Source organism: Pistacia vera, unplaced genomic scaffold (genome assembly GCF_008641045.1).
Source record: "Pistacia vera cultivar Batoury unplaced genomic scaffold, PisVer_v2 Contig626, whole genome shotgun sequence".
Classification (NCBI taxonomy): domain Eukaryota; kingdom Viridiplantae; phylum Streptophyta; class Magnoliopsida; order Sapindales; family Anacardiaceae; genus Pistacia; species Pistacia vera.
This window is the reverse complement of record NW_022196475.1, coordinates 227,435-298,762: the sequence shown is the minus strand read 5'-3', so window position 1 is coordinate 298,762 and position 71,328 is coordinate 227,435. Positions and strand designations below refer to the sequence as shown.

Genomic DNA, 71,328 nt, shown 5'->3' with positions numbered 1-71,328 from the left:
GATAGTGTATCTGGCTTGAAATACAGATTTTTAAATGTTGTATGCTGTGTCATGAGTATTTTTGAAACTCAGAGTAGGTGTGTCGGGTGAAATGGTAAGTTTCAAAGTGATAAACTTAAGATTATAGGTTCAAATTTGAGTATAAATGAAATGTTTGGACACCTATTGGACTGGACTTTTGATGGTGCATATTTTGTCCTTTTTCTAATTAAATTAGGTTTATTGTATTATTTGTCATTATGTGAACTTGAAAGCATTCTAGAAAGTTCAATAGGCAACAATTAAATCTTTGATTGTTTACTTCAGTTGATATGTGCATAATGTGTGTATGTGCAGACATGTGCTCTAATTTGATGATCTTGTAGGTGATATCAGATAGAGGACTTGAGCTGCATCAACAACTTTAATGTTTTGTTTTCTTGTAAGTGATGTAGTTTCTTCTTTGGTGCCTGGAAGTTTGGTATGTGGTTGTCTGTTTTGTAGTTGTTGAATGAAATACTTATGCATTTAATTGGTAACATTATTCTTGAGTGCATGCTGCTTATGTGTCAGCATCTTTCTTCAAGTTACCTATCATAACTTATAGCATTATATGTATGAACTTGTTGAAGGGTTGAATTTGCATTCCGACTCAAATCATTTAATTATAATTTGGGGTGTCTCCGTAGAGCACAACCTCAACCGGTGATTGTACATATGAAGATTAATTCGTGCTTTGCTAAAATGAGTTGATTGAGAAAGTTCTGCTGGTACTTAAAGATGCTGAGTGCCTAGGGGTGTTCAAAAAAATTCAAAAACCGAACCGAACCGAGAAACCAGTTCGGTTACGTGGTCAAAGAATTCAAAAAACTGGATTTGGTTTGGTTTCCGGTTTGGGTGAAAATGCAAACGGTAACCAAAACGGTTTACTAAATATAATATATTATTATATTAAATTAAAAAAAATATAATCTTATGGGATATATATTAAAAAAATAAAAATTAAAATATTGTTATCAAATTTTAATGTATTGTTAGTTGTGGTCATGGATATGTATGAATGTTTAATTTTTATTTGGATATGTGTTGTTGATGTTTACAATAATTCAGGAAAAAAAAAAAAAAAGTTTAATCCAATTTAAGGGGAAAACGGTTAACCAGTTTTTTCAAAGCGGTTAACGGTTTTCGGTTGACCCAAAAACCGGTTTTCCCCTAAACCGGTTCGGTTCAAGAAAGCAGTTAACCGGTTCGGTTAACCACTTTTGAACACCCCTAGAGTGCCTCATTGATCTTTAAAGAGACATGGGAAAAAATGACTTCAGTATAGACCATCAAATTTTCGTTTCTTTGTTTACTGTCTTTATCTATTTCAACATTGGGAGACCAGACTTCCATTGTGTTTGCAATCATGTTGATTAATTGATTACTAAGAGGGAAAAGTATTCTTTCTTGACTTTTAGATGCATACATCATGCAGTATATAATTTCTTTTTGCCCTGATTTATATATATATATTAACTGAAAAAGTTCTCAATTCATAGTCTAGTTGAACTCAATATTTTGGTCCTAATGTAGTTTAATTGCATGGCTGTAAGTCTTGTAGTTGAGCTAATATTATGGGGTTACCAAATTGATTCCCTCTAATTTTATTATTATTAAATCACATTTTTTTCTTTTGCTCCTAATCAGTTGTTGCATTTGCCTTTTCGTTTTATTCCAGGTGACATGGGTATCTTTGTTACTGGGTGCAGGTCACACAATAGGGTTTCCCTGAAGCCTCAGTCACGAAACCTTTTACATGACTGGTATTGGATAATTAACATATTACACATATATTCTAAAGCATATAAATGTTTCTCTGAATCATATATCCTACTGGTTTTTGAGACAACGACTGCCATTTAATTTAATCATTTTCAAAGAACCTTTTTTTTTTTTTTTTTTTTTTTTTTTAACTGAATATTAATTGGTGTAATGAAAATGGAAAGTTAGTGTCCATGTCAAATACTTTCTTTCTGTCTGTTTTGGTCACTTTTAACGTCTTATTTAAATTCCTGATATTTTACCTTGTATAATTTCTTTAGGTGGTTTGGAATACAGCTGAATCCTCAGTTTAGGGCATTGATCTCAAGTATGTAATCCCTCTTCAACTTTCAGGAAACTTTTGTTGATCTGTCTATAAGAATTTTATTTCATAGCCTTAATTTGAGAACTCATGTGATTATAGTTTCTTTTGGAAGGCTGGACTATATTCTCAAATTAAACTGGATGGTGACTCTGTAGTGCAGTGCAGAGATTGATAGTTTGCCTTTGCTTAAATGTATAGATGAGAATTATCGTATTTCCTAAACTGATTAGGATGGTTTAAAGTATTGATATTCCTATGACGATGGTTACTGTAACATTCTAAATCTCTTTTATTGATTGAGATGTAAAATATATTTGGACATGCTGTTCAATTCTAAGATAATGGTTATCCTCTGTAGATTCTTCTTTGTTAGAGCTGGAATGATGGGATGGCTCTTATCAATTTATCAGTTCTGGCAAAAAGTTTACAGAATGGCACCTTATCTCAATCAATGATCCTCTACCAGCTATTCTGTGGGGAATTTTGTGTGATGCTAAGTAATACACATTTCTTTTTCAATATTTACATGCATTAGTAGTTGTTAAGTATCCGTTCTTTCTATATTTGTTCCAGTTGTACTCCTGGACTACTTTGTTCATGGAGAGTACATGACCTCCACGTAAGTGAATTACTAGTATCCCTTTGGTGTGATCATCAAAGTATTTTCAAGCGTAGTTTCAAAGTGAACATAGTTGGTTACTATATTCATCATAGAAAACTCTTCTTCTGTCTTCTGATTATGGTATGCCGTTCTGTGCTGACAATATATTGAAGCAGTAATGACAATTATTTATTTGATTTCTGTTGCTGTATATTCTTGAAATTGGCAGGCTTTACTGACATTAATTATTGCTCTTACAATCAATATTTACTGGTTTGCTATGCCCAGCCATATGATCATAAGGGAGTATAAATGGGTAAATAAAGAAGAAAAAAGAAAAGAAATTAAAAAAATATATAGTGTAAATCAAGTAATGCAATATCTTTTTCCTTTATTTGGATAAATCCATCTTATAGATCCAACAAGCGAAGTTTCACTATTCTAGTCCGTTAGTTCTATTGAATATTTTGAAGTTGTAGGCTGGTCATTTTTATATGATTTAAGTTACATATCTGATCTGTTTGTAAATGGTTGCTTTTACAGGTGGGACATAATTGCTGAGAGATTAGGCTTCATGTTGGTATTTGGGGATCTAGTCTGGATTCCTTTCACTTTTAGTATCCAGGCATGTTACTATAACTAAAGCATGAAATCATCATCTTCATTTATCTTTTCTATTTTTTTGAAAAATTAATTATTAATATTTTCTTGTATGTTCTTCTGATCTAGTCTAGATTTCTTTCACTTTAGCATCCAGGCATTGAACTGTTAAATAGAGAATGAAAGCATCGTCTTCCTCTCTCTCTCTCTCTCTCTCTCTCTCTCTCTTTTATATCTATATTTCAATTTTAGTTCTTAAGCTTCTCGTATGTATATGCACTGTATATTCTTTGTATGCTGATCAATCTTTTGATTATAAACAAAGGGCATTGCAAATTTACAAATATAAAATGGACTCCTTTGTTTCACAAAACAAAGATCACTTCTCAAATTAGGCATAAATTTTCTTGATTCTCTTTGTCATTACTATTTTAAAGTCCTGATATGTCTACTGAAAGTCTTTTGCGTCATATATCTTGCAGTGGTAAAAATATCAATGCATAAGTATATATTGTTATTTGAAAATTTCTAGGAAGGATCTGGATTTTTTATCTATGTAGATTACTCTATTGATTCCCCTCTGCACACACACACCCAAGAACAAATAATTGGAAATCATTTCAAGTCAGGAATGGCATCTAGAGAAGGTTCCGACATCTTCTGGATCTATATTCCCTTGAAAACCATAATGATCTTAGAAACACTTAGGTAAACCAAATATAATTATTGGCTCTACTACTAATCAAAATTTTCCCATGGTAGTTGTATTCAAGTGCAATGCTTGGATGAAATCATGGAGAGATTGTATTTGAAATAGCTGTTCAATTGGTTATGCCTCAAGATGTAGATTATTTTGTTGGCCGCTCATATGCATGGTTGATCACTACCAGTTGTATCTAGACAAGCCATATTGCGAACCATGAAAGAGTTATTTGAAGACTATGTATACACTCTTCAAACTCTTCCTTACCACAATTTGGGATTCCCAAAGCAAAAAGTAGATATTGATCAGTGAGAGCCAATCCCCAACTCTGGACTTGAAGATTGAATTGGAACAGCTTTATTGAGATTATTGCCATATTTTGTCAACAACTAGCTGCCCTCAGTTGCAAAAAGAGATTGGACTAGGCAAAACTAGACGGGAGGCATGGTGTAAGGATTAGAACTTGATTTTCAAGCAGTCAGAGAACACTAGATTGGGATCTTGAAGTGTTGTCGGGCACCATTTGATGGTTTCCTATTCCATTGGAATATAACTGTGTGTATTTCTATCCTAATCAGTGTTTCCATTGCAAATGAGTATGGTTGGTAGTTGCCACTCTTGTTAGATCCTCTAAATCAGAAATTGAGCAATATTGTGTCTTATAGTATCTTGTTTGTTATGTCTATCATGTTACTGTAAATCATGTGGCTCCATAATTCATCTGGGCGGAACTGTAGTTCATATCATTAATTTAGGACTCCCTTAGAATAACAGAAATGGAGTGATCAATTCCATACCTTCCAAAGTATTTGGAGTAATACAGGTCCAACTTGTATGTCAGCATCAATTTTTGGGCCAATCCAATCACTCACTTCTCTTTCTGTTGAGTTCAGGAGTAATTCTGCTTGAAAAATGTGATTGAAGAGGTCTCAATCGAATTTATCTGTAAGAGCTCAATTCACATTCATGGTAACCTTAGACATTGATTTAAGCCTGGTCAGACTTTTTTTGAGCTCTTGTGCAATTATTAATAATGGTCAATCCAGAATCTCAAAGAAACATGATGGTTTTGTACAAATATAATTGTGCCATATATAGACTCTGGTTTATTTCATATTTATCAATGGTTTATGAATTGATGTCTTTTTCTTTGTTACAGTGTTGGGGCTTTGCATAACAGGGGGAGCTTACAACTGTGTGGTTTGTAGCAAATTGTTTAGTGTTTTTGATTGGGTAAATATCCATGACGTATAGTTCATACTTTGTTGCTTCAACCTGACTAACTTTTTTCTAAGATTGTGCTTTAATATTAAAACTGTGCAGATATTGGTTTCAGAGGAGCTAACAAGCAAAAACACATCTTCAAAAAGAATCCCAATGCACACATTTGGGGTAAGCCTCCAAAGGTTATTGGGGGCAAGTTGCTTGCTTCTGGTATTGGTGAGTTTCCAATACATTCCTTGTAATTTCACTTTTATATCAATGGTATCAAAGCCAAAGTAATTTTTTAATTGAGCTAAACAGCAATCAGAAAGGATCAAAGAAATGGAAGAATGAAGAGTTAATGCAGTTAGAGTACTTCATTTAATGTCAGTTGTTGTTAAATAATTCTCAATGAAAGTTTCATAATCCGAGTGGAAAGCTAACCCATTGGGCTCTTTAAGACGTGGTTAGAGCATCTTTCTAAAGGACTGGATGTGAACCAAGAATTATCGAATTTTAAAAGGTCAAAGTCTGTTCTCTCATGTGAACCTGCAATTTTATCCTGTTCTGCATTCTTATTCTATTGTTTACAGTTATCATTGCATGGAGTTGGCAGCTCAATGCTGTGGCATTTCTGCTAGGAACTCGTGCTTGCAAGTTGGATCTGGTGTCAGTACTAATGATTCTTGAACAATGTAGAGTTCCTCCTTGTTAGGGATTGGTATCGGTAGAAGGGACAACAGACATTTTTTTTCCCCTTATCTATATTAGGAAATTGTTGGTTGTCTTGAAGACTCTAGTCATATGTGTTTTCGGTAGCATTTCTCTTGTATTGGGCTTGAAGTAGTCCGTCATCTTTAATGCTTAGTTCCTCTTTCCGATCAAATTAGATGCAAAGCTGTGTCTTAACCTTACAGGCTTTTACCCCCAAGTGAGTTGGATTCCTTTCTTGGAAATGGATCATAATGCTTGGCATGCGTTTTCTATCAAATACAGAAAAAATTGTAAATGTGCACTTCAACTTAAGAGGTCTAATGCCTGCTTGCAACATAAGAAATGGATGAAATGCAGACCCATGGGCCATGCTCGAAATCTCCTAATCTATGAAAATATAAGTATTAACATTGAATGTAGGTTCATTATTTTGTGATACCTGAGGACACCTTCTTGGATCTCTGTTTAGAAAGACTACGGAGTCCACTTGAAGATAACCTTTAGGGATATAGACATCCGTAGGTTTGACTTTAGGATACGTTGTAGAGGGTAGCCTTTCATATCTCTTGAATGGTGGTACAGTCCAAGTTCTTGATGCCGCATTATTATACTGTGATAATTTTGAAGGGAATGGCGAGGCACTGTAATTACCTTGGGGACTATTTGCTGGCGTTGTCCTTCAGTTTACCTTGTGGGATAAGGTAAATTTCAAATTTTTTAACTTTATACAATGACAGTCTCATAGATTTAACTAGTATGCAATTTCGCTCTGAAATTCACTCCTTTTGCAGTTCAGCGGTTCCTTATTTTTACCCTATTTTCTTCTTATTCTGCTAATATGGAGGAGAGAGAAGAATGAAGTTCGCTGTGCAGAGAAGTTAGAGAATATGGGCAGAAACTGTAGACTTGTTCCATGGAGAATATTACCTATGCTTATTAGCAAAAGGGTTGGGAATGTCTGCTGGGAGGCTTTCAGTTCTGCGGGGAGGGAATTTTGCCCCTTGGGTTTCCCATCACCAATTCTCTATAATCCACATGATTTTCAGAACTTTACAAAGACACCCAAAATCTAATTGCCGTTTATGATCTTCATAATCAATAGTTTGAGCAAAATTTATACTAGCTCAAAATAAGATGGGATGTGATTCCCGTTTAGTTATAAAAGTATAAGACTGAATGGAGTATATGTTGGAAACTAGACAAAATAGTACAGTGACAGTAATTGATGGTTTCTATATAGATTTCTCTTTCCTGGTAGTATCTTTCTCTTCTCATTGTCTTCATCTCGTACCTTTTTATACGGTCATTGTTTATGGGCATTAACTTGCTCCATACCTTAGGGTGTATTTGATTTAGAAAATGTTATATACTAAGAATGTTATTTAATAGAAAATTAGATTACTTAAAGATATTGGGAATGTTTAAGGAAAGTGTTTGATGGTTGTAATAATTTGTAATATGTTAATTAATATGTTTGGTTGTGGCATTGTTTTAAAAACCGGATTGGAGGGCACCCGCTCTGATGATCGGGTCACGGTTCATCTCCAACTGGTGAACCGTCGGTTGGACTAGTGATGTCATCACAATCATGATGATGGCAACACATTTTTAAAAAACTTTTTTTTTTTTTAAGATTCTATTTTTAATGAGACAATAGTAACTTAATACTGTCCAATCCAATATGATTCAAAGTTCAAATTCAACAACAATCCTAACATAATTTAGTATTGACAACAATTCAAAGTTCAAATCCAACATGATGTTGTATTTATATATTAAATGTCAAAATACATACTAATTAATAACGAAACATTTGATGTAAGTGTTTTTTTCTTGATTCGTCTCCATGTTGATTGAGCTTCACACACTAGCATCAAAATTCATCACCATCATCATCATCATAACCATCACCACCATCTACGCATGTTGACAGTTAAGTATCCAAAGGCAAAATTGTAATCCAAAAAGGTAAAGGTCAAACAACAAAACTCATAGACACACCAGTGACAGTTTCAAAAGTACTTTATGACTTGACTGGTATCACCCTATAAGCAAGCTATTCATTTTAGCTGCTCAGATGGTACAGTTGGGAGTGAATGCTTTACTTTCTAATCATAAATTAATTTCAAATATTCAATTAACAACTAAATGCAACCCCAACATATGAAATCAGTCTCATATTTAACAATATATATATTATAATAATAATAATAATAAAAAACAATTAAGCCCCATAACGGCACCTAACTAAGCGAAGTTGAGCGTTGACTAATCAGAAAGCTAAAAAATCATCTTAAACACTAATACCACAAATTAACAATCAACTTTCCAAAAGAGAAAAAACAAAAACAATTAGACTATACATAATATACGCATAGCAAAACCAATGGTCATTTCTAGTTCTACAATCAAACAATGAAAACACAAACAACCCTAGCAGTCTTGCATGCTTTACTAGAAGGATGAAATAAAAAACAGCAGGCAATATACATATATAGTAACATCCCTACACATATAACGCAAAATGCCACTTGAATGTGTTAAAATAATATTCCAGATATCAGTTGACAAATAATACTACACTCATTTGATACCACATTATGTATTAATCATCAGAGGCATATATGATGCATAAAAATCAAAAGGATGAAGTACACGGTCCATAGACTGCTCGTTTGTTCACAGATCCTATATAGGACCTCCTGAATATTTGTAGGATGACATTGCTACAAAAATGAAATTGAAATTATTGATTATTGAAGCTAGATCGAAGAATGGCGTGTTTATTACCTGGATCGAAGAATGGAGCTGTCATCAACGAATGGAGCTGTCGCCGTCGATTTCCAGCGACGAACGAAGCTGTCGTCGTCGATTTCTTGCGAGGGAGGAAGACATCGTCGTCGATTTCAGAGAGTTCAGATGCGATTTGGGTGGGATTTCAGAGAGAAGTCTTCGTAGAGAACAGACAACAGAGACGAAGCTGAATTTTTTTTGCAGAGAATAGAGAAGAAGCTGAGAAATTTGCGTAAGAAATTGAGAAAGAGATGAACTGAACGCGATGAGAAAAAGGCTGCATGTATTAGGTTTAGGGATTTTTAATTGGACCGGTTTATCAGTCGGTCCAGTTGGACCAGCAGTTGGCTGAAAATATCCGGTTTTTTAACGGTTTAACGCGGTTCATTGCATTATAACGGTTTTAGGGTTGACTCGAACCGGACATGTGACCGGTTCCCGATCCGGTCCGGCTTTTAAAACAATGGTTGTGAGGAAAAAATTGGTGAGTATATTATATAATTTATTAAATTGCCTTCTTTTTTAAATATTAATATAATATTATTTTTATTACTATTTTTTTAATTGTTTCTTTTAACTTCCCTACATTTCAGATTTAGTTAAAACATCACAACAACCAAAAAAGTTTAAAACTTAGCAAACATACCTTCATCCACCCGAAGCCACTGTTGTCAACCAGACACCACTGCCGGTAGTCGCTGTCAGTGGTTGTAACGGCGCATGATCGGCTAGATTTGATTGGTCGTGTGTCGATCTGGCCATTAATTTTGGTCATTAATAGCCATAATCTGGCTGTCTAGCGGTAGATCTAGCCGAGAAAGCCATAATAAATTTGGTCGTTTTTTACCAGATCTACAGCCATATCAGCGCACGACCGGTCATTTTAAGCCAGTCATGTGCCTTTCTGACCGTGGCCGACAGCTAGTGACTGGCGGTGGTGGCCAGATCTAGCCACCACTCTTGGGTAATTTTTTTAAAGTGCAAGGGTATTTATGTCTTAAAATTTTTGTATATGAGAATAAAATAGTCTACGAATATATTTGTAAATTGTTTTCAAATTAAGGGCATTATTGTCAAAAAAATTTAATAGTTAAGTATAAAATTGTAACAAAAATAAGATTACCAAGTAATTTTAAAATACCTAAGAGAATGAAGGTAATCATATTACCTCCTATATTACCAACAGTAATTACTATTGATTTTGGAAGATTATTAGAATCTTATATTACTTGACAATCAAACGTGGTAATTAAGTAATATAAATTACCTTAGTAATGAGAGATTACTCCCAACCAAATATACACTTAGGACAATAAAGCATTTTCACTATAGTGGTTTCTTCATTATCTCCACTTCCTTCGGAAGGAAGTGGGTTTTATCGAATGAGTAATGTTAGAGGTATAAAGAAATCTTACAAAGATTTTTATACAAATTGATATGGTAGGAAATGAATGAAAGTATAAATATGATAAATTTGATTTTTTGTATTCACTTTTCTATCAATTTCTTGTCATATCACTTTATACAGAAATCTTTGTAAGCTCTTTTTACCTCTGATTAAGTGCTGGCTTTTTCTTTGTTCCCTTTTAATGACTTGTGTCATCTTATTTTTTTTGTCCGGGCCATTCATTGATTTTGGGCATATCTCTTTCCTCATTTCAATGGGCTTGATTTGGTTGTCTGATGAATGACCTATATGGGATCAGTAGGCCCTTATTTTGTATCTAACATAATCCCATTTAAATGGTGTTATTTCAACACCACCTAATCTCTTTGTAAACCCTATATGAAATAATAACTAATTTATAAAAATAATTTTTTTATATTTTTTATTTTATTCTAAAATTACCCTTTTCTTTTCCTTTCTAAATTTCCGTTGTTTTAAAAAGACCATATGTATTTGAAAGTTTTGCTTGTTTTCACTGGTGAAGAACTGAAAAAACTTGAACACCACAAAATCGCTTAAGTTTGCTAAAGAGAATAACACTTTCTCAAATGGATTTCATGCAAGCAAAATTGTGGTATGGTTCCTGAATTGGATTTGATGACTTCCAAACATTAGAACTCTTTTCTCCTCAAATATAGAAAACAAACCTAAAATCTTAAATTTCTTAAGCAACCAATAAGACAACCATTATATTAAATACATTGCAGAGAAAAAAATTTAGGGTTGAAAGTTGGTAAAAAGTTAGATTATATACTTTTTGTTCTTGTTCTTAAGTCTAAGAATTAAGATTTGACTCACAAAAATATTATTGTTATTCATCATTGTTAAAACTATAATCTGAAATCTAGATGAGAATAAACAACCAACTACAACCGAAAATGAACAATCGATTTAAAATATACTTCAATGAAAATAAGAGATACAACGATATATAGTGGTTTGGCACTCAAGGCCTACATCCATTCTTCAGGCCAAAGAAGGATTTCATTCAATCACCAAGGTTCATTGATTACAGAGTATAGGTTAACCTCAATATAAAACAATCAAGAAAAATCACCCCTGAAACCCTAGCCTCCCTTGTTTTTACCTCTACCCTTGGTAAACCCAAGAGTAAGAATTTATACAATTAGGATAACCCTTTTAATTAGCCTCTACCTGGATTTATATTCCCTTCCAGTCGTGAGATAATAATTACACTCAATCTTGCCATTCATTTTTATCACCATGAACCAAGAGATGAAGAAATGGAGAGTGTTCTTTGAGTTGAGCAAATGGCAGGAAGCAAAACAGAATAGAAGTGGTCCTTCCATTCAAAACGGTGTCACTTCTCAAATTTGGGTTTCTTTGACTTTTCAACATTGCTGATGTGGCAAAGCATGTGCCACATCACCACAATTCTCCACCTTGGCACTTGCTTTGACTACCCCCTTTTGCCTTGGAAATTTTATCTTCCTCACTAAACTTTCAGAAGACTCATACAAAGCCTGTGTTTGTCAATAACAACTGGCTTTGTGAGCATATCTGTTGGATTATTAGAACCAATTATCTTTGCAATCTTGATTTCTCATTTTTCAATCAATTCCCTGATGAACTGAAGACGCATATCAATATGCTTAGTCCATTCGTGAAAAACTTGGTTTTTGCACAAGTAAATAGCACTCTGACTATCACTATGTATCACCACCATCCTTTGAAATATCCCCAGTTCACTCACTAAGCCTTTCAACCATATTGCTTCTTTTGTAGCTTTAGTAATAGCCACATGTGTTAGAGCTTTGATTTCCAATTTTCCCAAACTGAGAAAGCAAAACCAGTGTGGACTTTCTTTTGTCAGCATCTCTAGCATAATCAGCATCCACATAACCATCAACACAATTCTGGATCGTTTGGCTTTTCTTGTATTCAATACCCACGGAGCTTGATCCCTTTACATACCTCAAAATCCATTTCAAAGCAAAACAGTGGACTCTTCCAGGATTACTCATGAATCTACTTATCAAACTTACTGCATTGGCTAAGTTTGGCCTTGAACATATCATAAGGTACATAAGGCTTCCCAAAGCATTTGCATATGGTACTGAAGACATTTCAAGTTTCTCTTCTTCTGTTTGTGGACTTTGATCATGTGACAGCTTGAAATGTTATCCCAAAGGTGTTTGAACAGGTTTGCACTCCTTCATATTGAACTTTTGTAAAACCTTCTCAGCATATTCTTGCTGAGACAACTTCAAATTGCCATTAGCTCGATCTCTGACAATTGACATGCCTAGAATCTTTCGTGCTTGGCCTAGCTCCTTCATTTCAAACTTGGTATTCATCACATTCTTCAATCGAGTTAGCTCACATTGGTCATGGCAGACAATGAGCATATCATCAACATACAAAAGCAGAAAAATATGAGTCATATATAAAATCTTTTTATAATAAAAACAACTATCAAATTTGCTTCTAAAAAAGTCAATTGCAAGTATATAAGAATCAAACTTTCTATACCACTGACGAGGTGATTGTTTCAAGCCATACAAAGATTTCTTAAGTAAACAAACTTTACCTTTTAAACCTTTTTCCTCATACCCTTCAGGTTGCTGCATTAGAATTCTTTCTTCCAAATCACCATAGAGAAAAGTTGTTTTTACATCCAGCTGTTCCAACTCTAGATTGAATTGAACCACTAATGATAACAACACTTTGATTGTAGAATGTTTGACTATGGGAGAGAAAATCTCATTGTAGTCAATACCCTCAACTTAAGTAAACCCCTTTGCTACTAAACGAGCCTTGAATCTTGGAGGTTCTAATGAGGTCATTCCTTGTTTTCTTTTGAAGATCCACTTGCAATGAACAACTCTACCATTCTTGGGTTATCAACCAGTGTCCAAGTCTTGTTTTTCATGAAAGAATTGTATTCTTCATTCCTAGTCCTTTTCCATTGTAACTTGTCAACAACACTAGTCATAACTTCTTGAACAGTCTTAGGTTCATCACTAAGTTCTTCTTCAACTTGCAAAGCATATGCAACCAAATCTGCATATTGAAGTCTCTTTGGAGGTCTTATTACCCTTTTAACATGATCCCTAGCCAAATGATAATCTTCCAACTCTAAATCATGTTCCATTGGTTCATTTTCAAGATTGTTAATTGGTTCATCTTTTGTCTGATCATTCTGAATTTCAATATCATTAGCTCCACCTTGATTTGAATTCTATCCAAATTGAAAATTTGGAAGTTCCAGCTATAGATTCTCAATCTCAAATGACACTCTTTTGGAATTATCAACTTCTTTCCCAAGTCCTGGTCGGACATCTTCTTTCAATACCACATCCCTACTTATAATGCATTTTCTAGCTTCCAAGTTCCAGAGTTTGTAGCCTTTAACACCTTTTGGATATCACAAGAAAACACATTTTACTGCCCTTGGTTTTAGCTTATCATCCTTGACATGGACATAAGCTAAACAACCAAAAACTCTTATATTGCCAAAGTTGATTGAGTGGCCAGTCTATTTCTCCATAGGCATTTTGAAATCTATTACTGAGGATGGAGTCCTATTAATGAGATAGACTGTAGTGTGTACTGCTTCTACCCAGAACTTCACAGGTAATTTTGCACTTGACAACATACTTCTCACTTTTTTCTAAAATGGTCATATTCATCCTTTCACATAGGCCATTTTGCTAGGGAGTGTTCCTCATTGTTTTGTGCCTCACAATACCATGTAACTTGCAGAAACTGTTGAACTCCTCATTCACAAACTCCAAGCCATTATCAGTTCTTAACTTCTTCAATTTCGTTTCAGTTTGAGTCTCCACCATAGTCTTCCACTCTTTAAACTTAGGAAATGCTTCATCTTTGGTCTTCAAAAAATAAACCCAAACATGTCTTGAGAAGTCATCCATAAAACTGATGAAGTATTTGCATCCTTTTAAAGAGTAATGTCTAGAAGGTCCCTAAACGTTAGAGTGAACATAATCAAGTGGAGCTCTTGAGTAATGTTGTCCAGCACTAAACCTCACCCTTCTTATCTTACCATATACACAATGATCACAAAATGGAAATTTGTCAATCTTGTCTCCACAAAGTAGATTTTGCTTGCTAAGTTTTGTCAATCTCCTTTCACTTACATGAGCTAGTCTTTGGTGCCAACCATGCTTCTGTCTTGAACTTCTGGAGAGCTTATAGCAACTGACCCATTTGCAACTCCCCCATTCAACACATATAAGCTATTTTTCTTCTCAGCCTTCATAACCACTAGAGAACCATTCATCACCTTCAGACTACCATTAGTAGCTTTGTAACTAAAGCCATTTACATCAAAAGTTCCAAGTGAGATTAAATTTCTTTTTAGATTAGGGATATATCTAACATTGGTAAGCACCTTAGTCAGACCATCATGAAGTGTTATTCTAACATCTCCTATTCCTTTTACCTGACACATAGAATTGTTTCCCATCAATAGCTTCCCACCATCTACCTACTGAAAAGTGTTAAACCAATTCCTATTTTGTGTCATATGAAAAGTACAACCCGTATCTAAAAGCCACTCCTCACTTGATTTTCCCTCAAAGACTATTAAAACCTTAAAACTGTCATAACCATTAGCAACAACATCTGCACTACCCCCTCCATTTTCCTTCTCTGATTTCTTTTTGTTTCTTCTATCAGGGTAAAATGCTTCTTTTGTCATAAAATGCCCCTCTTTATGACATAAGAAGCATTTTAGAGCACCAAGTTTAGACTTAGATCTGTGTCTACCTTGATTGTGTCCCTTTTTTTTCCAATGTTTCTTTTTAGATGTTCCCCTAACATTTAAACCTTCTCCATCTCCACTAGACTTATCCTTTGATCTATTTTCAGAATCATTTGCAAAAATTGCCCTTGTTACTTCCTCTAATTTCAAAGTTTGTCTCCTATACTTCAAAGTATCCACAAAGTTAGAGTATGATTTAGGCAAAGAATTTAACAATATAATAGCTTGATCTTCATCACCAATCTCAACAGATATACTCTCTAAGTCTTGTACTAATTTCAACAAATCACCCATATTATTTGTTAAAGATTTCTACTCATCCATTTTAAAACCAAATAATTTCTATTTTAAATAAAGCATGTTAGGAACTACTTTAGACTTTGTCTAACTTACTCCAAATCTCAACGGTTGTCTTCTCCTTCTTGATTTCCCGAAGAACTTTATCACCCAGTCCAAGAATCAAGGAACTCTTTGCTTTATCCAACATATCCTTCTTCTTAGTTACTGTCATAGGCGCTGGAAGCTCTTATTCATCTTTCAACGCCAAAGCCAAGCCTTGTTTTACTAGTACATCCTTCATCTTTATTTCCAAAGCCCAAAATCATTGGTACCTGTAAATTTCTGCAACTCAAATTTAGTAGACATGATTTTAGATTAAAAAAATGCCCTCAACCAGGCTTTGATACCAATTGTTAAAGCTGTAATCTAAAATCTAGATGAGAATAAACAACCAACTATAATAGAAAAGGAACAATGGATTTAAAATAGACTTCAATGAAAATAAGAGACACAACAATATATAGTGGTTCAGCACTCAAGGCCTACATCCCTCTCCAAGCCAAAGAAGGATTTCATTCAATCACCAAGGTTAATTGATTACAGAGTATAGGTTAACCTCAATATAAAACAATCAAGAAAAATCACCCCTGAAGCCCTAGCCTCCCTTGTTTTTACCTCTACCCTTGGTAAACCCAAGAGTAAGTGTTTATACAATAGAGATAACCCCTTTAATTAGCCTCCACTTGGATTTATATTCTCTTCCAGCCGTGAGATGATAATCACACTCAATTTTGCCATTCATTTTTATCACCATAAACCAAGAGATGAAGAAATGGAGAGTGTTCTTTGAGTTGAGCAAATGACATGAAGCAAAACAGAATAGAAGAGGTCCTCCCATTCAAAACGGTGTCACTTCTCATATTTGGGTTTCTTTGACTTTTCAACATTGCTGATGTGGCAAAGCATGTGCCACATCACCACAATCATTGATGTAAGGCCTTTTTTGCTATAATTTTATTTTAAGATATATAGTAGAATCTCTTTACAGTCATAATGGTGAGATTAAACTAATTTTATTACTATAATGAGTTATAACTTAATAGAGGTGTAGTTATAAAAATTACTGTTTTGACTTAGTTATCCTTAGTGCAAGTGGTATAGAGGTAAAATATGCATTACATTAATAATTAATTAATGGAGCATGTCAAATCCATGTATAGACATTGATAAAAGAGATAGATATAGTTTCGTACCAAGAAGCTCTAAACATGCTTGAGAACCTAGAAATATTTTAGCTTCAACAAGATGTCTATGCTAACGAGTTATTACGTACTCACAAGTTCAAAGATGTTGTAACAACTCTAAAGCATAAATCATTATCACAAACAACTTTAGATAAATATTTTATTTCATCTTAAACTTTTAATATAATATAGTATATATTTTTTGCAATATACAAATAATTATTACTATATGGAGGCTAGTTCCTTAAGATGAGACCTAGAAAAATTATAATTTATTATAATGTAGAGTTTATTCTTACTTATAGCTAGTTCAAGTTAGGATCATAATTTTTTATGACTACATGAAAGTTATTTCTATATAAAGTATCATTATAGAGAGGTTCTACTATATTTTTAATTTCAAAAATATCATAAATGGTGCTTACAAAAGATTGAATGAGGCTTAAATAACACTAATCTTCCTATTTCTTTGCTCTACTTTCTTAGTTAGTGGATTACTTGGAGTAATGAGATTGATTATAATCACATCACATAAGTGGTCTCAATTATTTAGGCATATATGCCTCTTTGTCTATTGGGCTTTCATGAATTTAAATCTGGACTTAGTTCATTTTCTTATTTCTGGGCTTTGATTGCTAGGCTTGCTCATTATTTTAGCCTTCGACAATTGTTAATTTATATCCATTAATGTTTTGTTTACAATTGAATTATACAACCAAACAAAAATTGTATAATATTTATGTAAATGACTATTCTATCATTTGTTTTTTGTCTGATTGTATGACTCAATTGTAAGCATAGCATTGCTCATTTGTATCCAACACAATATAATGCCTAAAATACCTTTTACTTATTCTATATTGAGTGTTTGTTTTTCTAATTCTCAAGCTCTATCAAGTTGATTGCTCAAGCATGAGTTTGGATTGATTTGACTATAAGTTTTATGTTCTTCAAATCATACCTTGATGAAATTTTATAATGTTGAGATTTCATATCACTACAACAAAAAGGGCTTTTAGCTACAAATTTTGTTGTTGCTAAAAACCTAGAAATTGTTGCGATATATGTTTAGTGACGGAAGAAAATTGTTGCCATGATCGTTGCGCTAGACATGTCACATTTGATTTTAGGTGACAATTTGTTAAAATTCGTCGTTAAATCTAGCGACAAACCAAAAAATTGTCACCTATACCATTTCGTCGCTAAAACTATTTACTGGTGAAATATTAGTTGTCGTCACCTAAAATTAATAGCGACGTACTATCTATTGTGTCGCCTACATTATATCGCGACGAAATGTGTGTTTGTGTTACCTAATGTATACCGCGACGAAATGTGAATTTTGCTCGCCTACAAAATACCATGATGAAATGTGCATTTTTGTTGCGTAAAGTTAATAGCGACGTCATAATTGTGTGCGTCGCATAAAATATACGATGACGAAATGTGATGTTTTGTTGCCTAATATATAGCATAATAAAATATGAGTTGTTATCGCCTAAAGTTAATAACGACATAATCTTTGTATGTCATTTAAAGTATAGTATGACGATACTTTATATTTCGTCACTTAAAACTATTAACGATGAAACGTGAAAATCATCAACAAAACTTTTCAACGATGAATGTATTTTATAGCTAAAAGTCTACAACGTCAAAATATAATTGTCATCGCCCATTTTATAATATATGATTAAATAATATTTAATTTGTATTAGAAATTTTAAAAATGTAATTAATTAAAATCAGACAAATATATCAAACCTAATATATTATAGAACTACATATGTTTGTTTTCAAATCAAAAGTTAAAAATATATAAAGTTGATTAAATTGTTAATGTTCAACAAAAACTGAAATAAAAATTCAAATTGTTGCCGATGGTGGAGGATCTGGTGGAAATTGGCCCGAAAATGCCTATGAGCCAGTAGAACAAGAACCCATATTAACTGAGATGAACTACTACATCTTCTCCATCATTTGCCTATATTGGCAAAGTTCTTCCCTTATGCCTCTTAGTTCTTGCTCCTCCTCATGCAGGTGGTTTTGGACCATAACCCAATCCACGATAATTTTTGTTCCTTTACCTGTTGAGTGATCTCTAATTGAATAGGTGGCTGAGAACCTTCTTCAGGCTCCTGATTGAGAATGTTCTCCATTTGTTCCTACAAAAGTAATATATAGGTACATGCACACAAATATATAAATAAAAATAATATAATTTATAAATTAAAAAATTAAAAGGTATTAGGTTATAATATAAATATAATATACAAATATAATAAACTTTTATATAAAAAAATGAAATACACTACATAATACTTACATAATGAACCTTGGCTTCATCATTTATCCAAGTTTTTCTTTTACTGCTAAAATGAGTGTCATGGAATAAATTCACCTCCCTTGGAGCTGGCCTTTAGGAAGATCCTAATATTCAAATAAACAAACAAATTAACAGTATCTATGTGAATTTGAACAAGTCTGTATTCTGGCTGCTAAAGACAATTTTTATGAAGCTAGCGTCCATTTCATTCAAGGCTAGTTTGTAGTTTGGACTGTTTGTTATTTTCTTGCCAACAACTGTGTATACCTGTGCAGGAATGTAATATTGAAGAGGTTCCAGATGAGGAGGAAGTTGGACCCTCCCACAATAAGTTCAAAAGATAAAAGGCTAATGGACCAGATACATAATGCATAGCAACTACTCTGAGATGCGATCACCTGAGAAGAGCTCCTTTTTGTGAGAGGCAAGAATATGTTTTTCTAAAAGCTAAAGCAATAGGCACGAGTAATATGTTTCAGCCAAGGCCAATGATGTTAATCATTTAAAGCTTTTTCAAGTACTGATTAGCAATAATGCCAAGTCCTAATGTCTTCCAAGCAAAGGGAGAAGTTGTATCACTTGATGGTAGAACTAGCAAGACCAATTTAGAATCATGTTAGAGATAAAGCATATGAACTCTCATAAGGACACACATCATGATCACTTCAAGAGAAATTAGGATCTAGCCAAAGAAAATCCTTAACAACCTTCATATGACATGCTAGATCATCACGATCACTTAAACAAAAATGTGTACAGGACACACATATACAAAGACCAACAAGAGATAGACAACCAACTACTTGTCCATATTATAAGGAATTTGTGGTTAGATGGAAAAATAAATTACAATTTGCTGTTAGATGGTAACACGTAATGACGTCAAAGCCAAAATATAGATTTGCAATTTATCAAGGGAACTTCAAAATTCAAATCTTACCTCTCCTCAAAATAAGGCAGTAGTTGAACTAAGTAGGAACATAACCTCAGCACGCAACATCCACTGAAATAGCAAAGAAAGTTTGCACTAAGTCAGCTCCATTTATGACACAAGTAATGAAATCATTCCCTGGCTCTGCCAGTTCCCAAGTCATACAAGCAGCTGCACATGACATCCAGTTAGCTCTACAAATGTGCAGCAGACTAAACAAACATATATTAAAACAAGAATAACATAATGTTACCATGGACAAGCTTTAATATAAAGAGGCATCAACACTCATGGATTCACACGTAAACATTCCTAGTATATAATGTAACAGGAACACAATTCCACAGTCTGAGAACAAAAAGAACAGACCTGGAGCAAATGTAACACAAGTTGTGGTTGATAATTCCCTCCAATCCCGCAATACATACGTTAAAAGAGCTACAGTTCCTCCACCCAATGAGTGTCAAACAATCTATAAATATCCACAAAAGTTAATTCCAATATTATTCACTGGCAATAAAATCACATCAAATGTGAAATTAAGCGGTTCTGAAGCATGATTATACTTTGTACAAATTATACCAACATCAATAGAATTATAGAGGTATTTGGATTCTGCACACATTGAGAGATGCTAAGAAATCAACAACCAATTTTCACGCCAATCAATGAAAGATTGCAGTGAACACAACAAGAATACATGAAAAGACAGTGCAAACTTGACTATTTTTGGAGCAAATACATTTCTTGTATAGGACAAACCTTTATTATATGCACCGTGAGCTGAATTCTCCATTCTACCTTTATCATTTCTTTTTTCTTTTACTCTCTACCTTCTTCATTAATTTAACTTATTTACAGTAAATAGGCTTCTTCAGTAAAAATTTACAACGGAATCCACAATAACCAATGATTTGTAGAATACTTCTCCTAATAACAATTTGATATGACTAGTGACCATCAATATTCCACATTCATAAAGACAGCTATAAGAGACATTTGCCCAAAATATGTAAAACATTTTGAGGGTGCTATCTCAACTTTTAACTAATCCTGCAATCTGACAGATACCAACACCATTTTCACATCATGGAATAATTAAAACAGATAAACTTGGATCTATAAAACAACTGGCTCTATAGATACATACAGAGACAAATGCTGTAAATAAAACATATTAGTGAAACATGCTAAACAATAGGCTTTCTAAGTAGTACTATAAGAATGACGCTACTAAAGCTACAATACCTTCCACATTTCAGAAGAAGCTCTCTCAAATCTAACTGTCCTCATTTTCAAGCATAACAAGAGTCCTGGACTTGAAACACATCACAGAAGTAAGATTTTATATTCTATTACCAAAACCATATTTTTCTCAAACACTTACTATCAAAGGCTATAATCAAAGAATGGTACTAATAAGAAAAGGGATAGCCATTAGTGGCTAGAGAAATTAAATTAAAAAAATTACCTTGCTTATTGTAAGGGCAATGATGCAGGCTGTTGATGAACCCTTGGCTTTCAAGCTTGAGTGGGCCTTCTCCAACACCCTTGCAACATCAATTTCACCCTTGGGGACGCATTGCTTCTGAAGACCCATCGATACTCAAAGGCTGAGGCCCAAAATGAACCAAAGATTGATAACTATCATGATTATCATCTAGGGTTTCAGTATCTTCCATTGATGAAGAAGACCGATCAAGGGTTTTTGAAGTAGAAGGGGCTATACCTGAAATTGGTGAAGAACCATCTCGATTTGAAGATAAAGAAACCAAAGAATGGCCATTTAGGGTTTCTTTATGCGGCGACCGATGAAGATTTTGAGAAGGACCAGAGTCAGGTTCTACGATTTCGATCAAAAGGGTATTCATTGAGTAAGAGAAAATTGATATTGAGAATGGATTCAAAGAGAACGATAAGAAAGAATCGGAAATTCCTTTTGGGGCTTGTATTTACTGAAGTTAGGAACAGAACCTTGGTGACGATCTGGATGCCATTTCAGTGCACAAGCTCGATATCTACAATCAAGAAGAAGGAGATCAGACAAAAGAGGAAAACATCTTCTCATTGACAACAGTGATAGTTGGAAAGAAAATAATAATACAAAGGATTACAACGAAAAAAAATACCAAAAAGCAAACAGAATAATCTAGCGGACCAGCGTTGATTTAGAATGAATCAATGTTGTGGGGAGCTTTTGCACTTCAGTGGAAGAGAGGGAAAATTTTGTGGGTGTTTCTGGGTGCAAATAGGTACTGTGGTCTTTGGGGGGAAGAAATTGGTTTTTATTTTATTGTATATTTTAAGGACAATAATACATGGAATGACGGGATATAATAGTTGATTAATTATAAATTAATATTAATAGAGGATCATGATTACGTCATATCATTCGATATATAAATTTAGTATACAATTTTTTGTGACGATAGCATTACTCTTATTTTAATATTTTATAACCTTAAACCTTTGTCTTAATGAAAAATGGGTGGAAAATTTTGCCTTAAACTTTTGACTTAGCAGAAATTTTTAATTTTTGTTTTTTCAATTTAATCCTTGACAGTTAAAAAACTGTCAAAGATTGAGACTATAATTATCAAGAAATTTTTTTTTATAATTTATTTTTAACCAAATTTTCCAAAATAGTCAAAGGTTATTTCAAATTCTTGACAATTCATAAACTGTCAAGAATTAAAATTCTTGATAGTTTTTAGAACGTTCAAGAAAATTTATCAACTCATTTTGTCAAGAAATGAGGTTTTTCTAGTGGTGGTATCACATTTTTATGATGTGAATACCCAAATCCATTGTTTAAATAACTAGACCGTATTGATTGGTAGGACTGATCAGACCATAATCGGGTACCTTTAACGGTCCGGTTCTCTTTGAAAATCGGAATACACATTGACTTAGTTTGAAAAGTTATACAAAAGGTACAACATAGGCATTTGTACAACATTCCCAATAAAATTAAGGAAGATTAATCGACAACTCATGATGCATATCAAGTCAATAATTCAAATGAATTTAGTTTTCATATTGATGCGGAAGTTAATAAACAAGAAGAACTTCGTAGGGTGGATGTGGAACCAGAGGTTATTCAATTTATGGAGCCAAGTAGTAGAGTTAGTGATAATGATATATCATGTTGCTCAAATTTATATGCTATTATAGGAAATGTCAAAGGTTAGGCATGTACAAATTTATTGGAGATTATATAATTCAAAGAATTTGACAAGTATTTATTTCTTTGACAGGTTTTTTTGATTAATTTCTTATTATTAAGGATTGCTGCTAATATAATTTTAATTAAAAACAGTAACCATATTACTAATTTTGGTAGAATAATGTACTAATATATATATATATATATATATATATATAGTGGCAAGATTCGTTAGATGCGTAATTGTTAAAAAAAATGCATTTTGTTTGCTATGTCTTTAATATTTAATATAACAATAATAAAAAAATAATAAAAAAATTCTATCAGATTAAGTTTTCTATATGTTTTTTTAGAGGTGTGCTAGCAATAGTCGTGCCTGAGACAAGTGCTACACACCTTTTTATTTTACTGAAATAAAAAGATAGATTTATTACATTTGGCAACCGGTACGAGAACGTGCAGCAACTGTCACAGACACGATTATTGTTAGCATTCCTCTCTCTTTTATACAAATCTGTTTATTATTACCTAGTTTGAAACAATATGAAACTTCATAAGAAATTTGGAATTTAACCGAGAAGTGTAAACACTAAAAATAGAATTAAAAAAAAATGGTGGTTTACATAAATTACCCTAAATGGATGAAAATGTTATTATTTTTTAAATCAACCAACTTAAGAGTAAAACAGAAATAATACAATTTTTAGTATAATAAAATTTTGAACCAGAAAAAGAGGGAATAAAATTTACCGTTAAAATGCACAATTATGATTCAATGATTGTGTCGTGAAATGTTTAACTTTTGAACATTAAATGCACCTGCCCACTTCTTTTTTTCACTTCTATAAAATTAATTTATTTCCATCATAGCTCAGATTAAACCTAAGAGAGCCGCGTGTAGATATATTTTATCTTGCTGGTTTAGGCTTCGTTTAATTAATTTTTTAGAATTAACATTTTATTTTTAATAAGATTTTTGGAAAATATGATAAGATTTTGAGAACGTTTTTGGCACATTTTATAAAATATTTTCTGAAAATATTTAGATTATTTTTAACGCCCTAAGTTTATTAATTTAACTAAACAATCCTCACAATAAAAGTTCATAAATTGATAAAAACACCTCCACACACCCAACTATTGTTGGAAGCCGGCCACCACCGTCGGACGGTTGCCAGAAGCTGCTAGGATGACACATGACCAACTAGATTTGGCTGATTGTACATCGATCTGGCTCTTTTCGGCCAAATCCACTGTGGATCTAGTTGGAAACAGCTAGATCTACGGCTACAGATCTGGCCATTGTTTGGTTGTCAATGATAGTCAAGATATGGTCATCGTTAACGGACAGATTGGTACATAACCGGCCAGATCTAGCTGATCGTGCGTCATTATGATGTCGACGGCCTGTGGTGGCAGCTTGCAGGTGATAGTGGCTTGGGTGGGTGGGAGTGTTTTTGTTAATTTTAAAACTTTTATTGAGAAAGGTAATTGTTAATGTTTTGAGTTGAATAAAATAAGATTGACTTTTGAAGAATATTAAAACAAATACATTTTTCATTTTTTAGGATAGGATAGTAGAATATAGTGTAAAAATAGTGTGTCAAACGCAGGGCTAAACTTAGTTAAAAAAAAAAAAAAAAAAGCAAAGAAGGTCATACAAAGTGACGTGACTAAAGGTGGAAAAATAACCCGCCTAGCCCAACCTGTGGCAGGCGTTGGCTAGAAGGGTTGGCTCAGCCCGGCTCGCCAACCCTAACCCAACAGGTTTTTGTGCGGGTTGGGCCGGCCTGGCCCAAATTTTTTTTCTGTTGTGTAATTTTTTTAGCTAACTTTTCAAATATCAATAATTCAATTAAATTAAATTTTTTTGTTAACATTTTAAATATTAATTCAATTTTAATACAATTAAATTGTAATATGAGAAAAATTAGATTTATTCATTTATCAAAAAATAAAATAAGAAATAAGAAATTATAACAATTATTGTCTCGTGAAAAACCTTACCAAGAAAAACCCAATTAGGACAAAAACTTGTTAAGGAAAAAAGAGTGCAATAATTGATAGTTAATTTACAAATTATAAAACAACTAATTTGAGGGTTGACTAGAATCTCCCTCATTTGTATCATCTAAATTACAAAATTGAAATGATTCTATTAAAGTATCATCGACAACCTCGTATTGATCCTGATGGCACGACCGTTCCCAATTTCGAAGACTTGTGAGGGTTTCAATCAATTTTGGTGAAAGTTTAGTCCTCCTGTCATTTAAAATTCTTCCACTTGCACTAAATGTTTGTTCGAATGAGACGGTTGAGACAGAAACAGAGAAAACATCTAGGACAAGTCTTGACAATACCGAAAAAATACATTTTCTGATTTTTCAATATTTTAAGACATCAAAATTGGCTCTTAGTTGTGGATCTGCTGGTAGCACGTCGGGGAATCCCAAATATTGGTGAAGCTCATTACTCTGTAGCTGCATGGAAGACAATATATTTATTGTTGATGCTTTTGAAGAGAATGTTATGCTTCGGGTTTGGGTCCTTTTTGACCTATTAAGAGCCCTCCAAGAGTCAAAGTCTTCATTTGTTTCTTCTGATGCTACTTCCTCAGGTATTTCGTCTCTTTGCTAGTTCCCATACCTATTTTCATATTGCAAATATACATATGCAAGACACTGTTTTATCTCTCTTAGTTGATTGACATATGCTTCATCTCGTAAATTTTTACTTAACGTGTCTAAACCATTTTCTAAACGTGCTAATTTAATTCTAGGATCAAATATGACAGATAAACAAAAAAAAAAAAAAGGAACGAGTTTCCAATATTTTTTAAATTTTAATTCCATTGCCTCTATTGGTCCCACTAAAATTTCATTGTTTCTGTTTTTTCTAAATAAATCTGAAATTTTTATAATTGTATGTATTACCAATGGACTAGTAGGATAATACACACCAGAAAGTTTTAAAGTGGATTGATAAAAAAATTTAAGAAAATAATGAAATTTTTTAGTTATATGTCAATCACTGTCTATCAAATAATGAGAACCTCTATTATTTGCTACAAAATAACTAATTAAACTTGCTTAAGGTAAACATGAATCAAGCATTAAATAAGTACTATTCCATCTAACATACATGTTTAATGCAAAAGTTCTAGGAGACATATTTGATTTTATACAAGCATCTTGAAATTCAACATTTCTTCTATTACTGCTAGTAATCCAAGCTAAAGAATTCCCAATTCTATCAATATTATTTCTAATTTTTTTCATACCACTTTTCACAATTAAATTAATAATGTGACATACACAACGTTAGTGAAAAAACTTCAAATTGTCATAAAAAAGAAAATTACTTTTAAAAAAATCTATAGCTTTATTGTTAGCACTTGCATTATATAAAGTTAAACTTATCACTTTGTGAACAATATCATAATCTTCTAAAATTTCAACAATTTTATTATAAATTTGTTAACCACTATGATTCACATCCATTAATCTAAATCCTAATAAAGATTTATTTAATTTAGATTCGTTATCAAAATAATGACTAGTCACACAAATGTAATATATCTTGTTTAGCTCTACCAGTCCAAATATCGGTAGTTAAAGCCACAGTAACATGACAACTGTGCATTTTATTTCTTAACTCTAATTTCATTTTCCCAAACAATTTTATTAAATTATTTATAGTTGCAATTTTAGAATAACTTTTAAATCTTGGAAAAAATGAATTTTTAATAAATCTTTCAAAATATTTATCTTCAGCCATATTAATAGGTTGATCAGTTGGAGCAATATATAAAGCTAATTTTTGCCTATATACATTAGAATTATAACGCTAAGTAGTATCCATATTAGTTATTTGAGTTTGATTGGTTTCTCTATTTCCATGTTGATTCATATGTTGACTAGCATGCCTTTTTAAAGTACTAATACCATTAACTGCATCAGCTTTATAAATATTTCCACAATACTTGCATCTTGCTTTCTTTACTTGAACTCCATTTTCTGTCTCGTAAAACTTATCGAAATGCACCCAAATGTCTGATGTGTGTCTGTCGTCGGTTCCGACCGTAGTTGATGAACTCGCTTCTACTTGAGACAGAATTGGACGAGGATGACGATTACGAGGACGACTTCTAGAACCACCGGGAGCTGTAGCAGCATGGGGAGGAAGGGGGGAAATATTATGAGGTGTATCAGATTCTAAGAATGGGAAAGTGAGATTATTTGAATCTACTACATTTACGTTAGTAAATTCAAGGGGACTGGGATAATTTTCTTCATCATCAAAATTGATGGGATGGAAATATCTATCCATTCTAGTTAAAAAAAAGGATATAGAAGAAATAAAGAATTAAAGAAGGAAAATTGGAAATATGAATTGAAAATTGCAAAAACTAATAAAAATTAAAATGAGAGCAAATTGACAACAAAGAGATTGAGAGATTTCAATAGAGAAAATGAGAGAATAAGAGAATTTTGGATGTGAGGAAATATGAGAGTTTAGGTCCTATTTATAGAAAAAAAAAAGGGGGAAATAAAATGACCAAAAAGACCCCTTCAACTACTATAAAACGACTATATTTCAATAGTAAAATAGGTTTCTGCCAAAAAAAAAAAAAATTAATTTAATTTAATTTTTTTTGTCCAACCTGTGGGTTGCCCCGCGGGTTGAAAACCCCCAACCTGGCGGGTTGGATGGGTTTTTTTTTTTTTTTTTTTTTTTAATATAATCTATTGGGTCACCGGGTTGGCCTATGAAGGCCTAGCTAGCTCGACGGGGTATACCCGAGTTGGGTTAGGGTTGACCCGCCTAACCCGACCCATTTGTTCCACCTCTAGACGTGACAAACATCACTTGTCACATTATCATTTAATAATTAATTTATTTATATTAATTAAAAGAGTAATGCTACACCCACAACCTCTTCTCACAAACTTTCTCTCACAACCCCAACATGGCAGCTCGTAATTGGTCAACCGCTATTTATCAGGTGGGACCCATTGCGAGCTAACCAATTGCGAGCTGCTACGTCGGGGTTATGAGAGGAAGTTTGTGAGAAGAGGTTGTGGGTGTAGCATTTTCCGAATTAAAATATTTTATTTAACCCAAATTTTTTTTAAAAAAAAAAATCTTCATTAATTCAGTTATGTTTCATTTCAAAAAATTTGTCAATCTTTCTCTCTCTTTCTCCCTTTCTTTCTTTCTTTCTCTCTCCTTCGTCTTCTCTTTCTCCCTTCGAACTCTCCCCTTGGTTGTCACCACCGTCACCCATGGTTACAAGTGCTGCCGTGAAGCCTTCTTGTTGCCCAGATCTAGCCGGTACTTGAGGCTCTTGCGTTGGCCAAAGGTGCAGCGCAAGAGTTGTTGGGGTTATGCCTAATAGTACGGTGTTTTTCTGAAATAATGTAAACAATTGTTAAATAAATAAAAAATGTTTCATTTGTATTGCCACCATACATCTCCCTTATAATGAATAAGTATATGTATATACATCAATGATCCAAGGTTCTAGAGCTACTGGATAAGATAAAATTCTCATTTATATGAAGCAGTCATAAATGGGAGATACGAGATTTTATCGTAGCTTCAAATTATATTCACAACCATGAAACATGAGCTAGACACTTTATTTTGATAATGTTGTTGTCTTGTCTGCCTTCGTGGGGTGGTGAATCTCAAATCACTTTAATAGGGATTTTGGGGCAGAGACACTTGTGCATATGATATGCATTGAACTAGACCAAGTGAAGTTTATAATTCTGTGTAACTACTTAACGGAAAACATAAACTTCACACTTTAGCAACTTTGGCATATGTACCTTAATCCTGAGTGGGTAGTGTACCTTTGATTTGTAGATTGTAGTCTTTGATTAGAGTAGAAGGTGAGATTTTATTGTTTAACGGATCAATAACCTGGCTGATTGTGGATTGTAGTTCTATGGATTCGAGAACACTATTCCATAGATATGGAATTCATAACTCCGAAAGGCTTAAGGGATATCGTCTTGGGTTTTACAAGGTCTTGAATGATGAGACTTGGCCAAGCGCTTAATGAAGTGTTCATTAAACATTTATCATTCAATGGATGTAAAACTGGATGCCAAAAATGTAACCGGAAGGGTATATCAGTATAGCGACCCAATTCCGGTTATCGGTGTTCTATGAGGGTATATATGTAGTTGTCGCTAAATGAATAACCTTTAATGATATAATTTAATCAGATCAAATTATTAAAGTTTCTCATAAACAAAATGTTTAATTCAGGAATGCAGCGTTGTCCCTATAGAGGAGTCGGACAACATTAACACATTCGGTACCTTATGTTTATGAGATAAAGGGCTACGGAACCGAATATGTTGAAGCATGTTATTAAACATTTCCATATGGGTCCCCTAGGTAGCTGATAAAAGTGATCCTGGACAATATGTATGAAAAATAAATTATTCTAATTGAATTTAAAACTATTTAGAATAGTTTGATAAATTAAATTAGACAAATTATGGAAGGTATTTAGGGACATGCATTAAATGGTTTAATATATTTATGGAGAGAGACTTACATGATTTTTATGTCATATATGAAGTAATAGAGGACTGAAACATGATATAATTCATGGAGGAATACTTGTAGAAGGTCATGTAAAATTTTGGACTAAAATGATATTGTCCAAATCCACCAACTATATAAAGGAGCCAAAACACTGTTATATGCAATCTTGCATTTTAGATCAAAGTTGTTGATCTTTAGTTCTCTCCTCCATGGCCGAACCTTCTTCTTTTTAGTTTTTGTGTTCAAAATTAGTTTCAAACACAAGTTAGCAAAGGATTCACACATACAAGCTTGGAAATTGTGCGAAAGCATCAACGCCCACTCGTTTCGTCCAGGAAGCTTCGGATATACCTTAGGAAGGTTCAGTGGTGCTGAAACTTCATTGGAAGGTAACACATATTCTCACAACTCATTTTAGTAGATCCTGGGGTATAAGTTTGAGTTGGTCGGACTATTGCATGTTAGATGTTTTTCAGCGACTCCTTGTTTTTTACCCCTTCAAGAGCCACACACCGACTCAATTTGTCCAGCCGAAAAGCTCCATTCACTGACCAAAGGCCTAGTGAAAGTACAACTTGTCGACTGGTTGGATCAAGTTCCATTCCACCGCCACTCGTCGGCCACACGCCTTTGCGATTTTGTGGTTGCCATTTTTGTGGGTTTAATATTATTTGAGTTTGTTTTGTTTTGTTTAGGGTTGATTTGAATCCAATTTTGTTTAGTTTGATATGAATTTGTGTTGGGTTAGATTTGTGTTTGTAATCTCTTCTTTTGAAACACAGAAACTGAATTTTTGTTTTGTTTGGTCTGATTTGAATTTTCCTGGCCATTTGAGTGTGTTGGATGTGATTTTCTTTTGGTTGAATTGGGTTAAATAAAATATTTTAATTAATATAATTAATTAATTATTAAATGATGATGTGGCCCACGTCCCTTGTAAGGCACTCTTTGTATTTTTTTTTTTATAAGTCTAGCATTGCTCTTTCTAAAAATAGTTGATTATCATGACTGAATTCTCTTATAAATTTGTGTTTTTTTTTTTTCATTTTTTCAATTTAAATATTACAAAGGTTTTTTTTTTTTTTTCACTTATAGTAAACCCGTGTGTTTGGTCTTTTTGTAGTGAACACCTGCTAGTTTCATATATGCAACTCTAATCTCTGTGTGTTTGGTCTTTTTTGTAGTGAGCCCATTAATTTCAAATTGTGACCCTAACCCCCATTTTTAGTGGACCGTTTGATTATTTTGTTTAAGTTTGTAAGGAAATTATGTTTTTACTATTCCCCTAAATTTAATCAATCTAACGTCCAAAATCTATTAACAATGTTGAAAGGTCAACATAATTTTTGGAGGTTAAATTAATGAAATTGTTGACAAATTGAAGGTTGAATTGATGACATTTCCGAAATCAACGGGTGCTCACTAAAAAAGGGCCAAACATATGAGGGTTCAAGTCATAATACTTACTACAGAAAGGCTAAACACACTGGTTTTTGTTAGTGTATGCCCTAGGAATTAATCGTGTTGTCGATTCTAGGACATTATATCTTGTAAATATTTTAGTTAATGAAAGAAAGTGTTCTTAGTTCACATGTTTAGTTAATGCTTCATTTATATTATATGTATTGCATGTGAAATGTCCGGATGATACGAATATTTAGAATATCAAATCATCGAAGCATTCCTTTCGCAAGTAATGTTAATTGGGTGATAACTTTGCATAGTTGGCATGTTAAATGCCTCCATTGACTATCATGGGATGGTATTAATGTGGGTGATGATGAAAGTCATATCACTAAGACATTAGCATGAATAAACGTTTAGTGAACTGTTTATCAAATATGACCAATTATGATGAATCACATGGACATTCAAAATGTGGTCAATGATACATCATAGAATCATACTAGTATACCATTGATCCTTAGACTTGAGACATCACGGTTGGATTCGACATAGGATGCAGGTGGTTCATATAGTGTATGAGCACGAGACTAGTCATGTCTTATGTAAGAAGCTAGTTTGGTCATATCTTATTCATGTGTGAAGACAAGTGATGGTCAAGACATGATCCGTTGACTCGAAATAGTTTGATCTCGAGTTTCCAGTCAAATGTCAATAAACATTGAAAAAACAAATCTCTGGCTAGAGTATAATAAATGTCAGATAAAAAGTATTTTCATGTTGACACATTCCATTGTATTGATTGACAATTCGATTAAAGATTAAGTTAAGGGTTTTGACATACCATGAACCTATTCTTAATCAAGATTAGAAGATGGAATTATTTTACTATACGATACGTATGATCAGAATAGGTACATTGGAGTTTAACTTCATTGTGGCTTAGAGGTTATGGAGCATTGCTAGATGCCTATATGATCGTTGGGAGTTTCAATCATAAAGAGTTATGAAGAAACATATTAGACTACGATATTAGGCCCACGACTAGATTACAGTGAACCTAAGTGGTCACATCTAAAAAAAATCAAATATAAGAAGAGAGTAATGCATATCGTTAAAGTTAATGATGTTCGGACATAAACGTTCGCATCCAAATTAATGTATTAGTGAGAAATGATTGCTCATGGAAAGCTAGCACTTACCAAGGGTAATATGACATTTGATCATTATTGAATTAGATTCAATAATGGGCTAATGTATATTTATTGGATTGGGTTCACAAATGTGTTAATATATATATGGATTAAATTACATTATATGTTTTGACCATAATTTAATTTAATTTAAGGACTTATTATTAAATTGAAATTGTATTAAGGAGTTAATAACAATTTTAAAATTGCCAAAATGATCCAAGTATAAATATGTGATGTTTATCCCATTTTAACCTAATTTTTACAATTGAAAATCTCACCCAAAACCTTAAGAGGCTGACTCTCTCATCTTGTGTTGGTGGTGGACTATCTTCGAGGACTCTTCATAGTTTTTGAAGATCTTTTATCCCAATTGAAGATACAAAAATTATGAAGTTTCAAAAAGGTACAATTTCCACCCAACTAGTTTGAATAACATGCCTAGTTGAACCTTAATAACATGCCTAGTCATTTCCAATGATAGTAAGGGTTGGTGAGGGCTCATGTTTCCAACTTAGGCTTCAAAGCAAGTGTGGGGGATTTTTGGATTAAAAAACAAAAACAAAAACAGTAAACAAGCAATTTTTTTGTAAATTACGAAGCATAGTAAACAAAAAGGGAAAATAAAACCTATAGATGAACACTGCCTACAATTTTATAAATGTTTCAAAAGATTAATTATATTTAGTTTGGTAAATGAAATTATAAAGCTTTTTTATTATTATGGTTGTTGTTGTATGCTTATAAACACTATATATATATATATATAAAATGTTCTGAAACCCAGACCAGACCGGGCGGTTGAACCGGTCCAACCAGGTTTCAGTGAGATTACTGGTTCAAAAAGGGTAATAAACCGAGATTTGACATTGGACCGCTATTGGACTGTCTTACTGTAGCAAACCGACAGTCCAACCGGTCCAACACCCAAATCCGGTCCACTAACAAAACCCTAAACTAAACCAAATTTTTTTAACCCATTTTTATTTGCAAATTGCGATTTGCGATTGTATTTGCTTTTTGCCTCCTCCATTTCAGTCCTCCTCCTCCATTCGCAATCTCCTTCAAGCTTCAACTTCAAGTCTTTAACCTCTTCAATCATCGTCATCGCCATCTAAAAGTCTGCTTCTTCCTTGCCATGGCAGGTCTGCTACAGATTTATGACTTCAACTTCAGTTCAGCCTTCACATCTACCGTTGCTACTACCGTCTGCGAGTCTGGTTATTTACTATTGTGGTGGGTAATGAGTCCCTTGGCTATTGGTAGATGGCAGCAGTTTGGTTTTGGCTTTTTTTGGGGTCTGTTTTCTTTTTATGTTGTGATGGATGATGTGTTCCATGTCTGCTGGCAGATTGAAGCTATTTGGTTTAGCCTTTTTCCCTTCACTTACCGTGAGCTGCTACTGAATTTGTTTATGGCTGGGTTGGGTTTTCACTTTTCACTTGCTGCTGCTGCTGATGGATGATGGTTTGGTTGGTGGAATGGATTGATATTGTGTAATTTTGTATGTTGGTGGATTGGTATTTTGATATTTTGATAATTTGTTTGTTTGTTGGTTGGTGGATTCATATTTGATATTACTTTGTACTGCCGTTGATGATGTTTGAAACTTTAAACTTGAGGATTGAATTTGTAAACACTAACTATCAAACTTTGATGGTTTTATTTCTATTGTAGGGTTTGTTTGATGGTTTTTAGTTACATAATATAAAATATGTAGTTTTTTTTTTCTCTGACGTCAGCATGATGATGTCACCAGTCCAACCCACCGGTTGGACTGGTCCAACAGTGAAAATCAAAAATTGGGCCTTTGACCGGGTCTAGTCCCGGTCCGGTTTTCAGAACATATATATAATTGGTTTTATTCTAAAATGACTTCAAAGAGTTAAATGGAAAGATAGTGTTGATGCGAGAATTTGTACCAATCGAAGATACTCAGCCAACCTTGGAAGGAATCGAGGTAAGACGTATACATGGTTACTGGTAACCAGCAAGGTCGCTAAACACGATTTAATTATAGTAAAGAACAAAAGAGATTTTATAATGGTTTGGTGGTATTGAAACCAAGCCTACATCCACTGTTATTAATTTATTGCTTGGGGGGAGGGGTTTTACATGGTTGAATGAGGTTTCAAAGAGAAGTTCTCGGGTTAAATTGAGGGCATTTAGCTCTCACGGCCTATTCTCTCTAAACACTCTCTAAAAGAAGTCTAAATGCTTTTTCTCTTGAACTTTACTACTCAATTGGAATTGTCCCTTGAAACGGAGGTTGTGGGCTCCTTTTATACTTGGTTCGCCTGACATTGGTTGAGAGTCGGTGTTGCGGGGTTGATTGCACGCACAATCCGCCTAATTAGGATTTGAGTCAGTAATTCCCATGCTCTTGGTAGACCGGGCTATGCTAATAGCAGCTTAACCCATACTTATGACAGTAAACAACTTGTAAGGGAAGGTAAACACTGACGGGACGATACATGGGAGGATCCTAACCACAGGGCCTTGATGTACCTTAGGGGAGCATGGCACAAATTTGACCGTCAGGAAACTAGGTATAACAGATAGTTTGCTTGCGAATGATAAATGCCAATGACTAGTGTGTGTATATATATATTAGCCTATATCAATTTAAAATATCAACTTCAAATTTTGATCAGCCTTCAATGTATTACAATCCAATAGTTAAGAAGTTGTAGATGTAACAATTAAAAAACATTTCCTATAACTTCTTTATGACGTCCATTAGAATATAATATAGCAAATACTACATATTTTATGTTTCAATTCAAATTAAAATTTTAAACCACGGTGGTTTGACCCGTGAAAAATATTTATATATTAATATTTTTAAATGAGTAAGAGTTATATTTAACAAAATGTAAAATTAATGTTTAAAAACATTAGCTAGCCCTTTTTTTTGTTTAGTTCACCATTTAGGTTCGCATTCAAGGTTAGACATGAATAGTATATTTATAACTTTGACTTTACATTTTGGTTAAGTTGAAAACCTTCGGCACACACTTGAAAATGTTTAACGCTTTAGTTTTTACTTGATCCACGCTTCGAAGACTGGATTTTAGGTCCTTGTGATATATACTGATTGACTATATACAAAAATAAAAACTAAACGTCTATCACTTCAACAAATCATACGACAATTATTTGGGAATAATAATATTACTCTTACTAGTAATTGATGAAATATGAATATCATGATTATGACTAATTACTAAGATTATGTCAATCACTTAAAATCACTCAATTAATCAATTTTTGATTGAGTATAATTCATTATTTTGTTTCTTTATTATATAGTTAAATTTTTATATAAATAGGTTATTTATTCACGATTTATATATTTATATAATGCTGAAACAGAGTATTTCTTCTAACACCACGTAGGATTGATATATGGTCACCATGTAAGATGTCATTAGTTGGTCTACGTGTTTGCTGTTTATTGTGCTTGCTATGATAGGGATTATTCATATGCATTCAATTAATGTATTCAATACAAATTTTTCACATTCCTCTTTTAATTTGAGATCTTTCACATTCCTCTTTAAATTTGATAAATTACTAATGTTCGTTTGTGTGTTATTGATTTCCATGAATATTAAGAGATTGCTATAATATAAATTATTCACATACATTTAATTAATGTATTCAATACATATCTTTCGCATTCCTCTTTTAATTTGAGATCTTTCATATTCCTCTTTTAATTTGATAAAGATACAACATATCTTTTCACATTCATGAAATTCAATAATACACTTTATTAATCTATTAATATTCAACGTTCATTCATGCATATTAATTATTATTATTAATTAATATTAATATTTTTGTACCTCTTCACATTCAATTAATTATTATTAATATTAATATATCTTTACCCCTTCACATTCAATTAAACAAAAATATCAAACATAATAACGAAAAATGTTTTTTATAAAACGTATTATCATTTAACATTTAATATAAATCTGAAAATTTTAAACTCATCCAATAACAATAAAACATTTAAATCAAAATAACCATAACCAATAACATGCAAACACTTACTAAAAAATATCAGAAGTCATATTAATTAACAATGATCCAATTACATTAAACATAACACGAACAGTTGTTGTAATCATTAATTATCATATAATATTACTTAATGACATCTAAAGCCATCTAAGAGTAGAGAATTCAACAATCCATACACCTTCAAATATTTCTTTCATTTCACACAAATACCATTAACAAATGGAAGACAAAAGATCAACTATTGTCAATCCAAAATCCAAACAAACAGAAGCGTGCAGTAAATAACATCAACTGATTACTCTTATATTCCTTCTACATATCTACTTTTACATGTCCATTTTTTTATTTTTAGCAGGTCAAGCAGCAACGTTAGATGGTTCGCCTGAACTGGAAGGTATTCTACAAAAACTTAAAGTCATGTTGGAGAAACTCAACACTGCCAGAGTGACGAACAAAGATATAATGAATGTTTTGTTAGAAATAACAGGCTCAATCATACATGTAATATTCGATTTACGGAAACGTGAATCCCTGATTATTGCCAAAGAAAAGGAACTTGGTATTCCTCAAGGAAAAAAATAGAACTATATATATAAACAGTTCTATTATCAATAAAATCGATAAAAGATTCACAATAAATTGTTCCCACTGAATGATGATACCAGAAGCTAATATAAATACTGTTTATTCTACAGTTAACGCATAATTCTACATTACTATTTTACACCTTTTAATCCATTTCTTAAAGATTCCATTTCATTGTATAACTTAATGGGTTGGATTTAAATTTTAAAATTTTTTTAATTAAGTAGTGAATAAGTTTCTCAACAATTGAACTTAAACTTATTCTATATGTGTTGAATGATTCATTTCTTTGTATAATTCAATGACTTAGATTTAAATATTGATTTCTTTTTATATGTTCCTTAAAATGACATGAGAACTAAACGTCTACAGTTGTTTTTGTTCTCAGAATGATCTAAAATTGTCTTTTTGCAGATTGGCTATATGGCGATATGTGGGATTGGTTCTAGTCCAGGTTTGGAGGGTGTTGAGAGATAGAGTTTAAGTGGGAATTTGTCAACAAGGCTGATTAGTAGGCAGTTTGTGGGAAGTCAAAGTCATGTGTGATGTTTCAGAGGAGAAGTTTTGGAGTTCAATGTTCATCTTCGAGGAAGGTTGTTTCTCAAGTTGAATCTGAGGTTGTTTCTGTGGAGGAAGAAGAGTCAGGGCATGTTATGAGGTTCAAGATGTCTGATTTCAAGATTCTTGATCGTGTTAGCCTTGGCCTTGTTAGGCGGGTATGTTTGTGTGAAGAATTCAAATGTTTATTGGAAATTTGATGGCAGTGTTTGATTGTTTTTGTGATTTAATTGAATTGGGATTTCCTGTAGGTTGATGAGGTTGTTTTTGAAGCCATTGTGAATGATTCTAACAGGTTTCATTTCTTTTTTGTTTCCTTCTCATTATTTTCTTATGATATGTTAGACTAAGGCGTGAACTTATGATGTTTGTATTGTGAGATTGCAACCCTTTGTATAACACAAGACTTGTGCTAGAAAACTAGATGAAACGTAAGATCAACTGAGGAGTGAGTAACTTCTATTGCTACTGGTAGTGCTTTTGGGAACCAGCATGGTTATTGGTGATGACATTCTAACTCCTTCAATGTCTGGTATTATTTCTTTCATACATTACATATATTTTCCATGTGAAGTTATAGATTGATTATGGTACACAACATAATGGTATGGTTTTGTCCATAGATCTCCATCAAATTGGATATGATATGTTTTAGCTACTGCACAATGTATTAGCTTCCAAGAATTGCACAACTTTCTCTTACTTTGTCACATTTAATGCATATACAGTATGTGTTTATGTGTGTGCATGTGCATGTGTGTGTGATGGGATAAATGAGTAACATCCTTTTAATTTTTTTTTTTTTTTATCATAGATGAACTTGATTAGTTCTCAAACCTAGCAGCTAACATGATGGAAAGCAAAGACCATATTCGAAAGGTAATCTTTTCTTTTATTGAGTAAAAATTTGATGATTTATGTGCCAACTTAGTATAATCTTAAAAGCACTTACTCTTTAAGTTTTCTTAATGTCTAAATACAGTTGAAATTTTTTTTTTTCTAGGTGCTTTTATGCAACCAGACTAAATTTAGTAACTCATTATTTTCTTTGAGTATAAACTCAAACTTCTTGCAGAAAGAGTTTTTCAAATAGAAATTTTTAAGTTTTTAGTGAACTTTTGTGTAGAACTTAAGTTTGGATTAAAACATATGCGGATGTTTGACAAATTCTTGGATATTCATATTCATATTTGGCTAATTTGACTAACCTCTTGACTTGAGGACGAACTAAGCTCCAGCATCAAGCTCTTTGGAGAATCAATGATGCCTGTTTCATTATCAGTTTTTGATATATTCATGGAGCTTGGAACTACAGTTCCCATCTTTCTCTCTGTGCTTGACTAAGAGTTGTTCCACCTACAACAACAACCTATACACCACCTGTTGAGCAACCGGAAGTGGTCATTCCAAGTGTAGCCAGCCATTGCCCCACTCACAGGTGCTTACTTTAAACCATTGTTTGTTTATGAAATTTCATATTATTACTGATTTATTTCTGAACGTAAATTGATTCAGTTTTGATTCCTTTATTATGCAGCCAACCTTTGGCAGTGATGGTCACAGTGAGCATTGATGGGGGTGACATTCGAAATAATTTAATGAACACTTCTTTTTTGGCGTAGACACAGTATGAACCATTTAAAATATATATATATATATATATAGTCCATTTATTTTGTTTTTCTGTGTCTTATAAACAATGTTATATTGCAAAGTGTTTATCAATGAAGCATATTTTATTATCAAAAAGTTGCAAACTTACATTCTTAGATAGGTTATACATGTTTTTGTTGTGGACTCTGTAGCCAGTAATAGTTTGTGTTTTGTGGCGAATAGAGTTTGTGTTGGATGATAAAGGATGACAAGTTTTATTTTATTTTATTTTTGCTCATTTCATGGTGCTGGGCAGCCTTTTAAAATGGTGAAAGATTAACTGTTGGACCTCAAAGCAATGGTTATATTCCATGCAGGAACTACTAATTTTAAGAAGGGCAAAATTGTCATTTCAATTATATTATTATGTACCAAATTGTTGTAAGAAAAGTGTTGCAACTCTTCTTTTGCTTTGAAAAGGGAATATATTCCTATCACTAAAATGTTCCAGTATTATTTCGTTTTTCAATTAATTAATTTATTTGTGTCAAAACCACTTTCATAAGTTGCGGGACTTTCAACTTCTATGTATTGAATTCAATTAAGTCAATTCCTGTTGAATTACAAACTGACCATTTCAATCTTCCATCACTTGCATTTTATCAAATTAAAAGAGGAATGTGAAAGATCTGTACTGCATACATTAATTGAATGCATGTGAATCATCCATATTTTATCAACACCAATAAGCAGCAAACACGGGGACCAATTAACGACATCCTAAATGGCAATCATATAACGATTTTCAGCAATCTTTAAACATAAAAACCCGATTTAAAAAAAATAACAAAATGTTCTATTATAATCAATATTTGACATATTTTTTTGTGAAACAATAGTCATTTACAATTTCTTAAAATATAAAAATTTGATAATAATATAATAAATAAACTTGAGCAATGCTCGGGCGTGCCATCTAGTTTAAAATAATTCAATACAATACAATTGAATTCATATAAAGATATCTTTCGGACATACTCCGATTTTCTTCAAAATTCAAATTGCCTCTCTTGCCCTTTCAATTCTAACAATAATAAGTTCAAATTGAGACTTTTATTATATTTAAGTTATATATTTGAAGGATATTCTATTATATTTGTAAACAACGATTTTTCAATCTATTTTTAATTCGACTTATAATTATTATTAATTTATTTTTATAAATGTGTAGAGCATAAAATAAAATGATTAAAACCACTTCAATAAATCACACAAGGGCTTTAATAATTTTTTCTCTTGAGAAGCCTTACCATAAAACCCACATAGGATAAAAAAGGCCAATCAGAATGAAGAGAAAAAATTCTTAGAATACTTTGGAAGCTCTCTAGAATCTACTATCTTCGGCTCACTTTTTTCTATTTTTCTAATTTTCTTATCAACTGAACACTTTACAAATCACTTCAAAACTAAGAAAATTAAGGAAGATCCTCTTAAATTTTCAAAATGGGCAAAAATATTTTACGCAGTCAAGGACTTTTGTATCTCTTATATCAATCATTTTGATACTGTGTTATATAATTGACTCAATATCTTTTTTTAATTTTTCATATATTAAATGGTTTTTACTTTTTAATTGGGTTTCTTCAAATGCCTGTACAGTATGTGCTTTTGAGCATATACACTTAAAACAATGTATATGAGTTTTACTATGCAATTAAACAATATTTGTTTTAATATTATTGTCTTGCAATATTAAAGTGCAACGTTAATGTAGATTGTGGAAACAAAAATTGACAGTGAGCAGAAAAAGCTGCACATCATAATATCAAAGTAGACCAACAAAAATATTGAATACCAACATGAAATTGTAATTCTTCCATCCCTAGATGTGTCTTAGCTCTGAAACACAAGTGTCAGAGACTACATTAAGACGTGAAATAAGATTCCCTTGATAACTCCATATCACGCGCGTGGCGGCCAGGCCAGTAAATCTGTGACTGTGAAGCATCGATAGTTTGGGAGAATATTTAGAAACTATTAGACAGGGAGAATTTCACAAACTCACTCAAGTTTTGCTTAATTTCTCGAAGCACTTGTTCAGGACATTATCAAGAATTACCCCCAAACCCTAACCCTATTATATTACTAATGTTAATGCATAGATTTACACCAACCAGAGATATGTGATTGACAACGATAGAACCACGTAGGATGTGTGCGTGATCACAATGGATCAGCGACGGAATGATCTGACGATGAATATGTAAGGATTAACCTAGAACACAAAGAACAAAGAAATACTTTTTAAAATGGTTCGGCTGCTCATAATGCAAGGTCTACGTCCATTGTTATGTTATCAAAAATAATTCTATTTACAGAGAGTTAGCCGTTTGCTTTCTACGGCTTGTTTTTTTATCCCTAGAAACATATTACAACTAGGTTTATATAGTGCCAGTTATATGGTTGATTGGAGATAAACTCAAATTCAATTAAACAGGAAGTTGCACGATCGATCACCGACCTTGATTATGGGATCCATATCGCGAGATATTTGTATGCCAAAAAGGGATTTTATCCGCTCCGAATTTCCTGCAAAACAACTGCCCCCCAGTTTTTGGAGTGCAAGCTCAGATTTCAAAACTACGAGCTTCTCTACTCGAGCTAGTGATGTGCGATCTGCAATCACGAGCAACTACTTTCTGATGTGAGCATGAGTTGTTGTGTTGTGCCATGAGCGCGATAACACGACGTCTTGCACGATGAACTCTAGTTGACTAAGTTTTGACAATGCGATCTGCTTATTGGAAAATCTTACTGTTCAGGAATGGGGTTTATCTTTTGTGGCTTTGCATTTAATGCAGGCATGTTGAGACGACGTTCCCTTTTTACACATTAAATGCTGACACATTGACAGTACAGTTACCCACATTTCCTTTGATGGTTACTCTCTTTCCCCTTGGATTACAGCCATGTGGAAGTGATGAACAATTAGGGTTGACTTCTGCTCAGAAGTATTTTGCTATAAAGGGAAATTTGAACCATCATTAACCACCTTTGGCTTATTCTGCAAGTTTCCTGTGTAAAACCCTAACAAGTCATTCGAAACAAACCCTAACACTTTGTTTTCACTTCTTCCTATGACATTCTCGGCGATTTCTCCTTTGTGATCTTCCGAAAATTTTGACACAACCTTCTGGTGTTTCAACTTCTTCTCTAACATTCTTTCGACTACTTTTACAAAAGTAAGTAAACCATTCTTCTTTATGCCCTTCTTATCACCTTTATCTTGCTATGCTTAACTATGTTGGTAGATTTAGGCTCAATGGTTACATTAGGGTTAGGAAAGTTATTTCATTAGTCGAAAGTTATCGCCGGGTAGTCTGAGAATGAAAGCAAGTGTAGCGTAGGTAAGGACTCACATGTGTAGCTTTTACCTCTAGGGTTTCCTTTGACACTTGTCCTTCATGTCTCAGATGTATGGGAACCAACCCCGAAACAGTTGACGTCAAGAGTCACTTTGATGAAGCCAAGGTTGACTCCATGGGCAAGGAAGTCGAGCCCTTGATAATGGCAGACTGGACGAGTGCAATTGAAAGGGACTTGGGCCAAATCATGGAGCAATATGGGATCTCCACCCCGTTGCGCCTTAACCTGGATCTTTCACCATAATGACCTCCTTCTGGATAGGCTGTAATGTCCAAATCGATTATGAGGTGTGGGGTATCCATTCCCTTGCACCTCTTTATCAAGGCACTGCTACGTCGCTTTGATGTGGCACCCTTTCAGCTAACGCACAACATATATAAGTACATGATTAAGATGTACACAGCTTTCTAGAAGGGTGGTCTAGGCGAGCTTGTCAATGTCTATAGCTTGAAGAAGGGCAATGACCTCACCGACTACCTATCCAAGGAGCGAAAGGACTTTTATGGTATGCTTGGAGTACCGAACAAAATTAGCAATTGGGACTCCAAGTTTTTCTTCTTTGACTATGGAGATTATGGCTCATTCCTAAAAGCGAGTAGAGGTTTTTTCTTTTACTTTATTGCCTTGGTTTTGCTTGAACTATCTGTCTAACGAGCCATTTTCCCTTTTGCAGTTAATAAAGATCAACCTTTTGTTCCCTTACCATCTTAGGAGTGTATATTTGACTTCAACTCACTCCCAAATCATCTCTGTGATGTGACTGGGTTGACTACCACCGTGAATATGTGGAAGTACAAGTTTTTCCTATTGGGAAAATGCAGCGAAATGAAAAATAAAACATTTAAACCCAAATCCAGCCTAATTGAAGATCAAGAGCAAAGAATGTGTGCATTTTAATAAAAACCCATTCAAGGAAATTGATTATACCTCTGTTGGTGGCTCCTTCCTTTCAAAAAAACGAGTTCTTCAAAAGCCAAATCAAGGATAGACATGCACTTACGCAGTCCACACAAAAGCAACCCGAAAAAGGCAAGAATAGATTGATTGCTAGATCAATCAATGCAATTTATGGTGATAGAGACAAAAGGGGGCAGCTAGGTCTTTGTTGAATTAATATAAAATTCTTTACAAATTTGTACTCAACCTTTTCTTTATAAAGGCCTAAGGTTTAGTGCCTTGTGTTTCGACACACACTAAACCCCATTCCATTTAGGAATAAGACCTAACCCTATTCTAACTTGAGGGGAAATAGAACCAATGCTTTTCTATTCCAAAGTTGAATTTACATCATCTTTCACAATACATCTAGTTATAGTCTCAAGATTATTAAATATTATAAATGAAATTAAAAGCTAATAAAATACTTTGAAGTTGTAGAATTTGAAAGGTTCGAGAGTTAGAGAAAATGAAAGATTGGCAAGTTACAAAATTGCAAGGGACATCCATATTTATTCATAACACTCCCCCTTGGATGTCTATTACACAAAGAATATGCCTCGTTAAAACCTTACTAGGAAAAAACCCAATAAATCTAGTGAAGGAAAAAGAGTACATTATTCTTGTGTATTATATGCATTTAGAAATTTCATCATTAAAAACCTTACCAGGAAAACCCAGTTGAAAAAAACCTTGGTCAAGGGAAAAAGAGTATAGTGCGTATTTACTCCCCCTTATGATGATATCACTTAAGATTTTCGTACCGACGCATTCCAATATTTTATACCAACTTTTCAAATGTTGTAGTCGGTAAAGCTTTAGTGAATACGTCTGCCAAATTATCACATGACCGAATCTGTTTGACTTCAATATCGCCATTCTTTTTTAAGATCATGAGTGAAGAAAAATTTTGGTGAACTATGTTTCATCCTATCACCTTTGATATAACCCCCCTTTAACTGAGCTATGCATGTAGTATTATCTTCATATAATGTTATAGGAACTTCTTTGTTGTAATCAATGCCACATGATTCTTGAATATGTTGGGTTATTGATATGAGCCAAACACATTCTTGGCTTGCTTCATGGATAGCTATTATCTCGGCATGGTCTGAAGAAGTAGCAGCTATAGTTTGTTTTGTAGAACGCCATGAAATAGTTATACCTCCATATATGAACAAATAGCCTGTTTGATATCTAGCTTTATGTAGGTCAAATAAATATTTTGCGTCTGCATAACCAATTAATTGAGGTCTAGATTAATCTGAATAAAATGAAACTCATATCTATTGTTCTTTGAAGATATCAAAATATATGCTTAGTTCCATTCCAGTGTCTTCGTGTTGGAACAGAACTATATCTTGCTAACAAATTTACTGAAAATGCTATATATGGTCGTGTACTGTTAGCAAGATACATTAATGCACCTATTGCACTTAGGGATGGTACTTGATGACCAAGTACCTCTTTTTTATCTTCTGTTAGTAAAAAAAGATCTTTATTCACAGGGATGGTACTTGATGACCAAGTACCTCTTTTTTATCTTCTGTTAGTAAAAAAAGATCTTTATTCACATCAAGTGACCTTACAACCATTGGGGTACTCAATGGATGTGCTTTATCCATATAAAATTGTTTTCAGAGTACAGGTCCGAAAACTCCACATTTTTCTAATGAATTCAGTTCTACCTTGATTGCATCTTTTCATTTTGGCCAATCTTCTCTCTGTCTACATTCCTCAACAGATTTAGGTTCATGATCCTCATTATTATTTACAATATCAAGCGCTATATTGTATGCAAAAATACTGTTGACAATTATTTCTTTTCGATTCCATATTTTTCTGGTAGAGATATAATTTATTATGATCTCTTCATTCTTGCTAGTTTCAAGTGCTTGAACTTCTTCAAGAGTTTCATGATTAATTATGTCTCTATTCTCTTCATAAGAACTTGCCTCCTTGATGTAAGCATCTTGCATTTGCTACTCTTTTCTTTTGAGGACTTTTATCTTTGGAACTAACTGGTCTACCACACTTTAAATATGCCTTAGATTCATTTGCTGTAGGTAATTGTCCTTCAGCAACATCAATCTGAATTGGAGAATTTGCAGCTGATATGTGTGATTCAGTCACTCTTTTTTTAATTAGTAAATGCGTCTGGCAACTGATTTATTACATTTTGCAAATGAATTATCTTTTGAATTTCTTGTTCACATTTTTTAGCACGAGGATCAAGATAAGATAATGATGATATTTTTCAGGTAATTCCTTTTCTAGCTGCCTATTCTCTCCCCCTAATGCTAGAAAATTTGTTTCATCAAAATGACAATCGGCAAATTTTGCTGTGAATAAATCTCCTATAAATGGTTCTAAATATTTAATTATAGAAGGAGATTCATATCCAACATATATTCCTAATCTTCTTTGAGGGCCTATTTTAATGCGTTGTGATGGAGCAATTGGAATATATACCGCACATCCAAATATTCTTAAATGATAAATATTTGGCTCTTGACCAAAAGCCAATTGTAAAAGGGAGAATTTTTGATAACTTGTTGGCCTAATGCGTATAAGTGTTGCTGCATGTAAAATAGCATGTCCCCAAGCAGAACTTGGGAGCTTTGTTCTCATAAGTAATGGTCTAGAAATCAATTGGAGGCATTTAATAAATGACTCTACTAGACCATTAAGTGTATGAACATGGGCAACAGGCTTTTCAACAATTATTACATACAATAATCATTAAAAGCTTGAGACATAAATTCACCAGCGTTATCAAGACATATTGTCTTAATTGTATAATATGGATATTATGCTCGTAATCAAATTATTTGGGCAAGTAATCTCGGAAATGCCAAGTTGCGAGTAGATAATAAACACACATGTGACCATATTGTAAATACATCTACTAAGACCATAAAATATATAAATGGTCCACACGGTGGATGAATAGGCCCACATATATCACCTTGAATTCATTCTAAAAATGTAGGTGATTCAATCCCAATTTTATTGGTGATGGTCTAATAATTAATTTACCTTGAGAACAAATAGCACAAGAGAATTCATTAGATTGAAAATCTTCTGGTTTTTCAATGGATGTCCATGTGAATTCTTAATGATTTTTCGCATCATTATTGAACTGGGATGGCCTAACCGGTCATCCCTAGTAATAAAAGTATTAGGATCAGTAAACTTCTGGTTTACTATAACATGTGTTTCAAATACACTAATATTTGTGTAGTACAATTCGGAAGAAAAGCGAGTAATTTTTCCGACACACATTTCTTGTCTGCAATTATTCTTGTAATATAAAGATATTCAATCTTTCCTTCATTGGTTGTCTCAATATGATATCCATTATGGCGAATATCTTTAAAACTCAATAAGTTTCTATTAGACTTAGAAGAAAATAATGCATCTTTTATAATAAATTGTGTTCCTCCGGGCAATAATAAATTAGCTTTTCCAAAGCCTTCAATTAACTTGTACCAGATATTGTATTTACGTTAGCTTCACACATTATCAAAGAAGAAAAATATTTTCTTTCTTTATGTATAGTGATAAGTGCTTGAAAATTTACTTATACTTAGTGGTTTTTCAGGAGTATTTGTGGGAAATTAGGATTAATTTGCATGAATTAACTTAATTGTTTCATAAATGCATTTTTTTCAGGATCACGGGTGTTTTTAGGGAATTATTATTTAAATATAATATTCGGATGAGAGATGATGTTGGTGAGAGAATTTTTGATGACCTGAAATAAACGGATCGAGAATCAGAGTTGAAATGAAGAAGTTATGGTGATTTGAAGATTGAAGTGAAAATCCTGGAAAACGCTCTAGTTTTGAACATGCATCAGTAATTTGACAATAACTTGAGCTGTATATATTTTATCAAGATAATTCTTGAACCGTTGGAAACATGATTTAGAGGGCTACATTTCATATGTTTACCAATTTTCCAGATTCCATCGTTATCATGCTCAAAAATCACCATCTCTAGAGTACTAAAGAATGATGCAAGGTTAGAAGAGGAATTGGACTATGCCGCAGCACTGTGCCGCAGCACACTTAGTCCAAAATCAACTATGTTGCAGTACTATTCTATAGCACGCTTAGTCCAGAATCAACCACGCCACAGCACGGTGCCGAGGCACAGTCACGACAACTGAAAATCTTTCTTTTGTTTTTGACTAGGAAAATAGGGTTTAAGAGTCCTAAACTAAATACAATTAAGGTAAACAAAATCCTAAACCTTTTAGATATAAATACAAGTCTTTTAGCATTATTTTGGAGATTCTTTAGAGGAGAACATAGAGAACAAAAATACTCAATAATGTAGAGATTAAGATAGATTGAAAGAGGCTTGGACAGAAGAATTGGGGAAGATCATCATCAACTCCATTGTTCTACCCAAGATTTCCGAAGTTTTTCTTATCTCTTGTTGTTATTTTGTTATTTTGTTATTCATTAATATGATTATGTTTTTATTCTTCTTCATGAGTAACTAATTCTTTTGTGATTGAGGGTGATTTTAAAGCCCTAGACATGTCTTGAAATTAATAAAATCTACATCTATTTATCTATTTATCCCTCTTGGTTATGTGATTATTTCTCTGTGAATAGGGTTTAGTTATATTATCTTAATTGTTTAAGTACGCAATTTCTATTAATGCCAATTTAGGTTGTTTAGTATGGAATCACTTTATTAACCTAAATAACTAGTTGTAAAGTGTATGCCTGCATACATGGGGGGTAATCACTCAAGATAACTAAATTGACCATATGAGTTTAGCCTTGATTCAATAGGTCTCTAGCGACTTAATGCTTTTATTACTTTGAATCTAGAGATCGTATCCTATGTTATTTAATAAATAGGGAATTGGGTTATGACCATGTCTAGTCCAACGACTCAGTAAAGAGAGATGAGACTTATCAATGTTTGATATTTTCTAAGCTGATGTGATCAAGAGGGTAGAAAGTTAAAGAGTGCTTTTATTATATGTAATTCGTGTCTAGTGGTGGGGAATAAACCTTCAATCTCACTTCACTTATTCATCTCTTTTGTGATTGTTTGCTTGTTTTACTTTGTTTAATTTTAGTTTGCTAGTTTTTGTTGAGTTTTTTAATACGTGACAAACCCCGTCAGAAGTAGATAATTAATTAAGTTCACAAATCCTATGCAGGAAAGACCCTTACTTGCTCTTTGCTACTACACGACTTTGCATTAGAATTTAGTGAGGTAAAATTAGGTATTGCATTTACATGCATCATGCACTATCTGCAATACAAAGAACTTCATCATTGATCTTGGATGAAATCATAGACTTAGGAATGTCCATTTTTCTTTATTCAAAAACAAAATACATAGTAAGGCATATTACAAAGCCAACAAAACAAAGTAATTTATTTAAAATTGAAAATCACACTTAAACGTATTAAAAGTAAAACACTCACACTTAAAAATATTAAAAGTAAATCTCTCACACTTAAACATATTAAAAGCAAAACACTCTAAAATAAACAATAAACACAAAAACATAACTTTAATAATTTTGGACTTTTCCATCCCCAATTAAATGATCAATTCTCCCTTTAGGATTTTCGAAGAAATTTGCAACATCCAGATGTGTTGTATCAACAAGTCCATGATCAAAATTATCATCTTGATAAGCAAAATTTGCTTCTCTATTTTCATTTTGGTTGGCAAAATATGCTTTCATATTTTTCTTTTTTCTTGCAATGATGCTTGATAATGTTCAACAAGATGTTTAGGCGTGGAACAAGTATGTGACCAATGTCCTTTCATGCCACATTGATAGTCTAGAGTTTTTGTATTCTTCGAATTTTTATGTTGTCCACTTTTGCCCTTTTCCTTTTTCTCTTCATCATTATTCCACTTCTGGTGGCTTTTATAATTAGAAGAGTTATTGTTATAATCACCACGATTGTGATTATTACGACTTTGACCACTTCCACGGCCACAACCATGGCCATGACCTCGCCTACGCCCATGATTATCATATATTGTCACATTCACTTCAGGGAATGGAGTAGAACCTATTGGGCAAGCTTCATGATTTTTCATTAATAGCTAATTATTTTGTTCAACCACAAGAAGGCATGAAATTAGTTCATAATATTTTTTAAAACCCTTTTCTCTATATTGTTGTTGTAGGAGCACATTTGATGCATGAAAAGTAGAGAATGTTTTCTCTAACATATCTTCATCAGTAATATTTTTTTCACACAATTTCAATTGAGAACTCATTCTGAATACTACACAGTTATATTCAATTACTAATTCAAAATTTTGTAAACGTAAATGCATTCAATCATAACGAGCTCTAGGAAGAATCACAATTTTTTGATGGTCATATCTTTCCTTTAAATTTTCCCAAAGAGTAAGTAGATCTTTTACCATAAGGTATTCAATTTTCAATCCTTCATGGAGATGGTGTCAAAGGAAAATCATGGCTTTAGCCTTATTTTGATTGGATGATTTGTTTCCTTCTTTGATGGTGTTACCAAGACCCAAAGCATCTAAGTGAATTTCAACACAAGAATCCATGACAAATAATTCTTGCCCATAATATTAAGAGCCACAAATTCAAGTTTCGTAAGATTTGTCATGACGAAAACTATGAAAGAAATATTTAATAAATTAGACAATCTCTAATAAAATGAAAATATTATCACCAATAAGAATTTAGAATAACAAATAATGCACATACAATTTATTACAGTTATAGAATTTTAATCATTTGAAAACATAAATCATAAAAGCAAATATTTGAAAACATAAATCATAAAAGCAAATATTTACAAATATACGTATGTCTTTTCATATTAATCAAATTATAAATCTATCACTATATAATGTTTTGTAAATAATGAAACCAAAACGTTCCAATTTAAAACACTTTCATATATTTTATACTATAAAAATGATTAAAAACATTCCAACATATTTATAAAGCATATTGAGATACGAGCAAAATTGAATTTACTTGGTAAATGGAAAACTCCAACTCCAAATTTGATTAATGACAAAGCTTGAAACTTGATGAGAACCTTTCACCCTTGACAAATTGACAAATTTAAAAATCCAATATGGTTGATTAAAGGATCGTGCTGATAACGAATTATAAAATAAACTAAGAAAAGAGAGAAGATGATTGAGGGGAAATAGAACCAATGTTTTTCTATTCCAAAGTTGAGTGTACATCATCTTTCACAATACATCTATTTATAGTCTCATGATTATGAAATATTATAAATGAAATTAAAAGCTAATAAAATGCTTTGAAGTTGTAGAACTTGAAAGGTTCGAGAGTTAGAGAAAATGAAAGATTGGGAAGTTACAAAATTGCAAGAGACATCCACATTTATTCATAACAGTATTTTATTTTAAAAAATTTTGTAATTTTGTTAATTCTATTTCTTAAAGAAATATGCATGAGCAACAAAAACAGAATTAAGTAAATCTTCATTCACTTAATTACACAACAAAATTACCAAAATACCTTGAACGTCAAAATGCCTAAAATGCCCATTTCCACTACACAAAAAAAATATAAATTGCTATTCTTGACTTGGCTTATTAAACAGATTAAGATTGTCATTAACGAATCCCAGAATTATGCAACAATATAATTATGGAATCATGACAATTCACTTCATTGTTAGGAATTAATCATAGCAATACGCAGCCAAAAACAAATATTTATCGATTAAAACCTAAAGCCCAAAATCCTTATAAGAGATTAAACGTTATTTACATGCCATAAAGAGATAAATGAACCATTCAAGGTTTCGATTTCCTACCAAACGTTGGCGGCTCCTTCGATTGATTGTAAAAAATGCTACCACTTCAAGAGTAGAAGTGAACGAACAAAAATTCACACGAAGACAAGAATCCACATAAGATCAATTTGCTAGAGTAATGAAGGTGATTCAAAGAAGATGAAGGGAAGAAAATTTTCTAAGAGAAATTTTTTCTCTCTTTCTTGGCTTGGGCGGCAAGACTAATTGTTATGAGAGATTAGGAAAGTTGCCCCTTTTATAAGGCAACCCTAATATCCCATTTGGGATATTTTCCAAACATACTTCCATCTAATATTTAATCCTAAATAATTAGATATAATTAATTCCCCAAGAAAGAATTAAATGGGTATTTAATTATTATTGTTTTAATCATTCAATAATGATAATTCAATATTTAAAACATATATCCACCAATATATATTTTTAAATAATGATTCTTTATTTATTTAAAATATACATACACCAATATATATATTTAAATAAATATTCAATCTTACAAATTAAATCCAATATGAAATTGGATACATGCAACAACCTTTCCTGCAAATTTAATTGCTACGTAAGATTTATCAAAATACCATTTCGTCTTGAAAAGACGAAATTGCCTCTATTGGTTATCTTCCTTAAATTGTCTTTTAAGTGTGTGACCCGTAAGCTCCTTATCATATCGGTAGTGGGTAATACTGTGATTAACACCATATTAACCATCTCATTACACACAGACCAAGATTGTCCTCTAGCAAGACATCATGGCCACCTAATAGATTCAGATTCAACGAATTCGCTACTTGTCAGTAGTATGGTTACCATGCAATTCAATCATTTCATCATCTACCATCTTATCAAGGTTTGAAGCACATAAATGATGTCAGCTTCAAGTATGAACCACCTTGACATATTCATTTTCGGTTTTCGAACCAATCAACCAAACAAGCAACAATTCGATTCCACTGTTGCCACAAATTTAAGGTTGTTGCCTTTTACTGAATACCTTGCCGAGATAATTTCTCATGTACCCAAGAGTGATGAATCCTTTGTCAACCCACCATTGCCATAGTGTACTTCTCAATGTAGTCAATCACTACCATACTGATAACCCTAGATAGGATTACGTTTGGATAGTTTCAAACTACACCAATGTTTACACACGGCGCTCTAGTGATCTCAAGTCTAAGGATCACATGCTCCACCTCCGTTAGAGGATGTATTCCATAGACACTGGGGTTACCATATATATGAAATCCTCTGTAAGAGCCAGTCCAATGAACTCGTGAATAACAAGCATCCATTCATCACACCAAGTTGTCACCAAACAGTTTTGACATGCAAGATCTGTCACTATCTTTGGGTAAGGTCGTTCAACACTATGATAGCCTTACAATATTATATGTACCTTAAGTCAGAATAATACTGGGGCTATAGACATTTCTAGAATGGCCACCAAATGTGTTCATAGGGATCTCATAATGAAGACTTATAACTGCTTGATTCCCTCGTCATAGTTCTACCACTCTAAGGACATATATTATTACATACATATGGAATATGATTTACATAATACAAACTATGCCGTTTATTAATAGAATAACATGATGTAAAGAGTCAATATACAATATTTGATTGGCTCTAGGGCGCCTACTCGAAAATTCATAAGCCCCTAAAGCTCTAAAGCTTTATATTTCAAGATTTCAACTTTTTTATGTGTGTGAATCGTAGGCTCCTTATCATGTTAGCATTGAATAGTATCGTGATTGACTACCAATCAATCCTTTTACTATTCATAGACCAAGATTGGCCTCTAGCAAGGTATCATGGCTACCCAACAAATAGAGATTCAGTGAAGAATGCTACCTACCAATCTTATGGTTACCATGCAATCGAATCCCTTCATCATCTATTATCTTATCAAGGCCAAGGCACAGAAATAAACCTCAGATATCCTTGATATCTTGGTATTCGGTTACTAGACTAATGACCAAACTAAAATTGGATTGGGTGACAACTCATTCCCATTGTGGCCACAGATTTAGTGTCATTGCCATTCAATCAAATCGTGCGGTGAGATAACTTCTTCTGTAGTTGGGACTGATGAATCTTTTATCGATCCACCATAGCCTCAATATACTTCTCGATTTAGCCGATCACAACCATTTTGATAGACCTAAATATATCTACTTTAGGCTAGTATCAAACTACACCATTGGCATACAAGGCGCTTTGGTGATCTCAAGTCTAAGGATCACATGCACCATCATCCATTAGAGGATTTGTTCCTCAGACTCTAAAGTTACCATCTATATGGAATCCTTTGATGGTTCAGTCTAGTGAACTTGCTCACAACAAGCACCCATGTGTTGCACCAGGTTGTCACCAAACAACCTTGACAAGCAAGATCTGTCATTGCCTTTCAACAAGGTCATTTCACATGATGATAGTGTTACCGTATTATTTGTGCCTTTGGTCAGATAATACTAAGGCTACAAACGTTTCTAAAATGGCCACCATATGTGATCATAGGGTCCTCATTATCAAGATTTAAAACTCTCGATACCCTCGCCATGGTTCTACCATCCTAAGGACATATATGATAAACAATTTTAATTCCTTGTAAGTGTATGAATCATAATCACAGTATAATGTGCAAAAGCAAGGGTCAACTGACAGAGATTTGTAAGCACTCAATTAATCCTAATATCCTATGTCTTAATTCAATAAATAAATTCAAGCAGATCAAAGAACTAGTAATCAAAACTAAATGTAAAAAGAAAATGGAATTTAACTATCACTAGCTAAACTTAAATAACACTAATAAAAACTAATTATAAACCAATGAACTAAAATCTAGGTATCCAATTTCAGCATAATAATCCAATTTTATGTCAATAATTAATCTATTGTTATCTCAATCCAATTTCTAAGGTTTGTACTTCCATTATTAAGGTATTATCGTATGTTGTCTGGTTTTAACCTAGTATCTTTAACACTAAACTAGCTAGGGTGTGTAGTCTAGTCTAATAATTTAAAACCCATTAAGAACAAGAAGCACTTATAACAAAGAACCAATTTGCATTCGATAGGGCATATGCATAAACACAAACCATTCATTCAAAAGAGCTATTCAAAGTTGGCATATGGCGTCTACCTAACATTGTCTCACACAATCAATTAATTAACATTAAAGGTGATCAATCAATAGTATCAATTAAAGACTGAATTAATCACAGTGAATGAAACTATAATTGAATTGGATTGACTAAACAAATATAATTAATAAAGACATAAAACCTTCATATTAGGCTAAATTGGATCCCTAAAAAGAATTTAGCTACTCATAAACATAGAGAAATCAAACCTCAAACCCTTCAAAAACATGAAGTACAAGAGAAAAGATGAAAACCCTAGGTAAGATCTCCTTTCCTTGCTCCTCTCAAAGTTGAAGTCACTCCCCTTTTAAAAATACCTAAATACATCCTTTTATAGGGCTAGGTTGTGGGAAAGTAATGGGAAAAATCTTATACAAAATAGGAGAATAAAATTCAAATTAGGCTTAGGTAGAGTCCTTGTAAAAATAGGATTCTTGCGCCATGCTGTGGAGCCAGAAATTCCATGCTATGGCTTGGGCTTTTTCGTGAAGTTTGCACTTTAGACTTGAGAGTTCATGCCATGGAGCCAGAAAGTTCATGCTGTGGCACCAAAAGATCATCAATGTTAAACACAAAAATGCTAGAATCTGAAGAAGTCATAAACATAATAATTGTAACCCTTCGAGTTAGCTTTTAATGGTCTAAGAATCTTCCCAATACAAGATCTACAACTCAAGTTATCATCGAAATACTGAAACATGCTCAAAACTCAAGCATTTTCTAGATTTTGTATGTCATGTTAAATACACCATAACTTCCTTTGTTTCAACTCCGATTCTTGAACCGTTTGTTTCTAGTCGTCACAAACTTTATCGTTAACATCGATCTTCATCCGAATATTATTTTTAAGCATTTATGCCCTGACAACACAACAAAAATACCGTGATCTCGAAAAGTACATTTATGGAACAATTAAAATAATTCATGCAAATTAACTCTAATTTCCCACAAACGATACCTATAAACCACTAAGTATACGTGCATTTTCAAGAACTTATCACAACCCATAACCAACTTCTTGCTAGACCCTAGCAATGTAAGCGATCTAAAGATGTCTTTTAGCCTAGAAACAAAACAAAATCTAATCCTAAACTAACCTAAATCACTTCAGTAGATTGTCATGATTGCATTTAGAGTATGTAGTAAGCCTTTAAACCCCTAAGTCCCCCTAGTGAATGAGTTATAGTCTCGTGAGGGTTTCAAGTAATGTTAGCACACAAACATTCACACATAACAAATGAAATTGCATACATAAACAACAAAGAGAATAATCAAACATCACCTCAATTCTAAGAACATTCTAAACATCAATTTCACCTTCGTTCTCAACTCTCTAACCATCCATCAATCCACATTTTGTCAATCCTAACACTAGAAATAATTCAATGTGAAACATCCATAGACATAAACATGATCCCATTAATTATGAAATAATAGTAAAACTCTATAAAGACTAACTCTATAGGCCTATCTTTGAAACCACTCTCCACTAATGTAGAACAATCACACAAGTTTAGATCATTATGACTTTATTGAGCTTGTAATGTTTAGGCTAAGGTATTGGGTTATTAAAGAATGGAAAGGAATGAAATAAAATAAGAAAATTAACCTTATTTGTAACATAATCGCTTGAAACATATCATATTCTCTCTAGCTTCCCAAAACCTTTGCATTTACACACTTTCCATACTTCCTTGATTCATTCTTTTTCATCATTTCATTTCATTTTTCTCTTTTTTTTTTTTTTTTTTTTTGTTTGACATAGAACTAACTTTAGGAAGCATAGATATTACAATATTCCCCTTTTTACCTTGATATTCACAACACACCACAACTCCCAACCCATTCTTTTAAATGCCTTCCAAATTTTTTAAGAAAACGCTCTAAGCCACACACATTCCCACTCTCACTTTGAATAATATTTAGATTAAATCCTCTTAAAATCATGGGTAGAGTAATGTGTTTACGGGTTAAAAAAGGGTATGTTATTGTGAGGTAAATGAAAGAAAATCAAGGCTACTATAAGTTCAATACTGACATAAAAGGGTGACTGGAGATAATAAAATATAGGGTTGGCTTGAAAGATACTAATGGTCCAAAGATGGCCTAAATCATTTTTTAAGTCATGTGTCGTCTAGGATTTCACCTCAAGTGGTCATCAGATAGGTTCTAGAATTTGGAGAACTCAAAAATTCATAGGAAAATCGCACACAAAACATCTGTAAATGCTAGAACTAACAAACCAGACAAACCACATTCATGAGAGTCTCAAATTTAGGCCAAACCAACATCCATAATTATTCCTAAACTAAAGTAAAAATTAACTTATTCTAAATGCCCATGTCATTGCAATCATGTTATTATCATTGACATATACATTAATCTAGAAAACAACAAAAGCACACTCTAACGAAATTAAAAAAAAAAACACACAAAATCTCTTGAAAATTAAGAAAATGTCATAGGAAAATTTAGGAAAAGGAAACTTCCCCACCCCCAACCTAAGACCTACATTGTCCTCAATGAAACAATTAGAAAGGAAAAGCAAATAATGAAAGAGAAAGTTAGCCCATTTAGAGACATCGTCAAAACCCATGTGGCGCCACGGTGCCATTTTCATCACACCGCAGAGTGATAAGTATCCGCCTTCTGAAGACGTAGCGTACAATTCATGTCGCGAAGCAGTTTTCATCACACCACGACATCAAGTTTCTGCCCAAATTTTGTTTTCCTTTTCATTGTTGTGCTGTGGCATAAATATTTTGCGCCACATTTCGAAGCTCTTTTCCTACAAAACGAATAAACCATAAAATACAAAGTACTTCACTACCCCACTCATCCAACCATACTTAAGAAAACTACAACTAAAAATTTAATAATGAAAATAACAAAGACATTTGAAAATAAAATAAAATAAAACATAAATTAAGTCAAAGTAAAGTTCAAAGAAAAAGTTTGCGTTGCCTCTTAAGAAGCACTTTATTTAGCGTCTAGGCTACACGAAATGCTTGGTCTATGGTTCAGGGAGGCCTCATCAACTCTATATTAGACGTCTTTGGTATTGTGCTATCAATGGCCTCTAAATACTCCTTTGCCTCTTCATCAATAATTTCATGTCCTCTGGAGTCAAAGCCAATTCCAATTTGTCTTCTGTCTCATCCTACAAAAAACTAGAAAAAAATAATTAGGTCCAATGAATCAACAAGAAAACACTTATTAGCTTCAGAAGGTGAAAACAGAGAATTAAAAACTGAAAATTCCACAATTTGATCAAGAACCATCATTTTAAAATTTCCATTCTGAACTTCAATAATTTTTTTATTGTGGCCATGAACGGATGTCCAAGCAAAATGGGCAATTCTTTATCAAAATTTAGCGGCCTCTCCATATCTAACACCACAAAATCTGTAGGAACAATCAATTTATCAATTTGAACTAAAATGTCCTCTACAATACCTCTTGGATATTTCACTAAACGGTCAACTAATTGTAGAGTCCCTTGTTGTTGGCTTTAACTCTCTTAAACCCAATTGCTGATAAATCAAATATGGCATAAGGCTGATACTTGCATCCAAATCTAGCGCGACTCGCTTTTCCTTTTTATTACCAATAGTAATGTTGATAATAAAACTCCCAGGATCTTTTAGTTTGGGTGTTAACCATCCCTTGCATTGCACTCAATTTCTCCGAAATCAAAACTTTCTCATAAGGCTTATACTTACGCTTTCGTGTATTCAGCTCCTTGAAAAACTTTGCGTAGGCGTGCAAGTTCCTAATCATGTCAAGCAAGGGTAAGTTCACATTAACTTTAGGACAAGGTATTATAAATATTAGAAAAAGACTTATCGCATTTGCTTTTATTCAGTCGACTTGAAAAAGGTACAGGTGGAACATAAGGCTTTGGTGGAACAACAATGGGACTGATCTTCTCATTCTGAATGGATACACTTGGTTGCTTCTCCTTAGCTTTATCTTCCCCTGCATTATCAATTAAATTCCAATTAGTATCAGAATTAATTTCTTTATTAATTACCTTTCCCCTTCGTAGTACTGTGACTGCATTTTCTTGCTCAGGTTGGCTTGGTAATTTCCCAGGAACACAACCTTGTATTGCCTTCGCTATTTGTCCTTTGAGTCATAAACATAAAAAATTCAGAATCTAAAGAAGTCATCAACATAATAATTATAGCTCTTCGATTCAGCTTTCTAATTAACCAAGAATCTTCTCAATACAAAGTCTACAGCTCAAGTTATCATTGAAATACTAAAGCATGCTCAAAACTCAAGCATTTTTCAAATTTTGTATGTCATGCTAAATACACCATAACTTCCTCGTTTCAACTCCAATTCTCAAACCGTTTGTTTTTTGTCATCACAGACTCTCTCACCAACATTTTTCTTCATCCGAATATTATTTTTAAGTATTTATGCCTTAAAAACACAACAAAAATATCATGATCCTAAAAAGTGCATTTATGAAACAATCAAGTTAATTTCATGCAATTTAACCCTGATTTCTCACAAACGATACCTATAAAACAGTAAGTATACATACATTTTCAAGCACTTATCAATGTATCAAGACATAATATGAATTACATGATATAAAGAACAATGCCTTTTATTGATATAAAAATTATTTACAAAGGATCAATATTACAATAATTTGATTTGCTCTAGGGCACATACTCTAACATTTCTCGCCTTTACAACCTCAAGAAAACAAAGCCTTCAGGATCCAATAAGTGCTACTTACATCTTACCTTCAGCTTGTTCCAGGTTTCTCTTTTTCTAATCAGGGGTTGCGTGTAATTTTGCAGGAATGTCTGACTTTCCAATTAGGCCTAAGAGGGCTCCCAAGGAGTCCACATCGTCAAGTTTAGCAACTAAGAAGCTCACACCCCCGACGGTTAAGAAAACCACTGCAGTGGCATCTAAGAGTGTTGCAGCCACTTCTGCCTAGGGGTGTGTAAAAAAATCTGATATCCTAAAATTCGGATCAGAATCCAATTTAGAAAAACTGGATATCTGAATCCAATTCGGTTTCTCAAAATCAAATAATCTCAAATATAATTTTTCATCTTAACCCTAAATCCCTAAAAACAAAAACACTCAATCAGACAACTCCCAACAAATTAACAATGCTCTTTTTTCCTTTCCTCACTCAACTTTTTTTAGTCTTCATGAATCCGCAATCCGGTATAAAATACTTTCTATCTTCCTTCTATTTCTTCGTGTATCACTTTCATTATTTTGTAACTTGATTTATTAACGATTTAACATCATTATTATCGCAACATTGAAGATGCCATGCCAGAGGAGTTCGTGGAGGATGTTGTGGTAGCGAGAGCCTTAAATGTAGTTGGAGAGGAGGAGATGTTGGATGTTGATGGGTTCAGTAGTGTAGATGCCATGGGAGAGGTTGAGGAAGGAGTTGACTTGGATAGTGGAGGATGGGGCTTAGGAGAGGAGGTCGGTGACCCAGTCATGGAATCGGCGGTGGTTTCGGAGGAAGCCAGGGAGGTTTTCGATGATGGGGTAAGATTGTGGAGATGGGATTTTGGTTTTAGGATGAGAGTGAGAGAAGTAGAAGTAGAAGAAGAACATAGAGATGAAAAATATGAAGTAAGGGAGAAATGTAAAAGAAGATGAGTTGAGTTCAAACATGATAAGTTTGTTTTGTTTGGTTTTGTCTCGTCTTGTCTTGTTGAAGATGAAAATTTTAAGGATTTTGTTGCTGTTTTCTTGCAGAATTGGAATGGTTTTCTTGCTTCAATTTTCAAGTAAAAAATTCGGATATCCGATTGATTGATAAAAAAAAAAAAAAAAAAAAAAAAAAAAAGGATATCCAAAAAACTGGATCAGCCAAAATCCGAATCACATTCGGATTATGTTTTATCCTGATCTAAATATTCGGATCTTATCTAAAAAATCTCCAACCAGATCGGATATTCAGTTTTGCACACCCTTACTTCTGCCTTTTTATTCCACCCCAATAGCCACCCTAACAGTTTGTGGTGGCGAAAAGGCCCTTGGAGGCTGTGAGAGAGTCTTCTTTGACTACCTCAAAGAAGCAAAAACAGCAGGATCCTCATACTGGGAAAGAGGTCGCCTCAAATAACTCCTCCTCCAAGGTGAGAGGTTATGAGGAGGCTCTCTAGGACAAAATCATGGAGCTCATGAAAGAGCTTCAATCGAGGCAACTATGCTAATTCAGTGCATCTCAAACGAGGAATGGGACAAGCTCAAGTCACTTCCTTAGGCGACTTTATTACAACAAGTCATTGAATTGCATGCTCGGGTAAGCCTCTTTTCTCTATCCCCCTTTGCTTGTTATAGTATTGGTCTAATAATTCAATCTTCTTTGTCATAGTGCTTTGTCGGCCTCTCTATACTTTACCACAAGGGAAGTCCCATTCTTCTTAGAGATGGGAAAAAGGAAGAGTAGATTGCCCGACTTGAAAAAGAGCTTAACGGGGCAAAGAAGGACTTCACCAATTTGAAGGCAAAGTTTGGTGAGAAGGCTAAGTTGTAAAAGGCTCGCTTGGCCAAGGAGATCGATCGCCCTCCAACATTACTAAAAATGGAAGGAAGAGGAGTTTGCAAGGTAGAAAGCTAAAAAGTTGTAGAATGAGCTTAATGAGGGACTAATGTTTAACTAGCAATAGGCTGAAACGCTTAAGGTGAAGTTGAGAATCATTGACCAAGAGCTGTCCAAGTCAGTGGCCTCATTGAATTGGGCCTAAGAGGAGAACGATGAGCTACGAAGAAAGCTCGAAGGAGAAAAGGCTGAGTTACGGAGGCAACTCGAGCTGGAGGATATGTAATATACTCTCTAGCTAGTAATTCTTTGAGAAATATATGACAAAATCCACTAAATAACTTTTGTAAACATATATACATAGGGGTATATAATGTAAAATTCGAAAATTCTAATTTTAATTCATATAAATATATACACAAAATAACTGATATACTTTAATAAGTACAAGGTAGTCTTGGATAGTGCCGCCAAACTCCTCCACTTCTTGACGTCCCACCCGACCGTAAATCATCTAGTACCTGCAAAACAGTAGAATAACAGAGTGAGCACTAATTGCTTAGTAAGTAAACCAAACTGCACTACTGTTTTTCCTCCATTACTCATGTTCTGATTTTCCTTTTCTCTCTTTAATCTTTGCTAATATTCTTCATTCTTTTCTGATATTCTGCATTTTTTTCTGATATTCTGATTTGCTACTTATCAACGTGCAAAGACAATGAATAAAATTGTACATTGTCGAGCACATAAGAAATGCTAAATCATGCAAGTAGCCTAACACATATGCAGAATAATAAACTTTCCTGAGAAAAGAACTTTCTTTTCTTTTCTTTTCTGTTTTCTGTCTCTTATGTTGTATCTCTTTCTTTTCTTTTCTGTTTCTGTTTCTCTTTCTTTTCTTTTCTGTTCTGGTTTGCCGATCGAACTAGGTTGAGGCATGGATTTGGAACCCTGGCCATGTGAGTGTATACTGGGTACAGTCCTCATCTACATGCACTGTTGACAAACTGTACTAATTCTATTCTGCTATTCTGAGGCCGTTCACTGATGGCGGCGTGCATGTAGGTCTTTTCTGCTAGGTACAATCCTCATCCACATACACTACTAACAGACTGTACAAATGATGTATCTCTCTGCTGAGGCCGCTCACTGATGGCGACGTGCATGTGGGCATCTCTGTCACTCACGGGTTCCCCATCGCAAGAGAAAGAGAATAGAAAGAGAATAGAAAGAGATACTATACACATTTTCAAATAAATTTCCAAACTATGGAAATTTTACATTTGCATTCTTTAGTAAATGAGAAAATACATACTTGCATATTAGCTTAAAAGAAAACTACAAGCCATTTTCTTTTCTCTCTTTTTCTCATTCTTTGCTAACGTATTTTTTACTATTCTCATTTATCAAATCAAGGCTATATATAAATCATATGCACCATATATGCATGATCAAGCCTATTCTTTGATGTTCTTTCCAAGTTCACATACACAACCTTGAAAATTTTCTTTTCTTTCTTTTTCTCATTCTTTGCTAACATATTTTTTACTATTCTCATTTACCAAATCAAGGCTATATATAAATCATATGCACCATATATGCATGATCAAGCCCATTCTTTGATGTTCTTTCCAAGTTCACATACACAACCTTGAAAATTCATTATGGCATAATGGTATGTCATAACATATTCTACCATTTTTATCAACAATGCCATATCAAAGGAACACTTTAACATACAATTCTTTTCTAACACTTTCATGTGCTATTCAAGAAGTAGTAAAGGTTCAAGTAACTAGAACCAAACACTAAGGGTCATTTCCCTCATGGAACTAACATGACCAAGTGATATTCTAAATTTTGGCATAACAATATGCACTTGTGAATACTAACATTTACACTTGGTTAAGCCCAACATAATCTTTCTCTCTCAATTCTTGTCTTTCTCTAACTCTTTCTTCAATAGGGTTTAGCCAACTCATGCATGCATTTTTTCTTTGGATTTTCATCAAACACTTTATATGCACATGCAACTACCATGTTGGCTACACTTCCACATCTCTCTTAATCCACCAAAATTTGATCCAAAAAAACTCACTAACTATAGCATCAAACCTGGCCATTTTCAACAATTCTCAACACTTCAAAATTTTATCACTAATTCTTCCATAATTCCACCAATTCATCACACACTCATACACTACTCCTCATAGCTGGAAATTATGCATCATTCAACATAAAAAACAGCCAACAATTCTAAAAAATAATCACACAAAAGCATGCAAGAATCATTCTACACAAGTCTTGCTCAAATCAAGGCTAAAATTAGGTTTACTTACCTTGAATGTGTGCTATAACCTCCTTTTGCTAAAAGTCTCTTCCTCTTGGACCTAGATCATATAAAAACCATAAGAATTTAAAACTTTAAAGTTTAATCACACTCCTTGTGCTAGAATCTTACCTTTGGATGCTTTAGGATTAGGATTGAACATCTAAAAAAATCCAAGCCAAATCCTATGATTTCCCTTTGAAATTAGTGAAAAAAATTGAGAGAAAATGGGGTGAAGGGTAGCGTGAATAAGGGTTAGAATGGCTAGGGTATAGGTTATTGCAACCTTATAACTAAAGAAATATATGTATATTACCATTTTGCCCTTGCACTTTCTGTGAAATTCCATTTATATCCTTTAATAAATTACCAAAATACCCTCATTTTTATTATCTTCTTCACATTATTTTGCTTCCTTTCACTTCCCATTTTTTCAACTAATTATGAGTGAAAAGACCATTTTACCCCTAATGAAGTTTTAAGGAATTTTCTTCACATTTGTCTAAGGTAACATCAAAGACATCCAACTAAGGGTATTAGGACATAAATAAAATTACGTACCTTGATATAGGTGTTACAAAATTCTTAATCTTGAAAACAAGAAAGCCAAGCATGGCGATCTGAACCAAACTTATCTTTGGCATTTCAGGCTTGGTCATGTGAACTAGACTCGTATTGCAAGACTCTGCAAGGACGGAGTTTTGGATCCATTTGACTTTCAGTCTTATGTGGTATGTGAGTCAGCCTGATGGGAAAAATGACAAAGCCGACTTTATTTGGAAACAGTGAAATGGCTACAGAATTGTTAAGCATCATCAATGGTGATGTATGTGGACCATTAACTGTTAGAATAGATGCCCTAGAGCCAATCCATTATTTTAATGTTGGCTCTTTGCAAGAATGTTTATAATCAATAAAAGAAACTTTAGTACATTGTATTATTCGTATTCATTGTATGTTATGATGTATGTCCTTAGAATGGTAGAATTGTGATGAGCGTATCGAGTGTTTCAAATCTCAATAGTGAGGACCCTATGATCGCGTACGGTAGCCATTCTAGAAATGTCCCTAGCCCTAGTATTATTCTGACTGAGGACATAGATAATTCGATAAGGTTATCATAGTGTTGAACGACCTTGTCGAAAGGTAGTGACTGATCTCACTTGTAGAGGTTGTTTGCTTACAACCTAGTGCAACACACGGGTGCTTGCTATAGGAAAGTTCATTGGCTAGACCCACTAGAGGATTCCACATAGATGGTAGCCTTAGTGTCTATGGAATAAATCCTCTAACGGATGGTGGTGCATGTGATCCTTAGACTTGAGATCACCAGAGCACCTTGTGCACCAATTGGTGTAGTTTGACACTAGCCTAACGTAGTTCTATACAGCACTATCAGAACGGTTGTGGTTGGCTACATCAAAAAGTGTATCAAGACTACGGTGGATTGACAAATGATTCACTACTCTCAGGTAAGGGAGTAATTATCTTACTGTACAATTTGGTAAATGGCAATGACACTAAATCTATGGCCATAATGGGATTGAGTTGTCGCTCAATCCAATTTATTATTCCGTTTGTTGGTCTAGTAACTGAATACAAAGATATCAAGGATATATGAGGTTGTCACTATTTTTGTACCTCAACTTTGATGAGATAACTGATGATGAAGAGATTTGATTGCATAGTAACTATATTGTTGATAGGTAGCTATTTCGCTGAGTCCTTATCTATTAGGTGGCCATGATGCCTCGCTAAAGGCCAATCTTGGTCTGTGTATAGTGAGGCGATTAATTGGTGTTAATCCAAAATGATAGGGAGCATATAGGTCTCACACATAAGCAGACAGTTTAAGGACTGTATGGTAAGGGGCAGTTTCGTCTTTCAAGATGAAAGGGTATTTTAGTAATCTTACAGTGTAATTAAATTTGCTGAGGTTATTGCCTATCTCCAATTTCATATTGGAGATTAAATTAGTGAGATTACATATTTATTTATGGTATATATATGTGTGTGTGCGTGTGTGTGTGTGCGCACGCGTGTGTGTGTGTGCGCACGCGTGTGTGTGTGTACATTTAAATGAATTATTATTATTGTTAATATATATATATATATATATTAGTGCTATTCAAGTAAAGTAATAGGGTTTTATTTTAATTACACTATAAAAAGGTGCAATTAAAATAAAACAAATGTAACTTAAAAAACCCTAGCCTCCCCACGTTTTCACACAAGAGAAAGAGAGTGAATTTTTCTTTGAAAAATTCTGCACACCATTAATCTTTAGAGCATTGATTTAATCTGGCAAATTAAATCAATTTTGAGTAATCCCATCTTCATGTTGATATCGTTCTTGCAGTCCTTACTTGGATTGATTAGTGAAATCTCAGTATCTAAAGAAGGAGTTTCCAAACGCAAGTATAAAAAAAATCCTTGTTTGGATTAATTTCTTTTATATCTTGTATGTAAAACATATATTCATTAGACCCTGATGATGGGATTCAAGTAATTGATGAGCAAAATTTTTGTTTTTCCGCGACTGTGGTTCATCGATTTACTTACGGTGGTATCAGACCCTAGGGTTTTGATAATATATGTTTTAATTGAATTGATTGATTGATAGCACATATTGTTTCCTAGAATTGCATGTTTAGGTTTTTCAATCTATTTAATTGATTTAAATTGGTTAAAAGATACTTTGAATTTGTTGATGAATGTGTACTGGTTTGGTTTTCGCGTTGTAACGCGTAAACAGTTATGAATCTACGATTTGCGCCGTGCAAGCTTCGTAAAAGCCTGAAAACTAGCACACGCCACAATGAAATAGATCTTTGCCGTGGCGTAAGCAACTTGAACGTGCAAATATGCCACGAAAAAATAAAACTTTGTCGCGGCGTGAGAATGTCGTGAAATCATGATTCATATGATTTTAGCCGCTACATAATAAAATTTCACCACAGCTTAAGAATGTCATCAGATCAAAAATTATACGATTTGACCTGTTGCCTAATAAAACTTCATTGCGATGTGAGAGTGCATCAGATTGCAAGTTGCATGAGTTTCGCCGTGACATGAAGGCGTTGTTAGATCGCGAATTGGTCGGTTTGTACCTCAGCGTAATAAAACTTCGTCGCAGCGCATCTTTGTTTTTTTCGTCTCGCTGTGGAGTAATAAAATTGTGTCGCGGCATGAAAGATATTATTTGTCTTATATCGTGTTGTTGAGCGATAAGTCTAGCATTTTAAAAGTGCTGAACTAATAATAATTCTGCTAACTCAAGAAGACAATTTTGTAACTTCACCCACCCAATTCAAAATTGATTTTTTTGGAACGTATGCATTGATTCTTGCCTGAAAAATTGCATGGTGCCCAGTACATGAGCCTTAGACCTATGGTGAATGTTTTAATTTATTTTTGGGTATGTATGGTTGTAAATTATTTTTAAATAGGTTTGCGTGCTCTACCTCTCTCCTCCCTTCTCAAGTTACATTCTCTTCTCATCAAACTTCCCTCAAATGTAACTCAAGGTTTCTAAATTTATTGATGTAAAATTAGTATAGTTTTTAATTTCACTATAAATTTGATGTGATGTAAACTTGTAATGTACTTAAAGATGGAGCAAGGATGAAGCGACCATACTTGAAGACTCAAGATTTTATCACCGGATCCTTAGGTGACCTACTGATTCCTCTAGGCTCGAGGAAATCGGTTTTAGTTAGGCCATGTATCGGCACATTTACTTTTATGCTTAGAATGCATGTTAAGGTTGAATGTTTTAATAATATGCCTATAAATGACATTCTAACAAAGAAAATAAATTGGTGAGACATAAAATAAAAAACCCCTCAACAAAAGTATATTAAGTCATTTAATTAAAAATGCCTTCCATCACTATGAATTTGATCAAGCCACTGTTCGTTGGAACTTTTTTTGCTAAAACAAAGTGTACATTTCTACCAGTGGAAGATCAAACTTCATTGGAGTTTTCCTTAATGGTGATGGGTTGACTTAAATGATGTGTTTTGCTTGTTCGCCAAAGCGAAGGTTGATAAACACGTCATAAGCATAGTAGAGAAGCACACTTGTTATCTGTACGTGGTGACATGTAGTGTCAACTCTACTGACACTAAGAATTACACTTGAGGACAATGGTTTCAGCCATTGAATTGTGTAATTGGTTTGTTGGCATATTTTACATTTGAGGTTGGTAGTTGATGTTATCAACTAGTGTAAATTTAGTTTGTTGACCTGTCTAATCGATCCATTTTGGCTTGTTCACTAAAGTGAAGGTTTGAAATAGGCTAGATGGGATCTCAGTCCATTACGAAAGCCAGCGGGCTTTCTCGGGTTAATAGTGAGGGCTATTAGCTTGAGGAAACTAGTGGGATAAATTATTTAATAAAAAACCTTGTTAAATAATAATAAACATTATCATAACATTTGTTTTTTTTTTTTTTTCTGCATTTGTAGATTCATTAAAATAAGCAATAGTAACCTATCACTCGACCGATAATTGAGAAAGACAACAAGCTGGATATATCCAATTTCTTAGACTAGTATCAAAATCTTTGGATTGTACTTAAGTTTGAAAAGAAATTGCATGTCCTTGATAAGCCTTATCCGGCTGAGTTTGCACCTGATGCCACTCAGGAAGCTAAGGATACTTATCAAAAGTTCATTGACGATACTAATAATGTTCAATGCATAATGCTAGCATCAATGACATCTGAACTGCAAAAGTACCATGAGAATATGGATGCACAAGCCATGATTCTACACTTCAAGGAGCTATATCAAAGTAATGCTCAACATGAGAGGTACAAGGTGTCAAAGGTGTTGTTTAGGAGCCAAATGACCGAGGAAGCCCAAGTTGGCCCTCATGTGCTCAAGATGATTGGGTATATAGATAGGCTTGAGATTTTAGGTTTTGGTGTTGATGTAGAATTACAAGGTGACTTAATTCTGTAATAATGACCTGACTCTTATTCATAGTTCATAATGAATTTCAATATGAACACAATGGTGAAGTCCCTGTTAGAGCTCCTAAATATGCTGAGGACTACGGAGCAAGACTGGAAGAAGTCCAAACCTATTTTACTCGTTGCTACTAGAATGGGTAAGGGTAAGGGTAAGGGAAAGGCCAAGGATTATCCCAAGTCCAAACCCAAAGCTAAGGATGCTTTTATGTTAGAGGGTGGCGTTGGTAACGGTGGGAAGTGTTAGTAAACGGTCCCATATACGTAGCGGAAACAAAACAAATATAATATATANTTCTAAATACAACTCGTTCTCCAGACATGTATCCTCAGGATTCTCATTGAGGGATATTCAGAGGATACCTGACTAGAGGGGGGTATTACAGCATACATGCGGGAATACTCTACCCATTACTCACAGGTTCCCCATCGCACAACCTACTCTATTATTTTCTTTAGCACTTTTCTCTCTTTTATTCTTTAGTGCTAAATCTCTCTTTGTCTTTACTAGTAGAGTTGCTTATTCTCAACATTCTCTACTCTTTCTCAAACTAGCACTCATAGTGTAAGTTATACTCAAAAGTCTCTACTCTCTCTCAAGCTATTACCCAATACATAATTAATGCACATGGGTGGTTTATGCTCATTAATGCAATTAGGAAATGTCAATATGCAATGTTGCAAGAATTAAGGTTCACAACTCATGCTCATATCTCTCTTAGGCCTTTCATCAAACAATTCATATGCATACAAAAACTCTACTATAATTACTACTCTACTTCATTCTCCAGCCACCAAAGTGGGAGGAAACTCCCTCATATAACCATAATCCCTATCAAGAAAAACACTTCCAAATAGGTTTACACAACATCTCCCAAACTTTAGCTCAATTTCCACTTCTCAATACACATTCAAACACTTCTCATACATGAAGTGCATCCAACAACCACAAAATAGAATCTCATCTCAACTCAATTTTTAACAAGCATATATCTCTACTCAATCTCTACTCAAAAGCTTATTCAAGTCTAAACTTGGTTAGATTTACTTACTTTGTGAAAAAGTGACTTCTCTAGCACTTTTCCTTTCCCTTGTTATCTTGTCTTCTCTCTACAACTCAACACAACAACAACCATATAAGACTTCAATATAACTATAAGCAAACTCACATCTAAAGCAAGAATCCTTACCCTAGGATGCTTTAGATGATATCTCTACTCAAAATTACTCAAAAGCTCTCTTAAAACCCTTAGAAATCTTGGAACAATTGAAAGGAAAATGGAGAGAATTTAAAGAATGGGTATGGCGGTGGAAATGAATGAAATGGAGGGTTTATTTCACTTAACCCTTTTTAGCTCATAAAATAACCATCCTTTCCCAATTTGCCCTTGCTCTTCCTTGAAAATTCCATCTATATCCTTTGATTCATTACACTCACACCCCCATACTAACCTATTCTCCATGTAATTTCCTTGCATTTCACTCCCCACTTTTCCTACTAATTAGGGGTAGAATGGTCATTGTGCCCCAAAGGAAGAATTCTCTAGAAACTCAATACACATTTTGTCAAGCCCTTCGCCGCGGTGAAGAATCTTTCTTCTCCCCGGCGAAAATTTACAGAATCTACACCGTAGGTTGCAACACTTCATCGCCACGGCGAAGCTTCTTCTTCGCCCTGGCAAAGTCTGTAACACAAACATTCGCCAAGCCTTTACAAATTTCAAGGCAACCACTCAACCAACTCACAATATCCATTCAACCAAGGGCCAACCAAACATTATTAACAATATCACAACTCAATTAAGAGCAAAACAATATAGATTCAAGGAAAGCAATGTAAAATAGCTACATACCTCAAGTGAGGCGTTACATTTAGCCCGTTCCATATGAACGATGTTGTTCTATCACCTTGTTCATAGCTCTGGAATCTTGACACTTTTGCAATCTGAAGAGGAACACCCGTTGCATGAAGAGGAATGCCCTTTCCAAGCTGAAGTCGAGATTTTGGACTTAGAATTTTCTAGTTCAAGTTAAGGTTAAGAAAACTTCAAGTAAATCAAGAATGACCTCGATGAACGCCTGTTCTTAGAATTCTTCAAGCCATTCCAAGAAGGAAAGATTCCATTCTAGGACGTCGTTCAAGGTATTGGAATTTTGGACATTAAGAGGTCCAAGATGGAATGCCCGTTCGCAATAGGTAACAACCATTCCACATAGGAAATGACCATTCCAAACCTTAGATTAAAGTGACCGTTGGTGTCAAGAACACCCATTCCTATGGGTTCTGGAATTTTTCAAAAGTGCATTAAATGCAGCAACGACTTTAATTTACTAAGGGTTGGTGAGGACTTTAAAAGGGCGATTTATTGCAAGAAATAGGGAGAGAGAATAATGCATTATCCAACATTCAATCTTACAAACCTTAGAGCTCAAAATCAATCTATCATTTGTACAAAACTAACATCTTTAGAGAGAAACATTGAAACCATTGTGTATTAGCCTAACTTAGAGGCAATCATTCGCAAAATTTTTTATCACATATCTTTGGGTGAAATCCTATAAATCTAGAGGTGAAATCCTATCAAACTATTGTAGAAGCAAAATGCTGTGAAAACATTTGTATTGGCAAAATCCGATTCTAGTGGAACTTCAAGGAGGTTTCCTTGAAGAAGTGGATGTAGAATGCTCGTGATCAAAGCCCCGAATCACTATAAAATCTCTGAGCATTTCTCTTCTCTCTCTTATTTATTATTTATCATTAACTTGCTTATTTGTTACTTTTCATTGAAGTCATTTATTGTTCATATATTTAGGTTGTTGGACGTTTTTAATATTCCACATTAAATTTTATAATCTGCTATTCACTACGGGTGTGCAAACTCAGATATCCAATCCGGTTGGTGACTTTTCTGATTTGATCCAAATATTTGGATTAGGATAAAACCTGATTAGAATTCGATTCGGATTTTAAGATATCCGATTGTTTAGATCGAATCATCTGGATATCTGAATTGATTCGAATTTAGCAAAAAAGTTTATTAAAATTAAATAATTCCGCTATTCTTTAGTTAAAAACCCACCTAACAAAGTGTATAGCCTGAAACTCATGCAATTTTATACACAAAACTAGAAAGCATAGCAAATATCAGAAACAGAACTGGGAAAAACAAAATCTACGTCCTGCTTTTTTCTTTTCTTGAAAATTCCATTGTTATAGAAAATCAAGCTAAAGCAATGTAAATCTCTAACAATAGTAGTAAAAAAGAGACAAAAACTACACAAAACATTAGCCATTAAAACACAAAGGTGTAAGCCTTACAAAAAAAACCCATCATAATAATAAAAATATAACAAT

The 71,328-nt window shown here is 33.5% G+C and overlaps 2 long non-coding RNA genes and 1 pseudogene across 2 annotated transcripts; 1 reads left to right on the top strand and 2 right to left on the bottom strand.

The window, feature by feature from the left end:
* The window catches only part of LOC116111108, a 7,548-nt pseudogene extending 547 nt beyond the window's left edge, over positions 1-7,001 (top strand).
* Positions 7,002-18,522: 11,521 nt separating this feature from the next.
* LOC116111105 lies at positions 18,523-20,153 on the bottom strand. The gene is made up of 3 exons (XR_004125001.1): positions 20,065-20,153; positions 19,705-19,866; positions 18,523-18,603 (listed from the first exon to the last, which is right to left on the bottom strand). It is a non-coding gene; the product is annotated as an uncharacterized LOC116111105 (long non-coding RNA).
* Positions 20,154-20,838: 685 nt separating this feature from the next.
* LOC116111106 lies at positions 20,839-21,797 on the bottom strand. The gene is made up of 2 exons (XR_004125002.1): positions 21,167-21,797; positions 20,839-21,008 (listed from the first exon to the last, which is right to left on the bottom strand). It is a non-coding gene; the product is annotated as an uncharacterized LOC116111106 (long non-coding RNA).
* Positions 21,798-71,328: the final 49,531 nt, after the last annotated feature.